Source organism: Coregonus lavaretus (assembly GCF_964263955.1).
Source record: "Coregonus lavaretus genome assembly, contig: HAP1_SCAFFOLD_628, whole genome shotgun sequence".
NCBI classification, from domain to species: domain Eukaryota; kingdom Metazoa; phylum Chordata; class Actinopteri; order Salmoniformes; family Salmonidae; genus Coregonus; species Coregonus lavaretus.
The window spans coordinates 135167-207255 of record NW_028161614.1 but is presented as its reverse complement, the minus strand read 5'-3'; the positions used below and the strand labels follow the sequence as shown (position 1 = coordinate 207255).

The 72089-nt window shown below is 44.8% G+C and overlaps 1 protein-coding gene and 1 pseudogene across 2 annotated transcripts in view; both read right to left on the bottom strand.

The window, feature by feature from the left end:
• LOC311120347 (albumin 2) overlaps nt 1–2891 on the bottom strand; it is a 14939-nt gene extending 12048 nt beyond the window's left edge. The window contains exon 1 of the mRNA XM_084194966.1: nt 2692–2891. Coding sequence (XP_084051092.1) covers nt 2692–2810 — 119 coding nt within the window. The 5' untranslated portion in view covers nt 2811–2891. The remainder of the gene's footprint in view (nt 1–2691) is intronic.
• A 39817-nt stretch (nt 2892–42708) lies between these two features.
• LOC311120348 (retinal homeobox protein Rx1-like) lies at nt 42709–47411 on the bottom strand (annotated as a pseudogene). The gene is made up of 3 exons: nt 47157–47411; nt 46195–46448; nt 42709–43193 (listed from the first exon to the last, which is right to left on the bottom strand). The product of its transcript is annotated as a retinal homeobox protein Rx1-like (transcript).
• Between the last annotated feature and the right edge of the window lie 24678 nt (nt 47412–72089).

Genomic DNA, 72089 nt, shown 5'->3' with positions numbered 1-72089 from the left:
CAATATGAGGCATCCTACTACTGCAATATGAGGCATTCTACTACTGCAATATGAGGCATTCTACTACTGCAATATGAGGCATTCTACTACTGCAATATGAGGCATTCTACTACTGCAATATGAGGCATCCTACTACTGCAATATGAGGCATATCTACTACTGCAATATGAGGCATCCTACTACTGCAATATGAGGCATATCTACTACTGCAATATGAGGCATTCTACTACTACAATATGAGGCATCCTACTAATGCAATATGAGGCATTCTACTACTGCAATATGAGGCATTCTACTACTGCATTATGAGGCATATCTACTACTGCAATATGAGGCATTTCTACTACTACAATATGAGGCATATAGTGGGGGAAAAAAGTATTTAGTCAGCCACCAATTGTGCAAGTTCTCCCACTTAAAAAGATGAGAGAGGCCTGTAATTTTCATCATAGGTACACGTCAACTATGACAGACAAAATGAGGGAAAAAAAATCAAGAAAATCACATTGTAGGATTTTTAATGAATTTATTTACAAATTATGGTGGAAAATAAGTATTTGGTCAATAACAAAAGTTTCTCAATACTTTGTTATATACCCTTTGTTGGCAATGACACAGGTCAAACGTTTTCTGTAAGTCTTCACAAGGTTTTCACACACTGTTGCTGGTATTTTGGCCCATTCCTCCATGCAGATCTCCTCTAGAGCAGTGATGTTTTGGGGCTGTCACTGGGCAACATGGACTTTCAACTCCCTCCAAAGATTTTCTATGGGGTTGAGATCTGGAGACTGGCTAGGCCACTCCAGGACCTTGAAATGCTTCTTACGAAGCCACTCCTTCGTTGACCGGGCGGTGTGTTTGGGATCATTGTCATGCTGAAAGACCCAGCCACGTTTCATCTTCAATGCCCTTGCTGATGGAAGGAGGTTTTCACTCAAAATCTCACGATACATGGCCCCATTCATTCTTTCCTTTACACGGATCAGTCGTCCTGGTCCCTTTGCAGAAAAACAGCCCCAAAGCATGATGTTTCCACCCCCATGCTTCACAGTAGGTATGGTGTTCTTTGGATGCAACTCAGCATTCTTTGTCCTCCAAACACGACGAGTTGAGTTTTTACCAAAAAGTTCTATTTTGGTTTCATCTGACCATATGACATTCTCCCAATCCTCTTCTGGATCATCCAAATGCACTCTAGCAAACTTCAGACGGCCCTGGACATGTACTGGCTTAAGCAGGGGGACACGTCTAGCACTGCAGGATTTGAGTCCCTGGCGGCGTAGTGTGTTACTGATGGTAGGCTTTGTTACTTTGGTCCCAGCTCTCTGCAGGTCATTCACTAGGTCCCCCCGTGTGGTTCTGGGATTTTTGCTCACCGTTCCTGTGATCATTTTGACCCCATAGGGTGAGATCTTGCGTGGAGCCCCAGATCGAGGGAGATTATCAGTGGTCTTGTATGTCTTCCATTTCCTAATAATTGCTCCCACAGTTGATTTCTTCAAACCAAGCTGCTTACCTATTGCAGATTCAGTCTTCCCAGCCTGGTGCAGGTCTACAATTTTGTTTCTGGTGTCCTTTGACAGCTCTTTGGTCTTGGCCATAGTGGAGTTTGGAGTGTGACTGTTTGAGGTCGTGGACAGGTGTCTTTTATACTGATAACAAGTTCAAACAGGTGCCATTAATACAGGTAACGAGTGGAGGACAGAGGAGCCTCTTAAAGAAGAAGTTACAGGTCTGTGAGAGCCAGAAATCTTGCTTGTTTGTAGGTGACCAAATACTTATTTTCCACCATAATTTGCAAATAAATTCATAAAAAATCCTACAATGTGATTTTCTGGATTTTTTTCTCTCAATTTGTCTGTCATGGTTGACGTGTACCTATGATGAAAATTACAGGCCTCTCTCATCTTTTTAAGTGGGAGAACTTGCACAATTGGTGGCTGACTAAATACTTTTTTCCCCCACTGTATCTACTATTGCAATATGAGGCATTCTACTACTGCAATATGAGGCATTCTACTACTGCAATATGAGGCATTCTACTACTGCAATAGAGGCATCCTACTACTGCAATATGAGGTTTCCTACTACTGCAATATGAGGCAACCTACTACTGCAATATGAGGAATCCAGTACTGCAATATGAGGCACATCTACTACTGCAATGTGAGGCATCCTACTACTGCAATATGAGGCATTATACTACTGCAATATGAGGCATCCTACTACTGCAATATGAGGCATTCTACTACTGCAATATGAGGCATCCTACTACTGCAATAGAGGCATCCTACTACTGCAATATGAGGCATTCTACTACTGCAATATGAGGCATATCTACTACTGCAATATGAGGCATTCTACTACTGCAATATGAGGCATCCTACTACTGCAATATGAGGCATTCTACTACTGCAATATGAGGCATCCTACTACTGCAATAGAGGCATCCTACTACTGCAATATGAGGCATTCTACTACTGCAATATGAGGCATCCTACTACTGCAATATGAGGCATTCTACTACTGCAATATGAGGCATTCTACTACTGCAATATGAGGCATCCTACTACTGCAATATGAGGCATTCTACTACTGCAATATGAGGCATCCTACTACTGCAATATGAGGCATCCTACTACTGCAATATAAGGCACATCTACTACTGCAATGTGAGGCTGCACTACTCACAAAGCTTTGAATCCATCTTCCTTGGTCTCAGTGAAGATGGTACAGATCTGGTTCTGAGCCTGAGACCGGGCTGACACACTCAGCAGCACCAACAGGCTGCAGACAGACAACCACTGCATGATGAAAGGACAGGCGCACGGACGGAAGGATGGAGAGAAGAAGGGATGGATGGAGGACGGGATCTAGCGATTGAGCCAAGGAATGGAGAAATGCCGGGCTCCTTTATACTATTGTGGAATTAGTCATCTGTCAATCATTAGCTGACCTCTCTCTCTCTCTTCCCACTTCTGGCTATTCTCTATTTCATTTGGCGCCTGGGTCTGTGTTTCACAACTGGTCTTTGCACACAGTGATCTGTCAGTAAATAAACACTGCTGTTCAGATTCCCTTTTCTGTAGTTAGTTCTGTGGAAGGAAAGCCAGATGGAGGTGCAGAATGTGTGTGGCGTGATTTGGGGGGTGAACGGCCAGGAACACAAAGGTCTGACAGACAAAGTCCACTGTCTGTTGTGCCTCCAAACTGTCCCCATGCTAACCTGCACCACCTGACCAGATAATACAGTGCATTCGGAAAGTATTCAGACCCCTTGACTTTTTCCACATTTTGTGACGTTAAAGCCTTATTTTAAAATTGATTAAATAAATAAAAATCCTCATCAATCTACACAAAATACCCCATAATGACAAAGCGAAAACAGGTTTTTAGAAATGTATGTTAATTTATCAAACTTAAAAATAGAAATACCTTATTTACATAAGTATTCAGACCCTTTGATATGAGACTCCAGGTGCATTCTGTTTCCATTGATCATCCTTGAGATGTTTCTACAACTTGATTGAGTCCACCTGTGGTAAATTCAATTGATTGGAGATGATTTGGAAAGGCACACACGTCTATATAAGGTCCCACAGTTGACAGTGCATGTCAGAGCAAAAACCAAACCATGAGGTCGAAGGAATGGTCCGTAGAGCTCCAAGACAGGATTGTGTCGAGGCACAGATCTGGGGAAGGGTACCAAAACATTTCTGCAGCATTGAAGGTCCCCAAGAACATAGTGGCCTCCATCATTCTTAAATGGAAGAAGTTTGGAACCACCAAGACTCTTCCTAGAGCTGGCCGCCCGGCCAAACTGAGCAATTTGGTTAGAAGGGCTTTGGTCAGGGAGGTGACCAAGAACCCAATGGTCACTCTGAAAGAGCTCTAGAGTTCCTCTGTGGTGATGGGAGAACCTTCCAGAAGGACAACCATCTCTGCAGCACTCCACCAATCAGGCCTTTATGGTAGAGTGGCCAGACGGAAGCCACTCCTCAGTAAAAGGCACATGACAGCCCGCTTGGAGTTTGCCAAAAGGCATCTAAAGGACTCTCAGACCAAGAGAAACAAGATTCTCTGGTCTGATGAAACCAAGATTGAACTCTTTGGCCTGAATGCCAAGAGTCATGTCTGGAGGAGACCTGGCACCATCCCTATGGTGAAGCATGGTAGTGACAGCATCATGCTGTGGGGATGTTTTTCAGCGGCAGGGACTGGGAGACTAGTCAGGATTGAGGGAAAGATGTACGGAGCAAAGTACAGAGAGATCCTTGATGAAAACCTGCTCCAGAGTGCTCAGGACCTCAGACTGGGGCGAAGGTTTCACCTTCCAACAGGACAACAACCCTAAGCACACAGCCAAGACAACGCAAGAGTGGCTTCGGGACAAGTCTCTGAATGTCATTGAGTGGCCCAGCCAGAGCCCAGGCTTGAACCCGATTGAACATCTCTGGAGAGACCTGAAAATAGCTCTGCAGCGACGCTCCTCCTTCAACCTGACAGAGCTTGAAAGGATCTGCAGAGAAGAATGGGAGAAACTCCCCAAATACAGGTGTGCCAAGCTTGTAGCGTCATACCCAAGAAGACTCAAGGCTGTAATCGCTGCCAAAGGTGCTTCAACAAAGTACTGAGTAAAAGGTCTGAATACTTATTTTTATACATTTGCCCAGAAAATCTAAAAACCTGTTTTTGCTTTGTCATTATGGGGTATTGTGTGTAGATTGATGACGGGAAAAAAACTATTTAATCAATTTTAGAATAAGGCAGTAACGTAACAAAATGTGGAAAAAGTCAAGAGGTCTGAATACTTTCAGAATGCACTGTATGTCACCAAACTGTCTCCATGCAAACCTGCACCATCTGGCCAAGTAATTTTGCCACCATGAATCCTGAATCAATCTTGGTGGGCTAAAAGAGATCCTAAATCAAATCTAATCTAAACTGGTTCTCCTCAGACTTGACTGCCCTTGACCAGCACAAAAACATCCTGTGGCGTACTGCATTAGCATCAAATAGCCCCCGCGATATGCAACTTTTCAGGGAAGTTAGGAATCAATATACACAAGCAGTCAGGAAAGCAAAGGCTAACTTTTTCAAACAGAAATTTGCATCCTGTAGCACTAACTCCAAAAAGTTTTGGGACACTGTAAAGTCCATGGAGAATAAGAGCACTTCCTCCCAGTTGCCCACTGCACTGAGGCAAGGAAACACTATCACCACCGATAAATCTACAATAATCGAGAATTTCAACAAGCATTTTGCTACAGCTGGCCATGCTTTCCATCTGGCTACCACTACCCCGGCCACCAACTCTGCACCCTCCGCTGCAACTTGCCCATGCCCCCCCCGCTTCTCCTTCATACAAATTCAGACAGCTGACGTTTTGAAAGAGCTGCAAAATCTGGACCCCTACAAATCAGCTGGGCTAGACAATCTGGACCCTTTCTTTCTAAAACTAGCCGCCGAAATTGTCGCAACCCCTATTACTAGTCTGTTCAACCTCTCTTTCATAACGTCTGAGAGGCCATCTCTTCCTGCCCTAGACCATCTCTTCCTGCCCTAGACCATCTCTTCCTGCCCTAGACCAATCTCTTCCTGCCCTAGACCTACAATAATTCTCTACAATAATCGAGAATTTCAACAAGCATTTTGCTACGGCTGGCCATGCTTTCCACCTGGCTACCACTACCCCGGCCACCAGCTCTGCACCCTCCGCTGCAACTTACCCATGCCCCCCCCGCCCCGCTTCTCCTTCACACAAATTCAGACAGCTGATGTTCTGAAAGAGCTGCAAAATCTGGAGCCCTACAAATCATCTGGGCTAGACAATCTGGACCCTTTCTTTCTAAAACTAGCCGCCAAAATTGTCGCAACCCCTATTACTAGCCTGTTCAACCTCTCTTTCGTAACGTCTGAGATCCCCAGAGATTGGAAAGCTGCCGCGGTCATCCCCCTCTTCAAAGGGGGTGACACTCTAGATCCAAACTGCTACAGACCTATATCCATCCTGCCCTGCCTTTCAAAAGAGTTAACAAACAGATCACCGACCATTTCGAATCCCACCGTACCTTCTCCGCTATGCAATCCGGTTTCCGAGCTGGTCATGGGTGCACTTCAGCCACGCTCAAGGTCCTAAACGATATTATAACCGCGATTGATAATAGACAGTACTGTGCAGCCGTCTTCATCGACCTGGCCAAGGCTTTCGACTCTGTCAACCACCGCATTCTTATTGGCAGACTAAATAGCCTTGGTTTCTCAAATGACTGCCTCGCCTGGTTCACCAAGTACTTCTCAGATAGAGTTCAGTGTGTCAAATCGGAGGGCCTGTTGTCTGGACCTATGGCAGTCTCTATGGGGGTGCCACAGGGTTCAATTCTTGGGCCGACATTTTTCTCAGTGTATATCAATGATGTCGCTCTTGCTGCTGGTGACTCTCAGATCCACCTCTACGCAGACGACACCATTTTGTATACATCTGGCCCTTCATTGGACACTGTGTTAACAAACCTCCAAACGAGCTTCAATGCCATACAACACTCCTTCAGTAGCCTCCAACTGCTCTTAAACACTAGTAAAACTAAATGCATGCTTTTCAATCGAACGCTGCTGGCACCCGCCCACCCGACTAGAATCACCACTCTCGACGGGTCTGACCTAGAGTATGTGGACAACTACAAATACCTAGGTGTCTGGTTAGACTGTAAACTCTCCTTCCAGACTCACATAAAGAATCTTCAATCCAAAGTTAAATCTAGAATCGGCTTCCTATTTCGCAACAAAGCCTCCTTCACTCATGCTGCCAAACATGCCCTCGTAAAACTGACTATCCTACCGATCCTTGACTTCGGCGATGTCATTTACAAAATAGCCTCCAACACTCTACTCAGCAAATTGGATGTAGTCTATCACAGTGCCATCCGTTTTGTCTCCAAAGCCCCATATACTACCCACCACTGTGACCTGTACGCTCTTGTTGGCTGGTCCTCACTACATGTTCGTCGTCAAACCCACTGGCTCCAGGCCATCTATAAATCACTGCTAGGCAAATCCCCGCCTTATCTTAGCTCATTGGTCACCATAGCAGCACCCACCCGTAGTCTGCGCTCCAGCAGGTATATCTCACTGGTCATTCCCAAAGCCAACACCTCCTTTGGCCGCCATTCCTTCCAGTTCTCTGCTGCCAATGACTGGAACGAATTGCAAAAATCTCTGAAGCTGGAGACTCTTATCTCCCTCACTAACTTTAAGCATCAGTTGTCAGAGCACCTTACCGATCACTGCACCTGTACACAGCCCATCTGAAATTAGCCCACCCAACTACCCCATCCCTATATTGTTATTTATTTTGCTCTTTTGCACCCCAGTATCTCTATTTGCACATAATCTCTTGCACATCTATCATTCCAGTGTTAATACTATTGTAATTATTTTTCACTATGGCCTATTTATTGCCTTACCTCCATAACTTGTTACATTTGCACACACTGTATATATATTTTCTGTTGTATTTTTGACTTTATGGTTTTTTTACCCCATCTGTAACTCTGTGTTGTTGTTTTTATCGCACTGCTTTGCTTTATCTTGGCCAGGTCGCAGTTGTAAATGAGAACTTGTTCTCAACTGGCTTACCTGGTTAAATAAAGGTGAAATAAAATAAAATAAAATAATTAAAATATATAGTCTATGTAGTACAGTGGTAGAAGATTCACTGGTTTATATTGGTCAAGTTTACAATTACATGAATAGTAAAAGGTGAATAGTATCAATATCTTCGAAAGTTGTCGGTTTACACTTTCCAGTTAAAACCTCCTGTTTTGTAATGCATCGCCATGACATTATTGGTAAGGCATATAGTTTATATGCATTATTATAAGTATTATGCATGCTTAGCCTGTGTGTTATGCTGTATTCTACCACCTGTACACGTGTAAATGCTTTAAACATGCATCTGTAGCCTTTAGGCATTTATAGAGGATGTGGGTGACGTGTTATGAATGGATATAGGAAGTGTTATAAAGGTTGTGGATGACAATGTTATGAATGGGTATAGGAAGTGTTATAAAGGTTGTGGATGACATGTTATGTATGGGTATAGGAAGTGTTATAAAGGTTGTGGATGACATGTTATGAATGGGTATAGGAAGTGTTATAAAGGTTGTGGATGACATGTTATGAATGGGTACAGAAAGTGTTATAAAGGTTGTGGATGATATGTTATGAATGGGTACAGAAAGTGTTATAAAGGTTGTGGATGACATGTTATGAATGGGTATAGGAAGTGTTAAAAGGTTGTGGATGACATGTTATGAATAGGTATAAGAAGTGTTATAAAGGTTGTGGATGCCATGTTATGAATGGGTATAGGAAGTGTTATAAAGGTTGAGGATGACATGTTATGAATGGGTATAGGAAGTGTTATTATAAAGGCTGTGGATGACATGTTATGTATGGGTATAGGAAGTGTTATTATAAAGGCTGTGGATGACATGTTATGTATGGGTATAGGAAGTGTTATAAAGGCTGTGGATGGCATGTTATGAATGGGTATAGGAAGTGTTATAAAGGTTGTGGATGACATGTTATGTATGGGTATAGGAAGTGTTATAAAGGCTGTGGATGACATGTTATGAATGGGTATAGGAAGTGTTATAAAGGCTGTGGATGACATGTTATGAATGGGTATAGGAAGTGTTATAAAGGTTGTGGATGACATGTTATGAATGGGTATAGGAAGTGTTATAAAGTTTGTGGATGACATGTTATGTATGGGTATAGGAAGTGTTATAAAGGTTGTGGATGACATGTTATGTATGGGTATAGGAAGTGTTATAAAGGTTGTGGATGACATGTTATGAATGGGTATAGGAAGTGTTATAAAGGTTGTGGATGACATGTAATGTATGGGTATAGGAAGTGTTATAAAGGTTGTGGATGACATGTTATGTATGGGTATAGGAAGTGTTATAAAGGTTGTGGATGACATGTTATGAATGGGTATAGGAAGTGTTATAAAGGTTGTGGATGACATGTTATGAATGGGTATAGGAAGTGTTATAAAGTTTGTGGATGACATGTTATGTATGGGTATAGGAAGTGTTATAAAGGTTGTGGATGACATGTTATGAATGGGTATAGGAAGTGTTATAAAGGTTGAGGATGACATGTTATGAATGGGTATAGGAAGTGTTATTATAGAGGCTGTGGATGACATGTTATGTATGGGTATAGGAAGTGTTATAAAGGCTGTGGATGACATGTTATGAATGGGTATAGGAAGTGTTATAAAGGTTGTGGATGACATGTTATGAATGGGTATAGGAAGTGTTATAAAGGTTGTGGATGACATGTTATGTATGGGTATAGGAAGTGTTATAAAGGCTGTGGATGACATGTTATGAATGGGTATAGGAAGTGTTATAAAGTTTGTGAATGACATGTTATGAATGGGTATAGGAAGTGTTATAAAGGCTGTGGATGACATGTTATGAATGGGTATAGGAAGTGTTATAAAGTTTGTGAATGACATGTTATGAATGGGTATAGGAAGTGTTATAAAGGCTGTGGATGACATGTTATGAATGGGTATAGGAAGTGTTATAAAGGTTGTGGATGACATGTTATGAATGGGTATAGGAAGTGTTATAAAGGTTGTGGATGACATGTTATGTATGGGTATAGGAAGTGTTATAAAGGCTGTGGATGACATGTTATGAATGGGTATAGGAAGTGTTATAAAGGCTGTGGATGACATGTTATGAATGGTTATAGGAAGTGTTATAAGGCACCATGGGGTAGTATTAGAGCCATGCTACATTATACATGTGCCATCAAACCCCTGCAACTTATCCAGAATGCCGCAGCCCGCCTGGTGTTCAACCTTCCTAAGTTCTCCCATGTCACCTCGCTCCTCCGCACACTCCACTGGCCTCCAGTCAAAGCTCACACCATCTTCAAGACCCTGGTACTTGCCTACGGAGCAGCAAGAGGAACTGCCCCACCCTACCTTCAGGCTCTGCTCAAACCCTACACCCAACCTGAGTACTCCGTTCTGCCACCTCTGGTCTCTTGGCCCTCCCACTCAGCCCAGTCCAGGCTCTTCTCTATCCTGGCACCCCAATGGTGGAACAAGCTTCCCTCTAACGTCAGGACAGCGGGTCCCTGCCCATCTTCAGAAAGTATCTGAAACCCTACCTCTTTGAAGACTATCTTAAATAACTCATGGCACGCAAACACACACTAACTGTAGAACTTTGAGATTGTCTTTCAATGAACAGCGTGTTTATAAATTCAATGTATTATTATTATTTAGTATTAAACTTCAACCCTCATTTAGCCATACATTTATTACAAAAAAACATTTTAAATGGAAAGAAATGTGCAGAACCCTGTCCTTAAAATGCCCAGACACTACCCCTCTGCCACAAACACCCCCTCTTGGACTGTCAACACACCTTTAGCCTACACAAATGACACACACACGGCCCACCCACGTATGCACACAGACGTGGGCACACGATACCCACATTAGAATGAAGTCGGAAGTTAACATACACTTAGGTTGGAGTCATTAAAACTCGTTTTTTCAACAACTCCACAAAATGTCTTGTTAACAAACTATAGTTTTGGCAAGTCGGTTAGGACATCTACTTTGTGCATGACACAAGTAATTTTTCCAACAATTGTTTACAGATAGATTATTTCACTTATAATTCACTGTATCACAATTCCAGTGGGTCAGAAGTTTACATACAGTAAGTTGACGGTGTCTTTAAACAGCTTGGAAAATTCCAGAAAATGATGTCATGGCTTTAGAAGCTTCTGATAGGCTAATTGACATCACTTTAGTCAATTGGAGGTGTACCTGTGGATGTATTTCAATGCCTACCTTCAAACTCAGTGCCGGTTTGCTTGACATCATGGGAAAATCAAAAGAAATCAACCAAGACCTCAGAAAAAAAATGTGTAGACCTCCACAAGTCTTGTTCATCCTTGGGAGCAATTCCCAAACACCTGAAGGTCCCACATTCATCTGTACAAACAATAGTACGCAAGTATAAACACCATGGGACCACGCAGCCGACATACCGCTCAGGAAGGAGACGCGTTCTGTCTCCTAGAGATGAATGTACTTTGGTGCCAAAAGTGCAAATCCTAACCCTAGCCCTAAAACTAACCCTAGCTCCTAACCATAATTCTAACCCTAACACTTATTCTAACCTTAACCCTAAACCCCCTAGAAATAGCATTTGACCTTGTGGGGACTAACAAAATGTCCCCAGTTGGTCAACTGTTTTGTTCATTTGCTATTCTTGTGGGGAAGTATAGTTAAACACACACACACACACACACACACACACACACAGACACACACACACACACACACACACACACACACACACACACACACACACACACACACACACACACACACACACACACACACACACACACACACACACACACACACACACACACACACACACACACATACACACAGTGTTGGTGTTAATTACAAGAGTTATTGTTTTACACGGTGGAGAGTAAAACAGTCCCATAAAAAAAAAAAAACATCATTATCATATTTCCCAGCATGCACTACTGCAGGTAGATTTTTTGGGATTGTTTTTAATATCTGTGTTTTTGCATGTATATTCATTGATTGATTTATTAATCTTAAGCTACACAAACATAAATAACATACATGCAAAAAGAAAAATGAGTCCAGTTTCCTCTAAATCAAGTGTTATGTTTTACGCTGTAGGTGTTGCGTATTACTCTACAGTAGAGCTGTGCAAACATCACAATCACGTTCATTTGAACACTTTAAAAACCTCTTACATGTAATCTAAAATGTAATCTACGTAATCCCCAAAATGAATGATTTATCATGAGAGGACCATAAACAATAACTAGTAATGCTGCATACTCCAAGAAATGTTAAAATCTCACCTTTCTGGTAAAAATCATTATACATTGCAGAGGTGTAGTCACTTTAGAGGACACAAGCTCAAGGACACAGTAGAAATATGGAAATATTATGTATTTTATATGACGTATTTCCTATTCAACAAAACTGTATGAATAAGGCTTGAAGTGACTTATTTGCTTTCTAAATATAGTATAATCAAATTATAAAACCACTAACTATAATATTTCGCCTTCCTTGTAACTGTAAAATACAGATTTGTATGTTTAGTGTTAGAGAAAATGTGCCTATTTTCTAAAGGTCTCTCTTGATCAAAACGTCTTCCCCCACTGCTGTGAACAGCTCACAGAGCTCTGGCATGGCTTCCCGAAGTCGTTAGGAACTCACCTTTCATCTCATATTAATATTGTCCATCTACGACAAACAGAACGTGTTTCTTGTTTAATCTTTTACTAGAGTGGGCTAAATCAATGTCACACAGAGTGTTTCTTGGTAGTCTTAAACAAATCTACTTTGAAACAAAAGTATATACCTCACACACATGGTTATGGGCCAAAGAAAAGGAGACACCTGCACCATGTCAGATATAGAGTAGAAAGACACCTGCACCATGTCAGATATAGAGTAGAAAGACACCTGCACCATGTCAGATATAGAGTAGAAGAAAGACACCTGCACCATGTCAGATATAGAGTAGAAAGACACCTGCACCATGTCAGATATAGAGTAGAAAGACACCTGCACCATGTCAGATATAGAGTAGAAAGACACCTGCACCATGTCAGATATAGAGTAGAAATGTATTACATTTTGTGTTTGCATCCCAATATTACACTTTATATATACAGTTGAAGTCGGAAGTTTACATACACTTAGGTTGGAGTCATTAAACCTTGTTGTCCAACCACTCCACAAATTTCTTGTTAACAAACTATAGTTTTGACAAGTCGGTTAGGACATCTACTTTGTGCATGACACAAGTAATTTTTCCAAGAACATAAAAATTGCATTCAGTGGAACAGAAGAAAATGTGCAACACAAGATTATCCTCACAAGCCATCACACTCATATCACCTGATATCATTCATTAAACAACCATTATTTAATTGTACTACAGTTGTACTGCAATTTAACGGCAGTGAATTTTTGTAAGGGTATCCTGTATTATTGTGCATGTTCATCTTACATGCAGGTAGCCTAGAACAAATGTTATGGAAGTGAATGTGCACTTTTCAATTGGGTGGACTGCAACTATGAAAAACACTGCCATAGCTTGTAGTAAAAGCAAAAGCATTTATAGCATTGGAGATTCTCTAAATTAGGGACCATCTCTGATAGCTATAGGACCGCAGAGACTGTCACACATTTTAGCTTTTAATGACCTAGCAAATTCGATGACTTGGAGGTAGAATATCACAATTCTTTGTTTTTTAAAATTGGTGTTTCATCACCTGCCGAATACAAAAACCTAAAATGGCCGTACTCCTGAAAAAGTTCCTTGGGATAAGATGAAGTGGACTCAGCCCAGAGTAATATGATCCTGCCGGACTCTGGAAAACCCCCCCCCCCCCCCCCCCCGAGTCAGAATCCATGCCGAGTCCCCCCCGAGTTTCAAACGGAATAGGCCCGAGCCCAGCGTGTTGACTGGGTACAGTATGCCACAAGACCCTAACCCGCTTTGGTGCGCTCTGCAAACCCTGCTGAAAAAGAACATTACTCAAATTTTTATAATTGTAATGGTTCTAGTGTCTTATATGCAATAGGTGCATGGCCCACAAACATACACATGTTTATATAGATTGGTGTCTATCAACTGAGTAGCATTTAGATAACTGGTCAGTAGTTCAATCAGATTTCAACCAAAAACCAGATATAAACCAAAATAAGACGTATATTTTTTTGACGTCAAAAAGACGTCATGAAAAAGACATCTTAATATGTTTGTGATCTGGTTGTAAGACAACCCGACCAGATTTCAACCAGTAAAATACCTCTTTATCACGTCGTGTGCCCACTGCAGGGTAGCCTATTGTCCTCTTTTAAACAATAGCTGTCTCCAATTGAGGCTATGTGACGGGTCATCAGTGATTCTATAGAAGCGGCAGCAGAGTAGAGTTAACTGGACTCATCTGAGGTTTCAACATTTCATTGGCTGATGACCACTGTGAGTAGAACTCTGAGGAAATTGAAGATGATGCTGAGATTGCTAGGCGTTTTAAAGTGTTTGATCGTATCACACATATATCAAATCCACTAACACACTCATAGCCAAATCTACCGTAGGGTTCACATGAGCAGAGGACTAGGTATGAGAACAGAATCAGAATATCGATCCAGATATTGGGAAAAAACCAGGTGCACAGCTTTATGTTCATGACAGTCACTGTGGGAAAATTCCCTTATAGTCCTAAAGCTCTGCAAGGCTCTGCATTTACTGTTTTGTTTGACATGAAACCCTTTTCTGTTTGCTAAAGACATTTAGTATATGCTCTCAATCCCCAGGAGAAACCCTTTTCTGTCTGCTAAAGACATTTAGTATATGCTCTCAATCCCCAGGAGAAACCCTTTTCTGTTTGCTAAAGACATTTAGTATATGCTCTCAATCACCAGGATAAATAATTTTCTGTCTGCTAAAGACATTTAGTATATACACTCAATCCCCAGGATAAATACTTTTCTGTCTGCTAAAGACATTTAGTATATGCTCTCAATCCCCAGGAGAAACCCTTTTCTGTCTGCTAAAGACATTTAGTATATGCTCTCAATCCCCAGGAGAAACCCTTTTCTGTCTGCTAAAGACATTTAGTATATGCTCTCAATCCCCAGGAGAAACCCTTTTCTGTTTGCTAAAGACATTTAGTATATGCTCTCAATCCTCAGGAGAAACCATTTTCTGTTTGCTAAAGACATTTAGTATATGCTCTCAACCCTCAGGAGAAACCATTTTCTGTTTGCTAAAGACATTTAGTATATGCTCTCAATCCTCAGGAGAAACCATTTTCTGTTTGCTAAAGACATTTAGTATATGCTCTCAATCCTCAGGAGAAACCATTTTCTGTTTGCTAAAGACATTTAGTATATGCTCTCAATCCTCAGGAGAAACCCTTTTCTGTTTGCTAAAGACATTTAGTTTATGCTCTCAATCCTCAGGAGAAACCATTTTCTGTTTGCTAAAGACATTTAGTATATGCTCTCAACCCTCAGGAGAAACCATTTTCTGTTTGCTAAAGACATTTAGTATATGCTCTCAATCCTCAGGAGAAACCATTTTCTGTTTGCTAAAGACATTTAGTATATGCTCTCAATTCCCAGGAGAAACCCTTTTCTGTCTGCTAAAGACATTTAGTATATGCTCTCAATCCCCAGGAGATGGACATCAGCAGTCAAGTCCCGCATCCACCACACAAGACATTTCATAGGCTACTGGAATGATATTGAATATTGTTTATTCATTTTTTCAATATCACTGCATTACAGTGGGAAAGAGAGTTATGTTTAGAAGTAATGCATTTTATAGTAAATGAGGCCTATGAAATATCCACTGACATTTAGCCATGCTGATACTGGTACTTTGTCACCATCTGCTCCTCCATTCTGGGTCCTCGGCCCTAGGCCATCTCTTCCTGCCCTAGACCATCTCTTCCTGCCCTAGGCCATCTCTTCCTGCCCTAGACCATCTCTTCCTGCCCTAGACCATCTCTTCCTGCCCTAGACCATCTCTTCCTGCCCTAGGCCATCTCTTCCTGCCCTAGACCATCTCTTCCTGCCCTAGACCAGCTCTTCCTGCCCTAGGCCATCTCTTCCTGCCCTAGACCATCTCTTCCTGCCCTAGACCAACTCTTCCTGCCCTAGACCAACTCTTCCTGCCCTAGACCAACTCTTCCTGCCCTAGACCATCTCTTCCTGCCCTAGGCCATCTCTTCCTGCCCTAGACCAACTCTTCCTGCCCTAGACCAATTCTTCCTGCCCTAGACCATCTCTTCCTGCCCTAGGCCATCTCTTCCTGCCCTAGGCCATCTCTTCCTGCCCTAGACCAACTCTTCCTGCCCTAGACCATCTCTTCCTGCCCTAGACCAACTCTTCCTGCCCTAGACCATCTCTTCCTGCCCTAGACCATCTCTTCCTGCCCTAGACCATCTCTTCCTGCCCTAGACCAAATCTCTTCCTGCCCTAGACCTACAATAATTCTCTACAATAATCGAGAATTTCAACAAGCATTTTGCTACGGCTGGCCATGCTTTCCACCTGGCTACCACTACCCCGGCCACCAGCTCTGCACCCTCCGCTGCAACTTGCCCATGCCGCCCCCCCCCCCCCTCACACAAATTCAGACAGCTGATGTTCTGAAAGAGCTGCAAAATATGGACCCCTACAAATCATCTGGGCTAGACAATCTGGACCCTTTCTTTCTAAAACTAGCCACCAAAATTGTCGCAACCCCTATTACTAGCCTGTTCAACCTCTCTTTCGTAACGTCTGAGATCCCCAGAGATTGGAAAGCTGCCGCGGTCATCCCCCTCTTCAAAGGGGGTGACACTCTAGATCCAAACTGTTACAGACCTATATCCATCCTGCCCTGCCTTCTGAAAGTATTTGAAAGCCAAGTTAACAAACAGATCACCGACCATTTCGAATCCCACCGTACCTTCTCCGCTATGCAATCCGGTTTCCGAGCTGGTCATGGGTGCACATCAGCCACGCTCAAGATCCTAAACGATATTATAACCGCGATCGATATTAGACAGTACTGTGCAGCCGTCTTCATCGACCTGGCCAAGGCTTTCAACTCTGTCAACCACCGCATTCTTATTGGCAGACTAAATAGCCTTGGTTTCTCAAATGACTGCCTCGCCTGGTTCACCAACTACTTCTCAGATAGAGTTCAATGTGTCAAATTGGAGGGCCTGTTGTCTGGACCTATGGCAGTCTCTATGGGGGTGCCACAGGGTTAAATTCTTGGGCCGACTCTTTTCTCCGTGTATATCAATGATGTCGCTCTTGCTGCTGGTGACTCTCAGATCCACCTCTACGCAGACGACACCATTTTGTATACATCTGGCCCTTCATTGGACACTGTGTTAACCAACCTCCAAACGAGCTTCAATGCCATAAAACACTCCTTCAGTAGCCTCCAACTGCTCTTAAACACTAGTAAAACTAAATGCATGCTCTTCAATCGAACGCTGCTGGCACCCGCCCACCCGACTAGAATCACTACTCTCGACGGGTCTGACCTAGAGTATGTGGACAACTACAAATACCTAGGTGTCTGGTTAGACTGTAAACTCTCCTTCCTGACTCACATTAAGAATCTCCAATCCAAAGTTAAATCCAGAATCGGCTTCCTATTTCGCAACAAAGCCTCCTTCACTCATGCTGCCAAACATGCCCTCGTAAAACGGACTATCCTACCGATCCTTGACTTCGGCGATGTCATTTACAAAATAGCCTCCAACACTCTACTCAGCAAATTGGATGTAGTCTATCACAGTGCCATCCGTTTTGTCACCAAAGCCCCATATACTACCCACCATTGTGACCTGTACGCTCTCGTTGGCTGGTCCTCACTACATATACGTCGCCAAACCCACTGGCTACAGGCCATCTATAAATCACTGCTAGGCAAATCCCCGCCTTATCTTAGCTCATTGGTCACCATAGCAACACCCACCCGTAGTATGCGCTCCAGCAGGTATATCTCACTGGTCATCCCCAAAGCCAACACCTCCTTTGGCCGCCATTCCTTCCAGTTCTCTGCTGCCAATGACTGGAACAAATTGCAAAAATCTCTGAAGCTGGAGACTCTTATCTCCCTCACTAACTTTAAGCATCAGTTGTCAGAGCACCTTACCGATCACTGCACCTGTACACAGCCCATCTGAAATTAGCCCACCCAACTACCTCATCCCCATATTGTTATTTATTTTGCTCATTTGCACCCCAGTATCTCTATTTGCACATCATCTCTTGCACATCTATCATTCCAGTGTTAATACTAATTGTTTTTATTTTGTACTATAGCCTATTTATTGCCTTACCTCCATAACTTGCTACATTTGCACACACTGTATATATATTTTCTGTTGAATTTTTGACTTTATGTTTTGTTTTACCCCATATGTAACTCTGTGCTGTTGTTTTTATCGCACTGCTTTGCTTTATCTTGGCCAGGTCGCAGTTGTAAATGAGAACTTGTTCTCAACTGGCTTACCTGATTAAATAAAGTCACATAATTTGTTAAATAAAGTCCACCTATGTGCAATCTAAGTGTCACATGATCTCAGTATATATACACCTGTTCAGAAAGGCCCCAGAGTCTGCAACACCACTAAGCAAGGGGCACCACCATGCAAGCGGCACCATGAAGACCAAGGAGCTCTCCAAACAGGACAGGGACAAAGTTGTGGAGAAGTACAGATCAGGGTTGGGTTATAAAAAAATATCAGAAACTTTGAACATCCCACGGAGCACCATTAAATCCATTATTAAAAAATGGAAAGAATATGGCACCACAACAAACCTGCCAAGAGAGGGCCGCCCACAAAAACTCACGGACCAGGCAAGGAGGGCATTAATCAGAGAGGCAACAAAGAGACCAAAGAGAACCCTGATGGAGCTGCAAAGCTCCACAGCGGAGATTGGAGTATCTGTCCATAGGACCACTTTAAGCCATACACTCCACAGAGCTGGGCTTTACGGAAGAGTGGCCAGAAAAAAGCCATTGCTTAAAGACAAAAATAAGCAAACACGTTTGGTGTTCGCCAAAAGGCATGTGGGAGACTCCCCAAACATATGGAAGAAGGTACTCTGGTCAGATGAGACTAAAATTGAGCTTTTTGGCCATCAAGGAAAACGCTATGTCTGGCGCAAACCCAACACCTCTCATCACCCCGGTCAGAATTGAAGGAATGATGGATGGCGCTAAATACAGGGAATTCTTGAGGGAAACCTGTTTCAGACTTCCAGAGATTTGAGACTGGGACGGAGGTTCACCTTCCAACAGGACAATGACCCTAAGCATACTGCTAAAGCAACACTTGAATGGTTTAAGGGGAAACATGTAAATGTCTTGGAATGGCCTAGTCAAAGCCCAGACCTCAATCCAACTGAGAATATGTGGTATGACTTAAAGATTGCTGTACACCAGCGGAACCATCCAACTTGAAGGAGCTGGAGCAGTTTTGCCTTGAAGAATGGGCAAAAATCGCAGTGGCTAGATGTGCCAAGCTTATAGAGACATACCCCAAGAAACTTGCAGCTGTAATTGCTGCAGAAGGTGGCTCTACAAAGTATTGACTTTGGGGGGGGGGGGGGTGAATAGTTATGCACGCTCAAGTTTTCAGTTTTCTGTCTTATTTCTTGTTTGTTTCACAACAACAAATATTTTGCATCTTCAAAGTGGTAGGCATGTTGTGTAAATCAAATGATAAAAACCATCCATTTTAATTCCAGGTTGTAAGGCAACAAAATAGGAAAAATGGCAAGGGGGGTGAATACTTTCGCAAACCACTGTATGTAGAGTATTTTCCTTTTTTTATTTTATGTATCTAATATGATAAGCTAGCTATCTTTAGCCAGAGCTAGTAAATACATGGGTCTATATATGTATCTGGCCATAGATAGCTAGCCTAGCTCAATTAACAAACGCTCATGTTATTATGAAATACATCAGTTCTTAAATCAGTGTTCATAAAAACACTATGCAGAGCCTCTTCAGCTGACGTGTTGAAAACACTACGCAGAGTCAGAATATCTTTGTTTTGATCACCTTTTGAAGTTGACCATCTTATTTTTTACAGAATATATTTTGTTTTGATCGCGTGTTGAAGTTGACCATCCTTTATAGAATGTCTCCTCTCTGTGATCACATAAGGCTACCAGGGTTTGTCCATGAAACCCTCAGCACTGTGATGCTTTGTACAGTCCATCTTCTCCTGACGTATCCAATTTTTTTTTTTTTTTTTGACTTATTTATTCATCAAATCCCAGCCCTTACACACCACCGCCAGCTACCGTGCCCATAATGTCCGCTGTGAAAATAGCAAAAATAATTCTGACACATTCCTGTACCTATTGCGCTACCTTAGTGTTAGGTTTGTTAAATTAGAGCCTATTAGGTCGGAGAGGTCGGAGCAGAGGGCACCTGCAGTGCAGCTCCCAATGAGCACATTAGGGGGTTAATCGGATCATTGGGGTTAAATCAAAGCTTGTTGCTCAGTTCAGTCTTCACGTGACAGGCTGCAAGGTGCCATGTATCCTTTCTCGTCAGGATTTGAAACCAATAAAAAAAAATATCTGTTTGTACCCAAACGTTAATTTAATCTCCAGAAAAACTTTACATGGTACAAATAGTGATACGAAAAAAAAACATTAATGAAGACAATACACCTTTTAAATAGATAGTATGTGACACAAATGGCACCCTATTCCCTATATAGTGCACTACTCTTGACCATAGCCTGTTATTAAAAATGTATTTGATCTGATCACGGTTTGAAGTTGACAAACCTTTTTACAGAACGTCTTTGTTTTGATCACGGTTTGAAGTTGACTATCCTTTTTACAGAATATTTGTTTGATCACCTGTTCAAGTTGACCAATCTTTTTACAAAATATCTTTGTTTTGATCAGTGTTGAAATTGACCATCCTTTTTACAGAATCTTTGTTTTGATCATGTTGAAGTTGACCATCCTTTTTACAGAATATCTTTGTTTTGATCATGTTGTTGTTGACCATCCTTTATAGAATGTCTCCTCTCGCCTCCCGAGTGGAGCAGCGGTCTAAGTGCTTGAGGCGTCACTACAGACCCGGGTTCGATCCCAGGCTGTGTCACAACCGGCCTTGACCGGGATCCCATAGGGCGGTTTGGCCAGGCGCTCTAGCGACTCCTTGTGGCGGCCCGGGTGCCTGCAGGCTGACGTTGGTAGTCAGTTGAACTGTGTTTCCTCCGACACATTGGTGCGGGTGTTAAGAAGTGCGGTTTGGCGGGTCATGTTTCGGAGGACGCATGACTCGACCTTCACCTCTCCTGAGCCCGTTGGGGAGTTGCAGCGATGAGACAAGATTGCAATTGGATATCACGGAATTGGGGAGAAAAAGGGGGTTAAAAAATATACAGTACCAGTCAAAAGGTTGGACACACCTACTCCTTCCAGGGTTTTTCTTTATTTTCTACATTGTAGAATAATAGCGAAGACATCAAAACTATGAAATAACACATATGGAATCATGTAGTAACCAAAAAAGTGTTAAACAAATCAAAATATATTTTATATTTTAAAAAATTCAAAGTAGCCACCCTTTGCCTTGATGACAGCTTTGCACACTCTTGGTATTCTCTCAACCAAATTCATGAAGAAGTCACCTGGAATGCATTTCAATTAACAGGTGTGCCTTGTTAAAAGTTAATTTGTGGAATTTCTTTCCTTCTTAATGCGTTTGAGCCAATCCGTTGTGTTGTGACAAGGTAGGGGTGGTATACAGAGGATAGCCCTATTTGGTAAAAGACCAAGTCCATATTATGGCAAGAACAGCTCAAATAACCAAAGAGAAACGACAGTCCATCTTTACTTTAAGACATGAAGGTCAGTCAATACGGAAAAATTCAAGTGCAGCCGCAAAACCATCAAGTGCTATGATGAAACTGGCTCTCATGAGGACCGCCACAGGAAAGGAAGACCCAGAGTTACCTCTGCTGCAGAGGATAAGTTCATTAGAGTTACCAGCCTCAGAAATTGCAGCCCAAATAAATGCTTCACAGAGTTCAAGTAATAGACACATCTCAACATCAACTGTTCAGAGGGGACTGTGTGAATCAGGCCTTCATGGTCGAATTGCTGCAAAGAAACCACTACTAAAGGACACCAATAATAAGAAGAGACTTGCTTGGGCCAAGAAACACAAGCAATGGACATTAGACTGGTGGAAATGTGTCCTTTGGTCTGGAGTCCAAATTGGAGATTTTTGGTTCCAACCGCTGTGTCTTTGTGAGAAGCAGTGTGGGTGAACTGATGATCTCTGCATGTGTATTTCCCACCGTAAAGCATGGAGGAGGAGGTGTTATAGTGTGGGGGTGCTTTGCTGGTGACCCACAGCATTTTGCAGTGATACGCCATCCCATCTGGTTTGGGCTTGGTGGGACTATCATTTGTTTTTCAACAGGACAATGACCCAACACACCTCCAGGCTGTGTAAGGGCTATTTTACCAAGAAGGAGAGTGATGGAGTGCTGCATCAGATGACCTGGCCTCCACAATCCCCCAACCTCAACCCAATTGAGATGGTTTGGGATGAGTCGGACTGCTGAGTGAAGGAAAAGCAGCCAACAAGTGCTCAGCATATGTGGGAACTCCTTCAAGACTGTTGGAAAAGCATTCCAGGTGAATCTGGTTGAGAGAATGCCAACAGTGTGCAAAGTTGGCATCAAGGCAAAGGGTGGCTATTTGAAGAATCTCAAATATTAAATATATTTTGATTTGTTTAACACTTTTTTGGTTACTACATGATTCCATATCTGTTATTTCATAGTTTTGATGTCTTCACTATTATTCTACAATGTAGACAATAGTCAAAATAAAGACAAACCCTTGAATGAGTAGGTGTGTCCAAATGTTTGACTGGTACTGTAGGTAGAGGCTCCATACAGTATTATTAGTGTATAGTGATAGTAATAGTAGTATTAGATAGGTGGAGGCTCCATACAGTATTATTAGTGTATAGTGATAGTAATAGTAGTATTTGATAGGTGGAGGCTCCATACAGTATTATTAGTGTATAGTGATAGTAATAGTAGTATTAGATAGGTGGAGGCTCCATACAGCATTATTAGTGTATAGTGATAGTAATAGTAGTATTAGATAGGTAGAGGCTCCATACAGTATTATTAGTGTATAGTGATAGTAATAGTAGTATTAGATAGGTGGAGGCTCCATACCTGGACACGGACCTCAAGGAGGTTGACCTTCATGGCCAGCTGCTCCCGGTTGTAGACGTCAGGGTAGTGGGACTTCTCAAAGGCCTTCTCCAACTCATGGAGCTGGAAGGTGGTGAAGGTGGTGCGGTTACGCCGGTGCTTCTTCTTAGGGTGGTCCTCCTTTGGAGGCTCAGGGGACTTTCCCTCGCTGTCCACCCCCTTCTGGAGGTCTCCCAGTAATCCCATGGGGACAGATGCCACCTGTTAAATCTGAGTGTCCTCATGTGCCCTGGGAATGGACAGCTCTAATCTACACCAAGACTGGACTCATATTTTCTAAGAAAACAGGGTGAGGTTGAAGCCCCACTACACATGGCTGATGGATGGTAGAAAACAGGGTGAGGTTGAAGCCCCACTACACATGGCTGATGGGATGGTAGAAAACAGGGTGAGGTTGAAGCCCCACTACCAATTGGCCTATAGAGTGCTCCATCAGAGCTCGTTAATTAATTCATCCAAATCCAGGGATGGAATTTAAGGATTTTCGGCACTGGCTAGTACACCACAATTATTCCAAAAAACATTTAAATTTTTACATTTACGTCATTTAGCAGACGCTTTTATCCAGAGTGACTTACAGTTAGTGAGTGCATACATATTTTTTTTTCATACTGGCCCCCCGTGGGAATCGGTAAGTATGTAGTTACTTGCTGTATAACTGATGATAGTGCTAAATATGCGCAATTGTTTTGCATGGAATAATCGGAAATGTGTAGTTCTGACTATGCTCTTCAAGAGGGGATGATAATATAACCAAATAGTTCACATTTATTTAACAATCCATAGAAAACGGCAAGAAGTTGTCAATTGTTTCAGCAGAGCTGGGGGTCTCCTTGTCCCCCAACAGCCAAATCGAACGCTCTGCACTGTGTTGTGACGTTTTATTGATAACCTATTGGGTGACATTTTTAAACCCATGCAATATTTGAAAAGAAAACATTTCACAAGCTGGTGGGCTAATTGGGCACATTTCCTACTGGCCTGGTCTGAAAGGTACAAACTTCAGGCTTGCGGGATAGTTTAATTTCCAACCTTGTCCAAATCAATTGAGGTTCAAGATTATCATCAGATCGTTGGCTTGGTAACAAGCATGTGAGGCAGCAAAAGTGGTCTCCTTAAGTCACTATGCTGTAATATTACAGTAATAGAGGGTTGTGATGTTATTTAACGTTATAACAAACAAGGAAAGTTCTGGAACAAATACTCAGTACACCTAATTCATCCCAGCCAGGCCTACTTAGTCAAAGTCAGTCGATATCCAACCAGCTATATCTTATCCAAGCCTGGTCCTAGATCTGGTTTTGTAAAGGTAGAAACATTAAGTCCAACATTGTAGCTATACTGTGGTGATAAACTGTAGTCTCTGAATCTTGAGAAAATGACAACCCAAGCACTGTGTGCTTTCAACTGTCCCTGCCTTTCCTCCTGGATGAGGTTAGCACCGTATGCTTTCAACTGTCCCTGCCTTTCCTCCTGGATGAGGTTAGCACTGTGTGCTTTCAACTGTCCCTGCCTTTCCTCCTGGATGAGGTTAGCACCGTATGCTTTCAACTGTCCCTGCCTTTCCTCCTGGATGAGGTTAGCACCGTATGCTTTCAACTGTCCCTGCCTTTCCTCCTGCATGAGGTTAGCACCGTATGCTTTCAACTGTCCCTGCCTTTCCTCCTGGATGAGGTTAGCACCGTATGCTTTCAACTGTCCCTGCCTTTCCTCCTGGATGAGGTTAGCACCGTATGGTCCTCCAGGCCCTCAGTGTCCACTTTATGGGTCCATTCGTACCCTATGGGGGTAAGCAGGGGGTTCTGGTCATTGCTGAAGCCCAGGGTCAGGTCAATGCTGTGGACCCGTCCTCCTCCGCTAGACCCCCCTCCCTTCACCATGTCATGGTAGTTGTCTGGTAACAGGCAGCCATCGTCCTTCATTCCCAAGGTATCCATTGACAAATGCGTCCAAGAAAAGAAGGATGTTGGGGGATCCAGATCTGTCTGTCCTTGGATTTCCTGTCAGTCTGCAAAACAGGGAAAGTTAGACACGTTGATTGCATCAACAAAGAGTTTTGCAGAACTGACAGGAAATCCAAGGACAGACAGATCTGGATCCCCCATCGAACTCTCCTGCTCCTGTCTCCTTCTATCACACGCATCACACTTTCATTACATTTCCAGTGGGTCAGAAGTTTACATACACTCAATTAGTATTTGGTAGCATTGCCTTTAAATTGTTTAACTTGGGTCAAACGTTTCGGGTAGCCTTCCACAAGCTTCCCACAATAAGTTGGGTGAATGTTGGCCCATTCCTCCTGACAGAGCTGGTGTAACTGAGTTAGGTTTGAAGGCCTCCTTGATCGCACACGCTTTTTCAGTTCTGCCCACACATTTTCTATAAGATTGAGGTCAGGGCTTTATGATGGCCACTCCAATACCTTGACTTTGTTGTCCTTAAGCCATTTTGCCACAACTTTGGAAGTATGCTTGGGGCATTGTCCATTTGGAAGACCCATTTGCGACCAAGGTTTAACTTCCTGACTGATGTCTTGAGATGTTGCTTCAATATATCCACATAATTTTCCTTCCTCATGATGCCATCTATTTTGTGAAGTGCATTAGTCCCTCCTGCAGCAAAGCACCCCCACAGCATGATGCTGCCACCCCCGTGCTTCACAGTTGGGATGGTGTTCTTTGGCTTGCAAGCCCCACCTTTTTCCTCAAAACATAACAATGGTCATTATGGCCAAACAGTTCTATTTTTGTTTCATCAGACCAGAGGACATTTCTCCAAAAAGTACAATATTTGTCCCCATGTGCAGTTGCAAACCGTAGTCTGGCTTTTTTTATGGCGGTTTTGGAGCAGTGCCTTCTTCCTTGCTGAGCGGCCTTTCAGGTTATGTCGATATAGGACTCGTTTTACTGTGGATATAGATACTTTTGTACCTGTTTCCTCCAGCATCTTCACAAGGTCCTTTGCTGTTGTTCTGGGATTGATTTGCACTTTTCGCACCAAAGTACGTTCATATCTAGGAGACAGTCTCCTTCCTGAGCGGTATGACGGCTGCGTTGTCCCATGGTGTTTATACTTCGTATTATTGTTTGTACAGATGAACGTGGTACCTTCAGGCATTTGGACATTTCTCCCATGGATGAACCAGACTTGTGGAGGTCTACAATATTTTTTCTGAGGTCTTGGCTGATTTCTTTTGATTTTCCCATGATGTCAAGCAAAGAGGCACTGAGTTTGAAGGTAGGCCTTGAAATACATCCACAGGTACACCTCCAATTGACTCAAGTGATGTCAATTAGCCTATCAGAAGCTTCTAAAGCCATGATATCATTTTCTGGAATTTTCCAAGCTGTTTAAAGGCACAGTCAACTTAGTGTATGTACACTTCTGACCCACTATAATTGTGATACAGTGAATTATAAGTGAAATAATCTGTCTGTAAACAATTGTTGGAAAAATTACTTGTGTCATGCACAAAGTAGATGTCCTAACCGACTTGCCAAAACTATAGTTTGTTAACAAGAAATGTGTGGAGTGGTTGAAAAACGAGTTTTAATTACTCCAACCTAAGTGTATGTAAACTTCCAACTGAATTTTTGCCCACGTTTTCTCAAGTTGAAGCTAAATTTGGGCCAACTAAAGTTGTTTAGTTCAGGTAACACTTGACCCGGAAAGGTTAGTAAACGAAAGAAGAAGATAAAAAGCTGTGGAACCAATTACTTAATAATAATTAGTTAAAACAACTAGATTCTTTTTTTTTGCAGTGCAGAAATAATATCACTAGCAGCATGTGTAAATGTACTTACCTCTATCCAGGTAACTTAGTTACAGTATACATCCTCTACCAGTGCTGAGCCAGGCATTGTGGCTCCTCTATCTGACAAGTTGTAAATGACTGTGGATGGGAGTTCTGTTAGCAGTGCACCTAATCCTCCCAACCGGTTAAGTCCTCGAAGGTCTGTAAGCATATACAGTGAGCTAAGTTCACTTCCACAACAAATAGTAGTTGCAACTAAGCGGTAGTAGTTCTATCAACTCAAAATAAACAGCAATAATATCACTAGCAGCATGTGTAAATGTACTTACCTCTATCCAGGTAACTTTGTTCTGTTAGCAGTGCACCTAATCCTCCCAACCACCCCGGATAAAGCTTGTTAATTCATTAATCCAAATCAATTGAGGCTCAAGATTATCATCAGATCGTTGGCTTGGTAACAAGCATGTGAGGCAGCAAAAGTGGTCTCCTTAAGTCACTATGCTGTAATATTACAGTAATAGAGGGTTGTGATGTTATTTAACGTTATAACAAACAAGGAAAGTTCTGGAACAAATACTCAGTACACCAGTCAACGCAACATGTAAAGAGTTTGGTCCCATGTTTCATGACCTGAAATAAAAGATCCCAGAAATGTTCCATACGCACAAAAAGCTTATTTCCCTCAAATGTTGTGCACAAATTTGTTTACATCCCTGTTAGTGAGCATTTCTCCTTTGCCAAGATAATCCATCCACCTGACAGGTGTGGCATATCAAGAAGCTGATTAAACAGCATGCTCATAGGCCTCCTGAGTGGCACAGCGGTCTAAGGCACTGCATCGCCAATCAGAATGAGATTTTCCCCACAAAAGGGCATCATTACAGACAGAAATACTCCTCAGTTTCATCAGTGCAAAGTAATTTTTTGTGCACTCTCCTCAAACAATAGCATGGTACTTATTCACTGTAATAGCTACAGTAAATTGGACAGTGCAGTTAGATGAACAAGAAGTTAAGCTTTCTGCCCATATAAGATCATATCAAATCAAATTTTATTGGTCACATGCGCCGAATACAACAGGTGCAGACATTACAGTGAAATGCTTACTTACAGCCCTTAACCAACAGTGCATTTATTTTAAACAACAACAACAACAAAAAGTGTTGAGAAAAAAAGAGCAGAAGTAAAATAAAATAACAGTAGGGAGGCTATATATACAGGGGGGTACCGGTGCAGAGTCAATGTGCGGGGGCACCGGCTAGTTGAGGTAGTTGAAGTAATATGTACATGTGGGTAGAGTTAAAGTGACTATGCATAAATAATTAACAGAGTAGCAGCAGCGTAAAAAGGATGGGGTAGGGGGGCAGTGCAAATAGTCCGGGTAGCCATGATTAGCTGTTCAGGAGTCTTATGACTTGGGGGTAGAAGCTGACATGTCTATGTCCTGGAAAGTTTGCTGTTACTTACAACAGTCATGCTAATCACATTAGCGCACATTAGCTCAACCGTCCCGTATACGGGACACCGATCCCGTAGAGGTTAACAACTTTTACCATAGCAAAGGTATCACAAATGATTTGTTTGAGCTGTGTATGGTAACAGAGGACAACGTTTCCAATCTACTATGCTTAATGAGCACAAACAAAGCAACTGGGCTGGATAACCTTCCTGCAAGATTCATAAAGGATAGTGTTTGTGTCACTGCTAAAATTATAACGCATATTGTAAACCTTTCTATTAGTAGTGGTACATTTCCCAATGATCTCAAAACAGCCCGGGTGGTTCCGCTCCACAAGAAGAGCAGTAAAACAAATGTAGGAAACTACAGGCCTGCATCGATCCTCAGCACCTTATCCAAAGTTGTTGAGAGATTCATTTTTTTAATCAACTTGAGGGATACCTTCTCGAGCAGAAATTTATTTCTGAACAGCTCATTCCACTGATACTTGCCTTATCCACCAATTTTTGACCACATCAAGCAGGAAAGTGGAGAAGGGGAACTATACAGGTATTGTCATGTTAGACTCGCAGAAAGCTTTTGACACTGTGGACCATATGATATTCTCCTGATGAAACTGAAATGCATGGGTCTAAATGATGTAGCAGTGATCCATTTTAGGGCCTCTCTTATTTCTTATATTCGTTAATGATATGCCAGACACAGTAAAGTGAAAACTCCTGCTTTATGCTGATGCCTCAGCCATACTGGTATCAGGGAAGGATACAGTTTACATAGAGGAGACCCTGAGTGAGGAATTGCATTTTGTTAGAGATTGGTTGACTGACAACAAACTGTCGCTACATTTGGGAAAAACTGAATCGATTTTGTTTGGAACAAAAACGTAGATTGCTTACAAGATAACGGTGAACTGTGCAGGCAAGGAGATTGAATCTAAAACAAGTGTAACTTATCTTGGTGTGTCCCTAGATCAATCTCTTTCCGGAGACCTGATTGCTGCTAAAATTTGTTCTAAAATGGCGAACAAATTTAAATTGTTATATCGTAAACACTAAATATTTTAACATCAAAGTTAAGAAACTGCTTGTCTCAACCTTGATTCAGTGTCATTTTGATTATGCATGCTCTGCTTGGTATAGTGGGCTATCAGAAAAGCTGTACAAGAGACTTAAACTTAATCATATGTTTGCCATCTTAAATGATCATGCCCCAGGGTATATGAAAAACCACATTGATATGGTCTTTAACCAACACAGTTACAATAGCAGAGCTAGTGTTATGTCTTGTAAAATCCCAAGAGTAAACAGTACTGCGAGGAGCATGTTTTTCTATACAGGCATTTGTCTATGGAATAGCCTCCCCTTGGAGATCAAGCAAAGAAAAAGTAGAAATAGCTTTAAAAAGCAGGCAAAGGTTTTCATTTGGACAAGATGGTGTAAGTAAGAGAAACCTCTCCACTGCCCCTTGTTCCCCCCTACTGCTAGTCAGGTGTATTTATATGAATAATAGGTATAATGTGCAATGACTAGGACAACTTTGGAAACAAGCGTTTTTAATTAATACTTTTAAATGATATCCTCTGGGTCCACAACATACATTTTGTTGTATATGTCTGTCGCCCAAAATAAATTCAATCCAATCGACGACGTCCTCCCCACAGTGACCGTACGTACATATCCCAACCAGAAGCCATGGTTTACAGGCAACATCCGCACCGAGCTAAAGGCTAAAGCTGCCGCTGTCAAGGAGTGGGACACTAATCCGGACGCTTATACGTTTTCCCGCTATGTCCTCAGACGAACCATTAAACAGGCAAAGTGTCAATACAGGACTAAGATTGAATCCTACTACACTGGCTCTGACGCTCGTCGGATATGGCAGGGCTTGCAAATTATTATGGACTACAGAGACAAACCCAGCCGCGAGCCACCCAGTGACGCGAGCCTACCAGACGGGCTAAATGCCTTTTATGCTCGCTTCGAGGCAATCAACACTGAAGCATGCATGAGAGCACCAGCTGTTCTGGACGACTGTGAGATCTGAATCAAACCCACAACCCTTGGCATTGTAAGCACCATGCTCTAAGACTGAGCCACATGACCACTAATTAATGGTGGGGTTGTATATAGACAGCCTTTTTAAGCAGAGCGCTTCCTTCCATCGAGAGAATGCTTTGTACGGAAGGTTGGTGTGCCTTGGGAGGACGAGAGCCGAGCAGTGTTCCAGATCCCAAGAGTCCTATAAACTAATCGTAAGTATGGCGTGCGTAATTGGGCCGGTAACTGTTGCACTGATCAATGATCCGCTCTCCTTCTCCTTGGGCACATCATCCTGAGTGAGTACAGTGGGCCTACTGATGTTTGGTTGTGTAGCCTATGTTACTGTTGAACCTAATTTGTATTACTCGCTGCTATATGAAGCGGATTCATTATATATTCCCATTACAAATTGTACCAGCAACATACTCATATTTTATGTGATGAATTCTGTAAACCCACACATTGATATTGTGCATTGTTGTGAGAGAAGCTATTCCATCCAGAGGAACAAATACTGCACTTATTAAGCATAGGAAAATAAAAAGCTTTTTCTACATTAAGTCGGTTGCTTCTTTTCCCCTTCTCCGCCAGCGATCAAAGAACCTCTGTCATAATTTTATATTATCGATATTAGTGTTTGGAAATGTATCTGAGGACCTCACCTCGTTAATATAAAATTACTAAAATGTTAAAACGTAAAATGTAAACGGTGGCATAGTTTGGCTTCTTAGGGCTCAATGTCACATTTTCATGGGAATATAATGAATATTAGGAATATTTCATAAAGAGGAGAGTAATACTGCATTGTTTTGTATGGTTGAAACTATCTCTTGATGGAAGGCAGCTCTCTACCTAAATAAGCTGTCTGTGCACTTCACAACTCCACCCTTGATTAGAACTAGACGCACCTGGCGGGCTGCCGAGACAGAGGAGAGAGTGCGTCATTAGTGGCCACCGTCACATTGTGTAGAAAAAAGAACAGTAACAGCTGGGACTCTCACCACTTACCTCCTTTTCTAGATTTCATGAAGGAATCTCTTTCTGAGAAGCTGTAGCCGCAACCTGCCAAGCCCATTAGAAGGGGATTTGGGCGCTAAACTCCGAGACATGATTTCTGCCGCGTTCACGTGTTAGACGGAACTCTGACATTTCCAACGTGCTAACTGGTTGTAGCTATACACCTGCCACGTGCCACCAGTTACCAAGTCGGGAATGTCAGAGTTCCGACTAGTACGTGAACGCGGCAGAAATACCTGAGTTGAATGGCGCATGTGTATCGCGTTATTCACAACCCACGCTGTTCCCAGGGCAGGCCTGCCGGTTTTGACTAGCATAAATTACTTTTCGTAGCAAGTTAGGAGATCTTACGCAGCAGGTTAGGATAATTAATGTGGCAGGTTAGGAGAATTAGGTTAAGTTTAGGAAAAGGTTAGGATTAGCTAAAATGCTAAAATTGTCCCCGACTCCTCTAGCTACAACCTGCCCTAAGAACATCCTCCGTTTCCACTAATGTGATTGTGAGTCTATGTCGCAGACCAGATGTACAGTGGATGATCCCAACACCTTAGCTCCTTAGCCCCTTAGTCTACAGGCCATGGTGCTGTAAAGTGACAATTGTTTCAGGCATTATTGCCAGTAAGCGTTTCTAAGTAAGTGTTTGTCTTAGTGGAATTGGTTTCCATGAAACAAGCTCTGTGGCTTTAGTGTGACCAGTACTGGACAGAAGATCCTGGGTACTGAGACTCCACCAGGCACTGCCTGCATCAACGGTGCCAACCAGTACACACACACACACGCACGCACGCACGCACACACACACACACACACACACACACACACGCATATTATTGTGGGCATTTGTTCTAAATAGAAATATGAAAGTTAATATTGGAGACAGATTGCCCTTGCGTTGCTATAATAATGTTTCTAGGCCTTGTCCCTCGTATTAAGAATTACTGCTACTCTCACAGTTACACACTGTGGTATTGTTGGGAAAGGGCTTGTAAGTCCACTAGTATAATAGTTGCATTTCGCGGTAAAGTCTCTACCTGCTGTATTCGGCGCATGTGACAAATAAAATGCCATTTGATTTGATCAGCTGAGCTGATAAAGCACAAGCTTTTATCGATTGAATACAACCCCCCCCCCCCCCCCCCCCCCCACACCCCACACACACACCAACCCTGACGAAACAGCACAAGCTATTGTAACCGGTGTGAAATAGCTAGCAAGTTAGCGGTGAGTGTTTCAATTGGAGACATCACTCGCTCTGAGATCTTGAAGTAGCTTTTATGAAGCGATAGGTAACGATGCCTGGTTCATGCCCAGGTTGGAGCAAGGAAAGGGACGGAAGCAAGACTGTTACACAACTATTTATGAAACACACACAACCCACCCTGCCCCATCTAGTTACTGTAACACACCCCACCCTGCCCCATCTAGTTACTGTAACACACCCCACCCTGTAACACACCCCACCCTGCCCCTTCTAGTTATTGTAACACACCCCACCCTGCCCCCATCTAGTTCCTGTAACACACCCCACCCTGCCCCTTCTAGTTATTGTAACACACCCCACCCTGTAACACACCCCACCCTGTAACACACCCCACCCTGCCCCTTCTAGTTATTGTAACACACCCCACCCTGTAACACACCCCACCCTGTAACACACCCCACCCTGTAACACACCCCACCCTGCCCCCATCTAGTTACTGTAACACACCCCACCCTGTAACACACCCCACCCTGCCCCTTCTAGTTATTGTAACACACCCCACCCTGTAACACACCCCACCCTGTAACACACCCCACCCTGCCCCTTCTAGTTATTGTAACACACCCCACCCTGTAACACACCCCACCCTGTAACACACCCCACCCTGTAACACACCCCACCCTGCCCCATCTAGTTACTGTAACACACCCCACCCTGCCCCATCTAGTTCCTGTAACACACCCCACCCTGTAACACACCCCACCCTGCCCCTTCTAGTTATTGTAACACACCCCACCCTGTAACACACCCCACCCTGTAACACACCCCACCCTGTAACACACCCCACCCTGCCCCATTTAGTTACTGTAACACACCCCACCCTGCCCCATCTAGTTACTGTAACACACCCCACCCTGTAACACACCCCACCCTGCCCCATCTAGTTACTGTAACACACCCCACCCTGCCCCATCTAGTTACTGTAACACACCCCACCCTGCCCCATCTAGTTACTGTAACACACCCCACCCTGTAACACACCCCACCCTGCCCCATCTAGTTATTGTAACACACCCCACCCTGCCCCATCTAGTTACTGTAACACACCCCACCCTGTAACACACCCCACCCTGCCCCATCTAGTTATTGTAACACACCCCACCCTGCCCCATCTAGTTACTGTAACACACCCCACCCTGCCCCCATCTAGTTACTGTAACACACCCCACCCTGTAACACACCCCACCCTGCCCCATCTAGTTATTGTAACACACCCCACCCTGCCCCCATCTAGTTACTGTAACACACCCCACCCTGCCCCATCTAGTTACTGTAACACACCCCACCCTGCCCCATCTAGTTACTGTAACACACCCCACCCTGCCCCCATCTAGTTACTGTAACACACCCCACCCTGTAACACACCCCACCCTGTAACACACCCCACCCTGCCCCATCTAGTTACTGTAACACACCCCACCCTGCCCCATCTAGTTACTGTAACACACCCCACCCTGTAACACACCCCACCCTGCCCCATCTAGTTACTGTAACACACCCCACCCTGCCCCCATCTAGTTACTGTAACACACCCCACCCTGTAACACACCCCACCCTGCCCCCATCTAGTTATTGTAACACACCCCACCCTGTAACACACCCCACCCTGCCCCATCTAGTTACTGTAACACACCCCACCCTGTAACACACCCCACCCTGCCCCATCTAGTTACTGTAACACACCCCACCCTGTAACACACCCCACCCTGCCCCCATCTAGTTATTGTAACACACCCCACCCTGTAACACACCCCACCCTGCCCCCATCTAGTTATTGTAACACACCCCACCCTGTAACACACCCCACCCTGCCCCCATCTAGTTACTGTAACACACCCCACCCTGCCCCATCTAGTTACTGTAACACACCCCACCCTGCCCCCATCTAGTTACTGTAACACACCCCACCCTGTAACACACTCCACCCTGCCCCCATCTAGTTACTGTAACACACCCCACCCTGCCCCCATCTAGTTACTGTAACACACCCCACCCTGTAACACACCCCACCCTGCCCCATCTAGTTACTGTAACACACCCCACCCTGTAACACACCCCACCCTGATACCATCTAGTTACTGTAACACACCCCACCCTGCCCCATCTAGTTACTGTAACACACCCCACCCTGCCCCATCTAGTTACTGTAACACACCCCACCCTGTAACACACCCCACCCTGCCCCATCTAGTTACTGTAACACACCCCACCCTGTAACACACCCCACCCTGCCCCCATCTAGTTCCTGTAACACACCCCACCCTGTAACACACCCCACCCTGCCCCATCTAGTTACTGTAACACACCCCACCCTGCCCATCTAGTTACTGTAACACACCCCACCCTGCCCCCATCTAGTTACTGTAACACACCCCACCCTGTAACACACCCCACCCTGCCCCCATCTAGTTACTGTAACACACCCCACCCTGCCCCATCTAGTTACTGTAACACACCCCACCCTGCCCCATCTAGTTACTGTAACACACCCCACCCTGCCCCCATCTAGTTACTGTAACACACCCCACCCTGCCCCATCTAGTTACTGTAACACACCCCACCCTGTAACACACCCCACCCTGCCCCCATCTAGTTCCTGTAACACACCCCACCCTGCCCCCATCTAGTTACTGTAACACACCCCACCCTGTAACACACCCCACCCTGTAACACACCCCACCCTGCCCCATCTAGTTACTGTAACACACCCCACCCTGCCCCATCTAGTTACTGTAACACACCCCACCCTGTAACACACCCCACCCTGCCCCCATCTAGTTCCTGTAACACACCCCACCCTGCCCCCATCTAGTTACTGTAACACACCCCACCCTGCCCCATCTAGTTACTATAACACACCCCACCCTGCCCCCATCTAGTTACTGTAACACACCCCACCCTGTAACACACCCCACCCTGCCCCCATCTAGTTACTGTAACACACCCCACCCTGTAACACACCCCACCCTGTAACACACCCCACCCTGCCCCCATCTAGTTACTGTAACACACCCCACCCTGCCCCATCTAGTTATTGTAACACACCCCACCCTGCCCCATCTAGTTATTGTAACACACCCCACCCTGCCCCATCTAGTTACTGTAACACACCCCACCCTGCCCCATCTAGTTACTGTAACACACCCCACCCTGTAACACACCCCACCCTGCCCCCATCTAGTTACTGTAACACACCCCACCCTGCCCCATCTAGTTACTATAACACACCCCACCCTGCCCCCATCTAGTTACTGTAACACACCCCACCCTGCCCCATCTAGTTACTGTAACACACCCCACCCTGTAACACACCCCACCCTGTAACACACCCCACCCTGCCCCATCTAGTTACTGTAACACACCCCACCCTGCCCCCATCTAGTTACTGTAACACACCCCACCCTGCCCCATCTAGTTACTGTAACACACCCCACCCTGCCCCCATCTAGTTACTGTAACACACCCCACCCTGCCCCATCTAGTTACTGTAACACACCCCACCCTGTAACACACCCCACCCTGCCCCCATCTAGTTACTGTAACACACCCCACCCTGCCCCCATCTAGTTACTGTAACACACCCCACCCTGTAACACACCCCACCCTGCCCCCATCTAGTTATTGTAACACACCCCACCCTGTAACACACCCCACCCTGCCCCATCTAGTTACTGTAACACACCCCAACCTGCCCCCATCTAGTTATTGTAACACACCCCACCCTGTAACACACCCCACCCTGCCCCATCTAGTTACTGTAACACACCCCACCCTGCCCCATCTAGTTACTGTAACACACCCCACCCTGTAACACACCCCACCCTGCCCCCATCTAGTTACTGTAACACACCCCACCCTGTAACACACCCCACCCTGCCCCATCTAGTTACTGTAACACACCCCACCCTGCCCCATCTAGTTAATGTAACACACCCCACCCTGCCCCATCTAGTTACTGTAACACACCCCACCCTGCCCCATCTAGTTACTGTAACACACCCCACCCTGTAACACACCCCACCCTGTAACACACCCCACCCTGCCCCCATCTAGTTACTGTAACACACCCCACCCTGATCCCATCTAGTTACTGTAACACACCCCACCCTGTAACACACCCCACCCTGCCCCATCTAGTTACTGTAACACACCCCACCCTGCCCCATCTAGTTCCTGTAACACACCCCACCCTGATCCCATCTAGTTACTGTAACACACCCCACCCTGTAACACACCCCACCCTGATCCCATCTAGTTACTGTAACACACCCCACCCTGTAACACACCCCACCCTGCCCCCATCTAGTTACTGTAACACACCCCACCCTGCCCCATCTAGTTAATGTAACACACCCCACCCTGCCCCATCTAGTTACTGTAACACACCCCACCCTGCCCCATCTAGTTACTGTAACACACCCCACCCTGCCCCCATCTAGTTACTGTAACACACCCCACCCTGATCCCATCTAGTTACTGTAACACACCCCACCCTGTAACACACCCCACCCTGATCCCATCTAGTTACTGTAACACACCCCACCCTGTAACACACCCCACCCTGCCCCCATCTAGTTACTGTAACACACCCCACCCTGCCCCCATCTAGTTACTGTAACACACCCCACCCTGTAACACACCCCACCCTGTAACACACCCCACCCTGCCCCCATCTAGTTACTGTAACACACCCCACCCTGTAACACACCCCACCCTGTAACACACCCCACCCTGATCCCATCTAGTTACTGTAACACACCCCAACCTGCCCCATCTAGTTACTGTAACACACCCCACCCTGATCCCATCTAGTTACTGTAACACACCCCACCCTGATCCCATCTAGTTACTGTAACACACCCCACCCTGCCCCATCTAGTTACTGTAACACACCCCACCCTGTAACACACCCCACCCTGTAACACACCCCACCCTGCCCCATCTAGTTACTGTAACACACCCCACCCTGTAACACACCCCACCCTGCCCCATCTAGTTACTGTAACACACCCCACCCTGATCCCATCTAGTTACTGTAACACACCCCACCCTGCCCCATCTAGTTACTGTAACACATACAGCTAAAATAATGTAAACAATCTTTAATCAATGACAATACCTTTCACATCATCACTAGTACTTATTGAAAAGTATGTTAGCACCTATGCATTTTTGTTTGTTTGTAAACATACATTAATTTCATTTCACATCCAGAAAGAAGTTACATTAAACAAATTTGCAAATATATTACAGTTGAAGTCGGAAGTTTACATACACCTTAGCCAAATACATTTAAACTCAGTTTTTCACAATTCCTGACATTTAATCCTAGTAAAAATTCCCTCTCTTAGGTCAGTTAGGATCACCACTTTATTTTAAGAATGTGAAATGTCAGAATAATAGTAGAGAGAATTATTTATTTAAGCTTTAATTTATTTCTGTCACGACTTCCGCCGAGGCTGCCTCCCCTCCTTGTTCGGGCAGGTTTCGGCGTTCGTCGTCACCTGCTTACTAGCTGCTGCCGATCCATTTATCATCACTCCACTTGTCTTGTCTAATTAATCACACACACCTGGTCCTTATCCCCAATTAGTCATTGTATAAGTGTTCCTTCTGCTTCCTTGTCTGTGTGGGTGATTGTTTGTAGTGAGCTGTGTGTAGATTGGTTGAGCTACCCTTACCTTGTTGTTGCCAGGGTAGATATTTCCCCTGTGCCTGAGTTTTGTTGTCCCATGCTTGCGCAACTGTTTATCGACGGAATAAACTCTTTGGATGGGTATTACTCTCCTGCTCCTGTCTCCTTCTATCACACGCATCACACTTTCATCACATTCTTAGTGGGTCAGAAGTTTACATACACTCAATTAGTATTTGGTAGCATTGCCTTTAAAATTGTTTAACTTGGGTCAAACGTTTCGGGTAGCCTTCCACAAGCTTCCCACAATAAGCTGGGTGAATGTTGGCCCATTCCTCCTGACAGAGCTGGTGTAACTGAGTCAGGTTTGAAGGCCTCCTTGATCGCACACGCTTTTTCAGTTCTGCACACACATTTTCTATAGGATTGAGGTCAGTGCTTTGTGATGGCCACTCCAATACCTTGACTTTGTTGTCCTTAAGCCATTTTGCCACAACTTTGGAAGTATGCTTGGGGCATTGTCCATTTGGAAGACCCATTTGCGACCAAGCTTTAACTTCCTTACTGATGTCTTGAGATGTTGCTTCAATATATCCACATAATTTTCCTTCCTCATGATGCTATCTTTTTTGTAAAGTGCACCAGTCCCTCCTGCAGCAAAGCACCCCCACAGCATGATGCTACCACCCCCGTGCTTCACGGTTGGGATGGTGTTCTTCAGCTTGCAAGCCCCTAGTTTTTCCTCCAAACATAACAATGGTCATTATGGCCAAACAGTTCTAATTTTGTTTCATCAGACCAGAGGACATTTCTCCAAAAAGTACGATATTTGTCCCCATGTGCAGTTGCAAACCGTAGTCTGGCTTTTTTATGGCGGTTTTGGAGCAGTGGCTTCTTCCTTGCTGAGCGGCCTTTCAGATTATGTCGATATAGGACTCGTTTTACTGTGGATATAGATACTTTTGTACCTGTTTCCTCCAGTATCTTCACAAGGTCCTTTGCTGTTGTTCTGGGATTGATTTGCACTTTTCGCACCAAAGTACATTCATATCTAGGAGACAGAACGTGTCTCCTTCCTGAGCGGTATGACGACTGCGTTGTCCCATGGTGTTTATACTTGCGTATTATTGTTTGTACAGATGAACGTGGTACCTTCAGGCGTTTGGAAATTGCTCCCAAGGATGAACCAGACTTGTGGAGGTCTACAATATTTTTTCTGAGGTCTTGGCTTTCTTTTGATTTTCCCATTATGTCAAGCAAAGAGGCACTGAGTTTGAAGGTAGGCCTTGAAATACACCCACAGGTACACCTCCAATTGACTCAAATTATGTCAATTAGCCTATCAGAAGCTTCTAAAGCCATGACATCATTTTCAGGAATTTTCCAAGCTGTTTAAAGGCACAGTCAACTTAGTGTATGTAAACTTCTGACCCACTGGAATTGTGATACAGTGAATTATAAGTGAAATAATCTGTCTGTAAACAATTGTTGGAAAAATTACTTGTGTCATGCACAAAGTAGATGTCTTAACCGACTTGCCAAAACTATAGTTTGTTAACAAGAAATGTGTGGAGTGGTTGAAAAACGAATTTTAATGACTCCAACCTAAGTGTACAGTGAGGGAAAAAAGTATTTGATCCCCTGCTGATTTTGTACGTTTGCCCACTGACAAAGAAATGATCAGTCTATAATTTTAATGGTAGGTTTATTTGAACAGTGAGAGACAGAATAACAACAAAAAAATCCAGAAACACGCATGTCAAAAATGTTATAAATTGATTTGCATTTTAATGAGGGAAATAAGTATTTGACCCCTCCGCAAAACATGACTTAGTACTTGGTGGCAAAACCCTTGTTGGCAATCACAGAGGTCAGACGTTTCTTGTAGTTGGCCACCAGGTTTGCACACATCTCAGGAGGGATTTTGTCCCACCCCACTTTGCAGATCTTCTCCAAGTCATTAAGGTTTCGAGGGTGACGTTTGGCAACTCGAACCTTCAGCTCCCTCCACAGATTTTCTATGGGATTAAGGTCTGGAGACTGGCTAGGCCACTCCAGGACCTTAATGTGCTTCATCTTGAGCCATTCCTTTGTTGCCTTGGCCGTGTGTTTTTGGTCATTGTCATGCTGGAATACCCATCCACGACCCATTTTCAATGCCCTGGCTGAGGGAAGGAGGTTCTCACCCAAGATTTGATGGTACATGGCCCTGTCCATTGTCCCTTTGATACAGTGAAGTTGTCCTGTCCCCTTAGCAGAAAAACACCCCCAAAGCATAATGTTTCCACCTCCATGTTTGACGGTGGGGATGGTGACAAACATGGAGGTGAAAACATTATGCTTTGGGGGTGTTTTTCTGCTGGCGAGTTGGCGAGTTGAGTTGATGCCAAAGAGCTCAATTTTGGTCTCATCTGACCACAATACTTTCACCCAGTTCTCCTCTGAATCATTCAGTTCATTGACAAACTTCAGACGGGCATGTATATGTGTTTTCTTGAGCAGGGGGACCTTGCGGGCGCTGCAGGATTTCAGTCCTTCACGGCGTAGTGTGTTACCAATTGTTTCCTTGGTGACAATGGTCCCAGCTGCCTTGAGATCATTGACAAGATCCTCCCGTGTAGTTCTGGGCTGATTCCTCACCATTCTCATGATCATTGCAACTCCACGAGGTGAGATCTTGCATGGAGCCCCAGGCCGAGGGAGATTGACAGTTCATTTGTGTTTCTTCCATTTGCGAATAATCGCACCAACTATTGTCACCTTCTCACCAAGCTGCTTGGCGATGATCTTGTAGCCCATTCCAGCTATGTGTAGGTCTACAATCTTGTCCCTGACATCCTTGGAGAGCTCTTTGGTCTTGGCCATGGTGGAGAGTTTGGAATCTGATTGATTGATTGCTTCTGTGGACAGGTGTCTTTTATACAGGTAACAAGCTGAGATTAGGAGCACTCCCTTTAAGAGTGTGCTCCTAATCTCAGCTCGTTACCTGTATAAAAGACACCTGGGAGCCAGAAATCTTTCTGAATAAATACTTATTTCCCTCATTAAAATGCAAATCAATTTATAACATTTTTGACATGCATTTTTCTGGATTTTTTTGTTGTTATTCTGTCTCTCACTGTTCAAATAAACCTACCATTAAAAATTATAGACTGATCATTTCTTTGTCAGTGGTCAAACGTACAAAATCAGCAGGGGATCAAATACTTTTTTCCCTCACTCTATGTAAACTTCAGACTTCAACTGTAAGTGATAAGTGATTTAAAAAAATTACTTAATGAATAGAATAAGCTTTTTAAATACATAGAACGCGACCCAAATGGCACCCTATTCCCTATATAGTGCACTACTTTTTACCATATCCCTTTACACAGAATGTCTTTGTTCTGAAGTTCACAATCCTTTTTACAGAATATCTTTATTTTGATAACCTGCTTAAGTTGACCATCCTTTACAGAATATCTTTGTTTTGATCACCGTTGTAGTTGACCATCCTTTACAGAATATCTTTGTTTTGATCACCCGTTGTAGTTGACCATCCTTTACAGAATATCTTTGTTTTGATCACCCGTTGTAGTTGACCATCCTTTATAGAATATTTTTGTTTTGATCACCCGTTGTAGTTGACCATCCTTTACAGAATATCTTTGTTTTGATCACCCGTTGTAGTTGACCATCCTTTACAGAATATCTTTGTTTTGATCACCCGTTGTAGTTGACCATCCTTTACAGAATATCTTTGTTTTGATAACCCGTTGTAGTTGACCATCCTTTACAGAATATCTTTGTTTTGATCACCCGTTGTAGTTGACCATCCTTTACAGAATATCTTTGTTTTGATCACCCGTTGTAGTTGACCATCCTTTACAGAATATCTTTGTTTTGATCACCCGTTGTAGTTGACCATCCTTTACAGAATATCTTTGTTTTGATCACCCGTTGTAGTTGACCATCCTTTACAGAATATCTTTGTTTTGATCACCCGTTGTAGTTGACCATCCTTTACAGAATATCTTTGTTTTGATCACCCGTTGTAGTTGACCATCCTTTACAGAATATCTTTGTTTTGATCACCCGTTGTAGTTGACCATCCTTTACAGAATATCTTTGTTTTGATCACCCGTTGTAGTTGACCATCCTTTACAGAATATTTTTGTTTTGATCACCCGTTGTAGTTGACCATCCTTTACAGAATATCTTTGTTTTGATCACCCGTTGTAGTTGACCATCCTTTACAGAATATCTTTGTTTTGATAACCTGTTGTAGTTGACCATCCTTTACAGAATATCTTTGTTTTGATAACCTGTTGTAGTTGACCATCCTTTACAGAATATCTTTGTTTTGATCACCCGTTGTAGTTGACCATCCTTTACAGAATATTTTTGTTTTGATCACCCGTTGTAGTTGACCATCCTTTACAGAATATCTTTGTTTTGATCACCCGTTGTAGTTGACCATCCTTTACAGAATATCTTTGTTTTGATCACCCGTTGTAGTTGACCATCCTTTACAGAATATATTTTTGTTTTGATCACCCGTTGTAGTTGACCATCCTTTACAGAATATATTTTTGTTTTGATCACCCGTTGTAGTTGACCATCCTTTATAGAATGTCTCCTCTCTGTGATCACATAATGCTACCAGGTTTTATCCATGGAACGGATGTGTTCCTTAGCCTTCACCCTCAGTGCTGCGATGCTGGTACTGTGTTCCAGGTCCTTAGCAGAGGGTACTTATCATTGAAGCTGGGGGGGCACTGGTAGGGTGGCGGGGCCATAGACTGCATCCCCTGTACCATCACCTGGTGCACCACACCATGTCCTGGTGGACTGTCGAGGAAGCCATGGCTGTGGCTATGGGAGTGGGAGTGGTTGGGGTAGGCAGGCTGAAGGTGAGGGCCCTGCCCTAGGCCTGTATATCCGGGGATAGTGTGCATTGGGGTGGCGCTGGGCATGGACAAGGCCAGCCAGGGGTCCAGGGGTAATGGGTTGGACATGGGCCCCACATTGGAGGGCATGGGCGGCCGGTTGAAGGACAGCATGGGGAAGTTGTGGAGCTTTGTTGAGCTGGAGTCCATCTTCTCCTGACGTCTCCACTTAGCCCGACGGTTCTGGAACCACACCTGGACACGGACAGAGAGGATACCCTAGTATTAGTCTAAAGTAGTCACTCAGTAGTGTACACTACATCGTATTACAATAATAGTAGTAATAATAGTATTTGTAGATTGTGTTGTTGTTGATGTTTTACTTCAATGTAAAAAAAAATGGCCTGGACTAAACTATTCAGAATTCAAATCAATTTGGTTGGAGGCAGGTGATTCTCGTTTACTGTGTAATTTATCTCACCTGTGGTAAGTTGCCGGTGCCTACTGGTTAAAAATAGTCATTGAACCAGTTTTAAAAAGAGAAAACAGAACATTCTGCTCCACTCCATTTCAAAATGTACCAATATATAATATATTTGACGGCAACTGTAGGAGTCTCCACCTCCTAAACAGAATCTCTCAGCCAAAGCATGGGCCAAACTTCCCCTCCCATTCCAACATGTGAAAGATGAGAACACTTGCAAAAACCTGCGTGCCACAGTCTGTGGACAGATGCTATGTAGTGCCAGTAGTAACGCTAGTCTAGTAATAGTTCACAGCCAAAGGCTCCATACCTGGACAGTATTATTAGTGTATAGTAATAGTAGTATTAGATAGGTGGAGGATCCACTCAGTATTATTAGTGTATAGTGATAGTAATAGTAGTATTAGATAGGTGGAGGCTCCATACAGTATTATTAGTGTATAGTGATAGTAATAGTAGTATTAGATAGGTGGAGGCTCCATACAGAATTATTAGTGTATAGTGATAGTAATAGTAGTATTAGATAGGTAGAGGCTCCATACAGTATTATTAGTGTATAGTGATAGTAATAGTAGTTTTAGATAGGTGGAGGCTCCATACAGTATTGTTAGTGTATAGTTATAGTAATAGTAGTATTAGATAGTAAAAGGCTCCATACAGTATTATTAGTGTATAGTGATAGTAATAGTAGTATTATATAGGTAGAGGCTCCATACAGTATTATTAGTGTATAGTGATAGTAATAGTAGTATTAGATAGGTGGAGGCTCCATATAGTAATAGTAGTATTAGATAGGTGGAGGCTCCATACAGTATTATTAGTGTATAGTGATTGTAATAGTAGTATTAGATAAAGGTGGAGGCTCCATACAGTATTATTAGTGTATAGTGATAGTAATAGTAGTACTAGATAGGTAGAGGCTCCATACAGTATTATTAGTGTATAGTGATAGTAATAGTAGTATTAGATAGGTGGAGGCTCCATACAGTAGTATTAGTCTATAGTGATAGTAATAGTAGTATTAGATAGGTGGAGGCTCCATACAGTATTATTAGTGTATAGTGATAGTAATAGTATTATTAGATAGTTGGAGGCTCCATACAGTATTATTAGTGTATAGTGATAGTAATAGTAGTATTAGATAGGTGGAGGCTCCATACAGTATTATTAGTGAATAGTGATAGTAATAGTAGTATTAGATAGGTAGAGGCTCCATACATTATTATTAGTGTATAGTGATAGTAATAGTAGTATTAGATAGGTGGAGGCTTCATACAGTGTTATTAGTGTATAGTTAAAGTAATAGTAGTATTAGATAGGTAGAGGCTCCATACATTATTATTAGTGTATAGTGATAGTAATACTAGATAGGTGGAGGCTCCATACAGTATTATTAGTGTATAGTGATAGTAATAGTAGTATTAGATAGGTGGAGGCTCCATACAGTATTATTAGTGTATAGTGATAGTAATAGTAGTACTAGATAGGTGGAGGCTCCATACAGTATTATTAGTGTATAGTGATAGTATTAGTAGTACTAGATAGGTGGAGGCTCCATACAGTATTATTAGTGTATAGTGATAGTAATAGTAGTATTAGATAGGTGGAGGCTCCATACAGTATTATTATTGTATAGTGATAGTAATAGTAGTATTAGATAGGTGGAGGCTCCATACAGTATTATTAGTGTATAGTGATAGTAATAGTAGTATTAGATAGTTGAAGGCTCCATACATTATTATTAGTGTAGAGTGATAGTAATATTAGTATTATATAGGTGGAGGCTCCATACAGTATTATTAGTGTATAGTGATAGTAATAGTAGTATTAGATAGGTAGAGGCTCCATACATTATTATTAGTGTATAGTGATAGTAATACTAGATAGGTGGAGGCTCCATACAGTATTATTAGTGTATAGTGATAGTAATAGTAGTATTAGATAGGTGGAGGCTCCATACAGTATTATTAGTGTATAGTGATAGTAATAGTAGTACTAGATAGGTGGAGGCTCCATACAGTATTATTAGTGTATAGTGATAGTATTAGTAGTACTAGATAGGTGGAGGCTCCATACAGTATTATTAGTGTATAGTGATAGTAATAGTAGTATTAGATAGGTGGAGGCTCCATACAGTATTATTAGTGTATAGTGATAGTAATAGTAGTATTAGATAGGTGGAGGCTCCATACAGTATTATTAGTGTATAGTGATAGTAATAGTAGTATTAGATAGGTGGAGGCTCCATACAGTATTATTAGTGTATAGTGATAGTAATAGTAGTATTAGATAGGTGGAGGCTCCATACAGTATTATTAGTATATAGTGATAGTAATAGTAGTATTAGATAAATGGAGGCTCCATACAGTATTATTAGTGTATAGTGATAGTAATAGTAGTTTTAGATAGGTGGAGGCTCCATACAGTATTATTAGTGTATAGTGATAGTAATAGTAGTATTAGATAGGTAGAGGCTCCATACAGTATTATTAGTGTATAGTTATAGTAATAGTAGTATTAGATAGGTGGAGGCTCCATACAGTATTATTAGTGTAGAGTGATAGTAATAGTAGTATTAGATAGGTGGAGGCTCCATACAGTATTATTAGTGTATAGTGATAGTAATAGTAGTTTTAGATAGGTGGAGGCTCCATACAGTATTATTAGTGTATAGTGATAGTAATAGTAGTATTAGATAGGTGGAGGCTCCATACAGTATTATTAGTGTATAGTGATAGTAATAGTAGTATTAGATAGGTGGAGGCTCCATACCTGGACACGGACCTCAAGGAGGTTGACCTTCATGGCCAGCTGCTCCCGGTTGTAGACATCAGGGTAGTGGGACTTCTCAAAGGCCTTCTCCAACTCATGGAGCTGGAAGGTGGTGAAGGTGGTGCGGTTACGCCGGTGCTTCTTCTTAGGGTGGTCCTCCTTTGGAGGCTCAGGGTACTTCCCCTCGCTGTCCACCCCCTTCTGGAGGTCTCCCAGGTCCCTGTCACACTTGTCCCTGGAGAAAAGGCCTGACTCTGAAGGTAGACAGTAGAACAGGAGACACAAGTGTTTGTTTAGATATCTGTCTTTTGCATGGGAGCTCTCGATTCATCTGGCAGTGCCAGTTCTACTTACCAAAAGTGGCCTACTGTGCAGCTCTCTCTATGGGTGATGTCATAACGTCCGTCTTTCACTGCATTCCTCTGTCCCAGTAATCCCAAGTGGACAGATGCCACCTGTTAAACCTGAGTGTCCTCATGTGCCCTGGGAATGGACAGCTCTAATCTACACCAAGACTGTACTTGTCCTCTGCACTGCCCCAGTCCAGATCATATTTTCTAAGAGGTTGAAGCCCCACTACACATGGCTGATGGATGGTAGGATCCAACCTTGTCCAAATCAAGTCAGTCGATATCCAACCAGCTATATCTTATCCAAGCCTGGTCCTAGATCTGGTTTTGTAAAGGTAGAAACATTAAGTCCAACATTTTAGCTATACTGTAGTGATAAACTGTAGTCTCTGAATCTTGAGAAAATGACAACCCAAGCACTGTGTGCTTTCAACTGTCCCTGCCTTTCCTCCTGGATGAGATTAGCACTGTATGCTTTCAACTGTCCCTGCCTTTCCTCCTGGATGAGGTTAGCACCGTATGCTTTCAACTGTCCCTGCCTTTCCTCCTGGATGAGGTTAGCACTGTATGCTTTCAACTGTCCCTGCCTTTCCTCCTGGATGAGGTTAGCACCGTGTGCTTTCAACTGTCCCTGCTTTTCCTCCTGGATGAGGTTAGCACCGTATGGTCCTCCAGGCCCTCAGTGTCCACTTTATGGGTCCATTCGTACCCTATGGGGGTGAGCAGGGGGTCCTGGTCCTTACTGAAGCCCAGGGTCAGGTCAATGCTGTGGACCCGTCCTCCTCCGCTAGACCCCCCTCCCTTCACCATGTCATGGTAGTTGTCTGGTAACAGGCAGCCATCGTCCTTCATTCCCAAGGTATCCATTGACAAATGCATCCAAGAAAAGAAGGATGTTGTCAAAGAGCACTTCGATGGGGGATCCAGATCTGTCTGTCCTTGTCAGTCTGCAAAACAGGGAAAGTTAGACACGTTGATTGCATCAACAAAGAGTTTTGCAGAACTGCTGACCTGTTCTGTTGTCAAAGTATATATTTGCCACTTGCATATGCTCTTCGTTAATATCGTGCATTATGAGATATTGATTGTAATGCATATTACTACAGTAACAATCAATTTCCCTTCACGTGGAATACTAATGGCATATTCAATGGGCATGTGTTCCATGCCTTACTAGAAAAAAACTAAACCTGGACATTTTCACTTGTGTACCAGTTTGCATGAAAATATATTTTTCATAAAGAATGTTATGTTTTGGAAATATTTTATGTATGTAAAAAAAATTTTAAACTGTCACTTTGCTGGTTGAATGAATAAATACTGTAGTTACTTTCCAAATAAAAAGTAAAAAATCTGTCTTTGATTTGATAGTTTTTTAGGATGGCAACAGACGCATTCAGATTAAGTACTATACCTTATGCCATTGGAAAAACAGACTGCAATGAAATGAAATGAAGACTTATCTTAACAATAATATCTTCAACAACAAATAGTAGCTGAAACTAAGTGGTAGTAGTACTATCAACTCAAAATAAACACACTGTAAAAAGAAATCTAGTTGTTTCAACTAAATATTATTAATTAACTGGTTCCACAGCCTTTTTATAGTTTTCTCAGCTTTTTGGTCAAAGTCTTAACTGAACTTAACATTTTTTGTTGGCCCAAACTTAGCTCCAACATGAGAAAACATAGGCAAAAATTCTGTCAACTTGAAATTCTGTGTTTGCTCAAATTATCTCATATGCTCATTCAACTGGAAATTATTATTTTAGCATCTTTTTAACATGCAATGTTTTCAACTGACATATTTGACATACATTGTTCACATTCATTTATTCAGTAATTCATTTTCAACACTTCCTCACCTAGGATTTGAACTCACAACCTCTTGGTTCACAGCATTCCAATCTTCCTGCTACACCACCATGGCTGGGTCAATGACTGAGTTCACCTGTATTGCTACACTTTGCACTTCAAAGTAAATCTCAGCTCTGTTAAAAGTACACTCAAGAACAACTATTTTATTTATCATAGTGACTCAGGAGTTACATTAAAACAGAGTAATATGCCCCACCAACAATAGACAACTAAATAGAAAACCATCAAATTGCTGAAATAATCAAATCAAATCAATGATGAGAGAATAGTCAGATTAACTGAGAGTTATCAACGTGTGTCAAATATGTAAGTAGAAAACATTGTTAAAAGCACTGTGTGTTTGTATAACTATTTGCTCAGCCTTTTTTTTTGTTAAGATGCCCAAATAATAATTTATTGTTGAATGAACATACAGTTGAAGTCGGAAGTTTACATACACCTTAGCCAAATACATTTCAACTCAGTTTTTCACAATTCCTGACATTTAATCCTAGTAAAAATTCCCTCTCTTAGGTCAGTTAGGATCACCACTTTATTTTAAGAATGTGAAATGTCAGAATAATAGTAGAGAGAATTATTTATTATCAGCTTTTATTTATTTCTGTCACGACTTCCGCCGAGGCTGCCTCCCCTCCTTGTTCGGGCAGGTTTCGGCGTTCGTCGTCACCGGCTTACCAGCTGCTGCCGATCCATTTATCATCACTCCACTTGTCTTGTCTAATTAATCACACACACCTGGTCCTTATCCCCAATTAGTCATTGTATAAGTGTTCCCTCTGCTTCCTTGTCTGTGTGGGTGATTGTTTGTAGTGAGCTGTGTGTAGATCGGTTGAGCTACCCTTACCTTGTTGTTGCCAGGGTAGATATTTCCCCCTGTGCCTGAGTGTTGCTGTCGCATGCTTTCGCAACTGTTTATCGACGGAATAAACTCTTTGGATGGGTATTACTCTCCTGCTCCTGTCTCCTTCTATCACACGCATCACACTTTCATCACATTCTCAGTGGGTCAGAAGTTTACATACACTCAATTAGTATTTGGTAGCATTGCCTTTAAATTGTTTAACTTGGGTCAAACGTTTCGGGTAGCCTTCCACAAGCTTCCCACAATAAGTTGGGTGAATGTTGGCCCATTCCTCCTGACAGAGCTGGTGTAACTGAGTCAGGTTTGAAGGCCTCCTTGATCGCACACGCTTTTTCAGTTCTGCCCACACATTTTATATAGGATTGAGGTCAGGGCTTTGTGATGGCCACTCCAATACCTTGACTTTGTTGTCCTTAAGCCATTTTGCCACAACTTTGGAAGTATGCTTGGGGCATTGTCCATTTGGAAGACCCATTTGCGACCAAGGTTTAACTTCCTGACTGATGTCTTGAGATGTTGCTTCAATATATCCACATAATTTTCCTTCCTCATGATGCCATCTATTTTGTGAAGTGCACTAGTCCCTCCTGCAGCAAAGCACCGCCACAGCATGATGCTGCCACCCCTGTGCTTCACAGTTGGGATGGTGTTCTTTGGCTTGCAAGCCCCACCTTTTTCCTCAAAACATAACAATGGTCATTATGGCCAAACAGTTCTATTTTTGTTTCATCAGACCAGAGGACATTTCTCCAAAAAGTACAATATTTGTCCCCATGTGCAGTTGCAAACCGTAGTCTGGCTTTTTTATGGCGGTTTTGGAGCAGTGCCTTCTTCCTTGCTGAGCGGCCTTTCAGGTTATGTCGATATAGGACTCGTTTTACTGTGGATATAGATACTTTTGTACCTGTTTCCTCCAGCATCTTCACAAGGTCCTTTGCTGTCGTTCTGGGATTGATTTGCACTTTTCGCACCAAAGTACATTCATATCTAGGAGAAAGAACGTGTCTCCTTCCTGAGCGGTATGACGACTGCGTTGTCCCATGGTGTTTATACTTGCGTATTATTGTTTGTACAGATGAACGTGGTACCTTCAGGCGTTTGGAAATTTCTCCCATGGATGAACCAGACTTGTGGAGGTCTACAATATTTTTTCTGTGGTCTTGGCTGATTTCTTTTGATTTTCCCATGATGTCAAGCAAAGAGGCACTGAGTTTGAAGGTAGGCCTTGAAAGACATCCACAGGTACACCTCCAATTGACTCAAATTATGTCAATTAGCCTATCAGTAGCTTCTACAGCCATGATATCATTTTCTGAAAATTACTTGTGTCATGCACAAAGTAGATGTCCTTACCGACTTGCCAAAACTATAATTTCTTAACAAGAAATGTGTGGAGTGGTTGAAAAACGAGTTTTAATGACTCCAACCTAAGTGTATGTTAAACTTCCGACAGAATTTTTGCCCACGTTTTCTCAAGTTGAAGCTAAATTTGTGCCAACTAAAGTTGTTTAGTTCAGGTAACACTTGACCCGGAAAGGTCAGTAAACGAAAGAAGAAGAAAAAAAGCTGTGGAACCAATTACTTAATAATAATTAGTTAAAACAACTAGATTCGTGGGTGTTTATTTTTTATATATATATTTTTTTGCAGTGCAGAAATAATATCACTAGCAGCATGTGTAAATGTACTTACCTCTATCCAGGTAACTTAGTTACAGTATACATCCTCTACCAGTGCTGAGCCAGGCGTTGTGGCTCCTCTATCTGACAAGTTGTAAATGACTGTGGATGGGAGTTCTGTTAGCAGTGCACCTAATCCTCCCAACCACCACGGATAAGGCTTGTTAATTCATTAATCCAAATCAATTGAGGCTCAAGATTATCATCAGATCGTTGGCTTGGTAACAAGCATGTGAGGCAGCAAAAGTGGTCTCCTTAAGTCACTATGCTGTAATGTTACAGTAATAGAGGGTTGTGATGTTATTTAACGTTATAACAAACAAGGAAAGTTCTGGAACAAATACTCAGTACACCAGTCAACGCAACATGTAAAGAGTTTGGTCCCATGTTTCATGACCTGAAATAAAAGATCCCAGAAATGTTCCATACGCACAAAAAGCTTATTTCCCTCAAATTCTGTGCACAAATGTGTTTGCATCCCTGTTAGTGAGCATTTCTCCTTTGCCAAGATAATCCATCCACCTGACAGGTGTGGCATATCAAGAAGCTGATTAAACAGCATGCTCATAGGCCTCCTGAGTGGCACAGCGGTCTAAGGGACTGCATCGCCAATCAGAATGAGATTTTCTTTACAGACATAAATACTCCTCAGTTTCATCAGTGCAAAGTAATTTTTTGTGCACTCTCCTCAAACAATAGCCTGGTACTTCTTCACTGTAATAGCTACAGTAAATTGGACAGTGCAGTTAGATGAACAAGAAGTTAAGCTTTCTGCCCATATAAGATCAAATCAAATCAAATTTTATTGGTCACATGCGCCGAATACAACAGGTGCAGACATTACAGTGAAATGCTTACTTACAGCCCTTAACCAACAGTGCATTTATTTTAAACAACAACAACAAAAAAAGTGTTGAGAAAAAAAGAGCAGAAGTAAAATAAAATAACAGTAGGGAGGCTATATATTCAGGGGGGTACCGGTGCAGAGTCAATGTGCGGGGGCACCGGCTAGTTGAGGTAGTTGAAGTAATATGTACATGTGGGTAGAGTTAAAGTGACTATGCATAAATAATTAACAGAGTAGCAGCAGCGTAAAAAGGATGGGGTGGGGGGGGCAGTGCAAATAGTCTGGGTAGCCATGATTAGCTGTTCAGGAGTCTTATGGCTTGGGGGTAGAAGCTGACATGTCTATGTCCTGGAAAGTGTGCTGTTACTTACAACAGTCATGCTAATCACATTAGCGCACATTAGCTCAACCGTCCCGTATACGGGACACCGATCCCGTAGAGGTTAACAACTTTTACCATAGCAAAGGTATCACAAATGATTTGTTTGAGCTGTGTATGGTAACAGAGGACAACGTTTCCAATCTACTATGCTTAATGAGCACAAACAAAGCAACTGGGCTGGATAACCTTCCTGCAAGATTCATAAAGGATAGTGCTTGTGTCACTGCTAAAATGATAACGCATATTGTAAACCTTTCTATTAGTAGTGGTACATTTCCCAATGATCTCAAAACAGCCCGGGTGGTTCCGCTCCACAAGAAGAGCAGTAAAAACAAATGTAGGAAACTACAGGCCTGCGTCGATCCTCAGCACCTTATCCAAAGTTGTTGAGAGATTCCTTTTTTTTAATCAACTTGAGGGATACCTTCTCGAGCAGAAACTTATTTCTGAACAGCTCATTCCACTGATACTTGCCTTATCCACCAATTTTTGACCACATCAAGCAGGAAAGTGGAGAAGGGGAACTATACAGGTATGGTCATGTTAGACTTGCAGAAAGCTTTTGACACTGTGGACCATATGATATTGTCCTGATGAAACTGAAATGCATGGGTCTAAATGATGTAGCAGTGATCCATTTTAGGGCCTCTCTTATTTCTTATATTCGTTAATGCTATGTCAGATACAGTAAAGTGAAAACTCCTGCTTTATGCTGATGACTCAGCCATACTGGTATCAGGGAAGGATACAGTTTACATAGAGGAGACCCTGAGTGAGGAATTGCATTTTGTTAGAGATTGGTTGACTGACAACAAACTGTCGCTACATTTGGGGAAAAACTGAATCGATTTTGTTTGGAACAAAACGTAGATTGCTTACAAGATAACGGTAAACTGTGCAGGCAAGGAGATTGAATCTAAAACAAGTGTAACTTATCTTGGTGTGTCCCTAGATCAATCTCTTTCCGGAGACCTGATTGCTGCTAAAATGTGTTCTAAAATGGCGAACAAATTTAAATTGTTATATCGTAAACACTAAATATTTTAACATCAAAGTTAAGAAACTGCTTGTCTCAACCTTGATTCAGTGTCATTTTGATTATGCATGCTCTGCTTGGTATAGTGGGCTATCAGAAAAGCTGTACAAGAGACTTAAACTTAATCATACGTTTGACATCTTAAATGATCATGCCCCAAGGGTATATGAAAAAACACATTGATATGGTCTATAACCAACACAGTTACAATACCAGAGCTTGTGTTATGTCTTGTAAAATCCCAAGAGTAAACAGTACTGCGAGGAGCATGTTTTTCTATACAGGCATTTGTCTATGGAATAGCCTCCCCTTGGAGATCAAGCAAAGAAAAAGTAGAAATAGCTTTAAAAAAGCAGGCAAAGGTTTTCAATTGGACAAGATGGTGTAAGTAAGAGAAACCTCTCCACTGCCCCTTGTTCCCCCCTACTGCTAGTCAGGTGTATTTATATGAATAATAGGTATAATGTGCAATGAATAGGACAACTTTGGAAACAAGCGTTTTTAATTAATACTTTTAAATGATATCCTCTGGGTCCACAACATACATTTTGTTGTACATGTCTGTTACCCAAAATAAATTCAATCCAATCGACGACGTCCTCCCCACAGTGACCGTACGTACATATCCCAACCAGAAGCCATGGTTTACAGGCAACATCCGCACCGAGCTAAAGGCTAAAGCTGCCGCTGTCAAGGAGTGGGACACTAATCCGGACGCTTTTACGTTTTCCCGCTATGTCCTCAGACGAACCATTAAACAGGCAAAGTGTCAATACAGGACTAAGATTGAATCCTACTACACTGGCTCTGACGCTCGTCGGATATGGCAGGGCTTGCAAATTATTATGGACTACAGAGACAAACCCAGCCGCGAGCCACCCAGTGACGCGAGCCTACCAGACGGGCTAAATCCCTTTTATGCTCGCTTCGAGGCAATCAACACTGAAGCATGCATGAGAGTACCAGCTGTTCTGGATGACTGTGTGATCTGAATCAAACCCACAACCCTTGGCATTGTAAGCACCATGCTCTAAGACTGAGCCACATGACCACTAATTAATGGTGGGGCTGTATATAGACAGCCTTTTTAAGCAGAGCGCTTCCTTCCATCGAGAGAATACTTTGTACGGAAGGTTGGTGTGCGTTGGGAGGACGAGAGCCGAGCAGTATTCCAATTCCCAAGAGTCCTATAAACTAATCGTAAGTATGGCGTGCGTAATTGGGCCGGTAACTGTTGCACTGATCAATGATCCGCTCTCCTTCTCCTTGGGCACATCATCCTGAGTGAGTACAGTGGGCCTACTGATGTTTGGTTGTGTAGCCTACAGTGGGGAGAACAAGTATTTGATACACTGCCGATTTTGCAGGTTTTCCTACTTACAAAGCATGTAGAGGTCTGTCATTTTTATCATAGGTACACTTCAACTGTGAGAGACGGGATCTAAAACAAAAATCCAGAAAATCACATTGTAAGATTTTTTAAGTAATTAATTTGCATTTTATTGCATGACATAAGTATTTGATACATCAAAAAAGCAGAACTTAATATTTGGTGCAGAAACCTTTGTTTGCAATTACAGAGATCATACGTTTCCTGTAGGTCTTGACCAGGTTTGCACACACTGCAGCAGGGATTTTGGCCCACTCCTCCATACAGACCTTCTCCAGATCCTTCAGGTTTCGGGGCTGTCGCTGGGCAATACGGACTTTCAGCTCCCTCCAAAGATGTTCTATTGGGTTCAGGTCTGGAGACTGGCTAGGCTACTCCAGGACCTTGAGATGCTATTTATAGAGCCACTCCTTAGTTGCCCTGGCTGTGTGTTTCGGGTCGTTGTCATGCTGGAAGACCCAGCCACGACCCATCTTAAATGCTCTTACTGAGGGAAGGAGGTTGTTGGCCAAGATCTCGCGATACATGGCCCCATCCATCCTCCCCTCAATACGGTGCAGTCATCCTGTCCCATTTGCAGAAAAGCATCCCCAAAGAATGATGTTCCGACCTCCATGCTTCACGGTTGGGATGGTGTTCTTGGGGTTGTACTCATCCTTCTTCTTCCTCCAAACATGGCGAGTGGAGTTTAGACCAAAAAGCACTATTTTTGTCTCATCAGACCACATGACCTTCTTCCATTCCTCCTCTGGATCATCCAGATGGTCATTGGCAAACTTCAGCTCCTGAGTGGCTCCTGAGTAGCTCCTGAGTGGCGCAGTGGTCTAAGGCACTGCATCGCAGTGCAAAACTGTGCCACTAGATCCTGGTTCGAATCCAGGCTCTGTCGCAGCCGGCCGCGACCGGGAGACTCATGGGCGGCGCACAATTGGCCCAGGGTAGGGGAGGGAATGGCCGGCAGGGATGTAGCTCAGTTGATAGAGCATGGTGTTTGCAATGCCAGGGTTGTGGGTTCGATTCCCACAGGGGGCCAGTATAAAAAAAAAATATATATATATATATGTAAGTCGCTCTGGATAAGAGCGTCTGCTAAATGACTAAAATGTAAAAATGTAAATGTTCAGACGGGCCTGGACATGCTCTGGCTTGAGCAGGGGGACCTTGCGTGCGCTGCAGGATTTTAATCCATGACGGCGTAGTGTGTTACTAATGGTTTTCTTTGAGACTGTGGTCCCAGCTCTCTTCAGGTCATTGACCAGGTCCTGCTGTGTAGTTCTGGGCTGATCCCTCACCTTCCTCATGATCATTGATGCCCCACGAGGTGAGATCTTGCATGGAGCCCCAGACCGAGGGTGATTGACCGTCATCTTGAACTTCTTCCATTTTCTAATAATTGCGCCAACAGTTGTTGTCTTCTCATCAAGCTGCTTGCATATTGTCCTGTAGCCCATCCCAGCCTTGTGCAGGTCTACAATTTTATCCCTGATGTCCTTACACAGCTCTCTGGTCTTGGCCATTGTGGAGAGGTTGGAGTCTGTTTGATTGAGTGTGTGGACAGGTGTCTTTTATACAGGTAACGAGTTCAAACAGGTGCAGCTAATACAGGTAATGAGTGGAGAACAGGAGGGCTTCTTAAAGAAAAACTAACAGGTCTGTGAGAGCCGGAATTCTTACTGGTTGGTAGGTGATCAAATTAATTACTTAAAAATCTTACAATGTGATTTTCTGGATTTTTGTTTTAGATTCCGTCTCTCACAGTTGAAGGGTACCTATGATAAAAATGACAGACCTCTACATGCTTTGTAAGTAGGAAAACCTGCAAAATCGGCAGTGTATCAAATACTTGTTCTCCCCACTGTATGTTACTGTTGAACCTAATTTGTATTAGTCGCTGCTATATGAAGCGGATTCATTATATATTCCCATTACAAATTGTACCAGCAACATACTCATATTTTATGTGATGAATTCTGTAAACCCACACATTGATATTGTGCATTGTTGTGAGAGAAGCTATATCATCCAGAGGAACAAATACTGCACTTATTAAGCATAGGAAAATAAAAAGCTTTTTCTACATTAAGTCGGTTGCTTCTTTTCCCGTTCTCCGCCAGCGATCAAAGAACCTGTGTCATAATTTTATATTATCGATATTAGTGTTTGGAAATGTATCTGAGGACCTCACCTCGTTAATATAAAAGTACTAAAATGTTAAAACGTCAAATGTAAACGGTGGCATAGTTTGGCTTCTTAGTGCTCAATGTCACATTTTCATTGGAATATAATGAATATTAGGAATATTTCATAAAGAGGAGAGTAATACTGCATTGTTTTGTATGGTTGAAACTATCTCTTGATGGAAGGCAGCTCTCTACCTAAATAAGCTGTCTGTGCACTTCACAACTCCACCCTTGATTAGAACTAGACGCACCTGGCGGGCTGCCGAGACAGAGGAGAGGGTGCGTCATTAGTGGCCACCGTCACATTGTGTAGAAAAAAGAACAGTAACAGCTGGGACTCTCACCACTTACCTCCTTTTCTAGATTTCATGAAGGAATCCGTTTCTGAGAAGCTGTAGCGGCAACCTGCCAAGCCCATTAGAAGGGGATTTGGGCGCTAAACTCCGAGACATGATTTCTGCCGCGTTCACGTGTTAGACGGAACTCTGACATTTCCAACGTGCTAACTGGTTGTAGCTATACACCTGCCACGTGCCACCAGTTACCAAGTCGGGAATGTCAGAGTTCCGACTAGTACGTGAACGCGGCAGAAATACCTGAGTTGAATGGCGCATGTGTATCGCGTTATTCACAACCCACGCTGTTCCCAGGGCAGGCCTGCCGGTTTTGACTAGCATAAATTACTTTTCGTAGCAAGTTAGGAGATCTTACGCAGCAGGTTAGGATAATTAATGTGGCAGGTTAGGAGAATTAGGTTAAGTTTAGGAAAAGGTTAGGATTAGCTAAAATGCTAAAATTGTCCCCGACTCCTCTAGCTACAACCTGCCCTAAGAACATCCTCCGTTTCCACTAATGTGATTGTGAGTCTATGTAGCAGACTGGATGTACAGTGGATGATCCCAACACCTTAGCTCCTAAATCCCTTAGTCTACAGGCCATGGTGCTGTAAAGTGACAATTGTTTCAGGCATTATTGCCAGTAAGCGTTTCTAAGTAAGTGTTTGTCTTAGTGGAATTGGTTTCCATGAAACAAGCTCTGTGGCTTTAGTGTGACCAGTACTGGACAGAAGATCCTGGGTACTGAGACTCCACCAGGCCCTGCCTGCATCAACGGTGCCAACCAGTACACACACACACACGCACTTACGCACACACACACACACACACACACACACACGCATATTATTGTGGGCATTTGTTATAAATAGAAATATGAAAGTTAATATTGGAGACAGATTGCCCTTGCGTTGCTATAATAATGTTTCTAGGCCTAGTCCCTCGTATTAAGAATTACTGCTGCTCTCACAGTTACACACTGTGGTATTGTTGGGAAAGGGCTTGTATCTCCACTAGTATAATAGTTGCATTTCGCGGTAAAGTCTCTACCTGCTGTATTCGGCGCATGTGACAAATAAAATGCGATTTGATTTGATCAGCTGAGCTGATAAAGCACAAGCTTTTATCGATTGAATACAACCCCCCCCCCCCCCCACACACACACCCCACATACACACCAACCCTGACGAAACAGCACAAGCTATTGTAACCGGTGTGAAATAGCTAGCAAGTTAGCGGTGAGTGTTTCAATTGGAGACATCACTCGCTCTGAGATCTTGAAGTAGCTTTTATGAAGCGATAGGTAACGATGCCTGGTTCATGCCCAGGTTGGAGCAAGGAAAGGGACGGAAGCAAGACTGTTACACAACTATTTATGAAACACACACAACCCACCCTGCCCCATCTAGTTACTGTAACACAACCCACCCTGCCCCATCTAGTTACTGTAACACACCCCACCCTGCCCCCATCTAGTTACTGTAACACACCCCACCCTTTCCCCGTCTAGTTACTATAACAAACCCCACCCTGATCCCATCTAGTTACTGTAACACACCCCACCCTGTAACACACCCCACCCTGCCCCATCTAGTTACTGTAACACACCCCACCCTGCCCCATCTAGTTACTGTAACACACCCCACCCTGCCCCATCTAGTTACTGTAACACACCCCACCCTGCCCCATCTAGTTACTGTAACACACCCCACCCTGCCCCATCTAGTTACTGTAACACACCCCACCCTGCCCCATCTAGTTACTGTAACACACCCCACCCTGTAACACACCCCACCCTGCCCCCATCTAGTTACTGTAACACACCTCACCCTGCCCCATCTAGTTACTATAACACACCCCACCCTGTAACACACCCCACCCTGCCCCATCTAGTTCCTGTAACACACCCCACCCTGTAACACACCCCACCCTGCCCCATCTAGTTACTGTAACACACCCCACCCTGCCCCATCTAGTTCCTGTAACACACCCCACCCTGTAACACACCCCACCCTGCCCCATCTAGTTACTATAACACACCCCACCCTGTAACACACCCCACCCTGCCCCATCTAGTTCCTGTAACACACCCCACCCTGTAACACACCCCACCCTGATCCCATCTAGTTACTGTAACACACCCCACCCTGCCCCATCTAGTTACTGTAACACACCCCACCCTGTAACACACCCCACCCTGCCCCCATCTAGTTACTGTAACACACCCCACCCTGTAACACACCCCACCCTGTAACACACCCCACCCTGATCCCATCTAGTTACTGTAACACACCCCACCCTGTAACACACCCCACCCTGATCCCATCTAGTTCCTGTAACACACCCCACCCTGTAACACACCCCACCCTGATCCCATCTAGTTACTGTAACACACCCCACCCTGCCCCATCTAGTTACTGTAACACACCCCACCCTGTAACACACCCCACCCTGCCCCATCTAGTTACTGTAACACACCCCACCCTGTAACACACCCCACCCTGCCCCATCTAGTTACTGTAACACACCCCACCCTGTAACACACCCCACCCTGCCCCCATCTAGTTACTGTAACACACCCCACCCTGTAACACACCCCACCCTGCCCCCATCTAGTTACTGTAACACACCCCACCCTGCCCCATCTAGTTACTGTAACACACCCCACCCTGTAACACACCCCACCCTGCCCCATCTAGTTACTGTAACACACCCCACCCTGCCCCATCTAGTTACTGTAACACACCCCACCCTGCCCCCATCTAGTTACTGTAATACACCCCACCCTGTAACACACCCCACCCTGCCCCATCTAGTTACTGTAACACACCCCACCCTGCCCTATCTAGTTACTGTAACACACCCCACCCTGCCCCATCTAGTTAATGTAACACACCCCACCCTGCCCCCATTTTGTTCCTGTAACACACCCCACCCTGCCCCATCTAGTTACTGTAACACACCCCACCCTGCCCCATCTAGTTACTGTAACACACCCCACCCTGCCCCATCTAGTTACTGTAACACACCCCACCCTGCCCCCATCTAGTTACTGTAATACACCCCACCCTGTAACACACCCCACCCTGCCCCATCTAGTTACTGTAACACACCCCACCCTGCCCCATCTAGTTACTGTAACACACCCCACCCTGTAACACACCCCACCCTGCCCCCATCTAGTTACTGTAACACACCCCATCCTGATCCCATCTAGTTACTGTAACACACCCCATCCTGATCCCATCTAGTTACTGTAACACACCCCACCCTGCCCCCATCTAGTTACTGTAACACACCCCACCCTTCCCCATCTAGTTACTGTAACACACCCCACCCTGCCCCATCTAGTTACTGTAACACACCCCACCCTGCCCCATCTAGTTACTGTAACACACCCCACCCTGCCCCATCTAGTTACTGTAACACACCCCACCCTGCCCCATCTAGTTACTGTAACACACCCCACCCTGTAACACACCCCACCCTGCCCCCATCTAGTTACTGTAACACACCCCACCCTGCCCCATCTAGTTACTGTAACACACCCCACCCTGTAACACACCCCACCCTGCCCCCATCTAGTTACTGTAACACACCCCACCCTGTAACACACCCCACCCTGCCCCCATCTAGTTACTGTAACACACCCCACCCTGCCCCATCTAGTTACTGTAACACACCCCACCCTGCCCCATCTAGTTACTGTAACACACCCCACCCTGCCCCATCTAGTTACTGTAACACACCCCACCCTGTAACACACCCCACCCTGCCCCCATCTAGTTACTGTAACACACCCCACCCTGCCCCATCTAGTTACTGTAACACACCCCACCCTGTAACACACCCCACCCTGCCCCCATCTAGTTACTGTAACACACCCCACCCTGCCCCATCTAGTTACTGTAACACACCCCACCCTGCCCCATCTAGTTACTGTAACACACCCCACCCTGTAACACACCCCACCCTGCCCCATCTAGTTACTGTAACACACCCCACCCTGCCCCCATCTAGTGACTGTAACACACCCCACCCTGTAACACACCCCACCCTGTAACACACCCCACCCTGCCCCCATCTAGTTACTGTAACACACCCCACCCTGCCCCATCTAGTTACTGTAACACACCCTACCCTGCCCCCATCTAGTTACTGTAACACACCCCACCCTGCCCCATCTAGTTACTGTAATACACCCCACCCTGCCCCCATCTAGTTACTATAACACACCCCACCCTGCCCCATCTAGTTACTGTAACACACCCCACCCTGTAACACACCCCACCCTGCCCCATCTAGTTACTGTAACACACCCCACCCTGCCCCCATCTAGTTACTGTAATACACCCCACCCTGCCCCCATCTAGTTACTATAACACACCCCACCCTGTAACACACCCCACCCTGCCCCATCTAGTTACTGTAACACACCCCACCCTGTAACACACCCCACCCTGCCCCCATCTAGTTACTGTAACACACCCCACCCTGTAACACACCCCACCCTGTAACACACCCCACCCTGCCCCCATCTAGTTACTGTAACACACCCCACCCTGTAACACACCCCACCCTGTAACACACCCCACCCTGCCCCCATCTAGTTACTGTAACACACCCCACCCTGTAACACACCCCACCCTGTAACACACCCCACCCTGCCCCCATCTAGTTACTGTAACACACCCCACCCTGCCCCATCTAGTTACTGTAACACACCCCACCCTGCCCCATCTAGTTACTGTAACACACCCCACCCTGCCCCATCTAGTTACTGTAACACACCCCACCCTGTAACACACCCCACCCTGCCCCATCTAGTTACTGTAACACACCCCACCCTGCCCCCATCTAGTGACTGTAACACACCCCACCCTGTAACACACCCCACCCTGTAACACACCCCACCCTGCCCCCATCTAGTTACTGTAACACACCCCACCCTGCCCCATCTAGTTACTGTAACACACCCCACCCTGTAACACACCCCACCCTGTAACACACCCCACCCTGCCCCATCTAGTTACTGTAACACACCCTACCCTGCCCCCATCTAGTGACTGTAACACACCCCACCCTGCCCCATCTAGTTACTGTAATACACCCCACCCTGCCCCCATCTAGTTACTATAACACACCCCACCCTGCCCCATCTAGTTACTGTAACACACCCCACCCTGTAACACACCCCACCCTGCCCCCATCTAGTTACTGTAACACACCCCACCCTGCCCCATCTAGTTACTGTAACACACCCCACCCTGTAACACACCCCACCCTGCCCCATCTAGTTACTGTAACACACCCCACCCTGTAACACACCCCACCCTGCCCCATCTAGTGACTGTAACACACCCCACCCTGCCCCATCTAGTTACTGTAACACACCCCACCCTGCCCCCATCTAGTTACTGTAATACACCCCACCCTGTAACACACCCCACCCTGCCCCATCTAGTTACTGTAACACACCCCACCCTGCCCCATCTAGTTACTGTAACACACCCCACCCTGCCCCATCTAGTTACTGTAACACACCCCACCCTGCCCCCATCTAGTTATTGTAACACACCCCACCCTGCCCCCATCTAGTTATTGTAACACACCCCACCCTGATCCCATCTAGTGACTGTATCACACCCCACCCTGTAACACACCCCACCCTGCCCCATCTAGTTACTGTAACACACCCCACCCTGCCCCATCTAGTTACTGTAACACACCCCACCTTGTAACACACCCCACCCTGCCCCCATCTAGTTACTGTAACACACCCCACCCTGCCCCCATCTAGTTACTGTAACACACCCCACCCTGCCCCCATCTAGTTATTGTAACACACCCCACCCTGATCCCATCTAGTTACTGTAACACACCCCACCCTGTAACACACCCCACCCTGCCCCATCTAGTTACTGTAATACACCCCACCCTGTAACACACCCCACCCTGCCCCATCTAGTTACTGTAATACACCCCACCCTGTAACACACCCCACCCTGCCCCATCTAGTTAATGTAACACACCCCACCCTGCCCCATCTAGTTAATGTAACACACCCCACCCTGATCCCATCTAGTTACTGTAACACACCCCACCCTGCCCCATCTAGTTACTGTAACATACCCCACCCTGATCCCATCTAGTTACTGTAACACACCCCACCCTGATCCCATCTAGTTACTGTAACACACCCCACCCTGCCCCATCTAGTTACTGTAACATACCCCACCCTGTAACACACCCCACCCTGCCCCATCTAGTTACTGTAACACACCCCACCCTGTAACACACCCCACCCTGCCCCATCTAGTTACTGTAACACACCCCACCCTGCCCCATCTAGTTACTGTAACACACCCCACCCTGTAACACACCCCACCCTGCCCCCATCTAGTTACTGTAACACACCCCACCCTGTAACACACCCCACCCTGCCCCCATTTAGTTACTGTAACACACCCCACCCTGCCCCATCTAGTTACTGTAACACACCCCACCCTGATCCCATCTAGTTACTGTAACACACCCCACCCTGCCCCCATCTAGTTACTGTAACACACCCCACCCTGTAACACACCCCACCCTGCCCCCATTTAGTTACTGTAACACACCCCACCCTGCCCCCATCTAGTTACTGTAACACACCCCACCCTTTCCCCGTCTAGTTACTGTAACACACCCCACCCTGCCCCATCTAGTTAATGTAACACACCCCACCCTGCCCCATCTAGTTACTGTAACACACCCCACCCTTTCCCCGTCTAGTTACTGTAACACACCCCACCCTGCCCCATCTAGTTAATGTAACACACCCCACCCTGCCCCATCTAGTTACTGTAACACACCCCACCCTGTAACACACCCCACCCTGCCCCCATTTAGTTACTGTAACACACCCCACCCTGCCCCATCTAGTTACTGTAACACACCCCACCCTGCCCCATCTAGTTACTGTAACACACCCCACCCTGCCCCATCTAGTTACTGTAACACACCCCACCCTGTAACACACCCCACCCTGCCCCATCTAGTTACTGTAACACACCCCACCCTGTAACACACCCCACCCTGCCCCATCTAGTTACTGTAACACACCCCACCCTGCCCCATCTAGTTATTGTAACACACTCCACCCTGTAACACACCCCACCCTGCCCCCATCTAGTTACTGTAACACACCCCACCCTGCCCCCATCTAGTTATTGTAACACACCCCACCCTGCCCCCATCTAGTTACTGTATCACACCCCACCCTGCCCCATCTAGTTACTGTAACACACCCCACCCTGTAACACACCCCACCCTGCCCCATCTAGTTACTGTAACACACCCCACCCTGCCCCATCTAGTTATTGTAACACACCCCACCCTGTAACACACCCCACCCTGCCCCCATCTAGTTACTGTAACACACCCCACCCTGCCCCCATCTAGTTATTGTAACACACCCCACCCTGCCCCCATCTAGTTATTGTAACACACCCCACCCTGCCCCCATCTAGTTACTGTAACACACCCCACCCTGTAACACACCCCACCCTGCCCCCATTTAGTTATTGTAACACACCCCACCCTGCCCCATCTAGTGACTGTAACACACCCCACCCTGCCCCATCTAGTTATTGTAACACACCCCACCCTGTAACACACCCCACCCTGCCCCATCTAGTTATTGTAACACACCCCACCCTGTATCACACCCCACCCTGTAACACACCCCACCCTGCCCCCATCTAGTGACTGTAACACACCCCACCCTGCCCCATCTAGTTACTGTAACACACCCCACCCTGCCCCATCTAGTTACTGTAACACACCCCACCCTGCCCCATCTAGTTACTGTAACACACCCCACCCTGTAACACACCCCACCCTGTAACACACCCCACCCTGCCCCATCTAGTTACTGTAACACACCCCACCCTGCCCCCATCTAGTTACTGTAACACACCCCACCCTGCCCCATCTAGTTACTGTAATACACCCCACCCTGCCCCATCTAGTTACTGTAACACACCCCACCCTGTAACACACCCCACCCTGCCCCATCTAGTTACTGTAACACACCCCACCCTGCCCCATCTAGTTACTGTAACACACCCCACCCTGTAACACACCCCACCCTGCCCCATCTAGTTACTGTAACACACCCCACCCTGCCCCATCTAGTTACTGTAACACACCCCACCCTGTAACACACCCCACCCTGCCCCATCTAGTTACTGTAACACACCCCACCCTGTAACACACCCCACCCTGCCCCCATTTAGTTACTGTAACACACCCCACCCTGCCCCCATCTAGTTACTGTAACACACCCCACCCTGCCCCATCTAGTTACTGTAACACACCCCACCCTGTAACACACCCCACCCTGCCCCATCTAGTTACTGTAACACACCCCACCCTGTAACACACCCCACCCTGCCCCATCTAGTGACTGTAACACACCCCACCCTGCCCCATCTAGTTACTGTAACACACCCCACCCTGCCCCCATCTAGTTACTGTAATACACCCCACCCTGTAACACACCCCACCCTGCCCCATCTAGTTACTGTAACACACCCCACCCTGCCCCATCTAGTTACTGTAACACACCCCACCCTGCCCCATCTAGTTACTGTAACACACCCCACCCTGCCCCCATCTAGTTATTGTAACACACCCCACCCTGCCCCCATCTAGTTATTGTAACACACCCCACCCTGATCCCATCTAGTGACTGTATCACACCCCACCCTGTAACACACCCCACCCTGCCCCATCTAGTTACTGTAACACACCCCACCCTGCCCCATCTAGTTACTGTAACACACCCCACCTTGTAACACACCCCACCCTGCCCCCATCTAGTTACTGTAACACACCCCACCCTGCCCCCATCTAGTTACTGTAACACACCCCACCCTGCCCCCATCTAGTTATTGTAACACACCCCACCCTGATCCCATCTAGTTACTGTAACACACCCCACCCTGTAACACACCCCACCCTGCCCCATCTAGTTACTGTAATACACCCCACCCTGTAACACACCCCACCCTGCCCCATCTAGTTACTGTAATACACCCCACCCTGTAACACACCCCACCCTGCCCCATCTAGTTAATGTAACACACCCCACCCTGCCCCATCTAGTTAATGTAACACACCCCACCCTGATCCCATCTAGTTACTGTAACACACCCCACCCTGCCCCATCTAGTTACTGTAACATACCCCACCCTGATCCCATCTAGTTACTGTAACACACCCCACCCTGATCCCATCTAGTTACTGTAACACACCCCACCCTGCCCCATCTAGTTACTGTAACATACCCCACCCTGTAACACACCCCACCCTGCCCCATCTAGTTACTGTAACACACCCCACCCTGTAACACACCCCACCCTGCCCCATCTAGTTACTGTAACACACCCCACCCTGCCCCATCTAGTTACTGTAACACACCCCACCCTGTAACACACCCCACCCTGCCCCCATCTAGTTACTGTAACACACCCCACCCTGTAACACACCCCACCCTGCCCCCATTTAGTTACTGTAACACACCCCACCCTGCCCCATCTAGTTACTGTAACACACCCCACCCTGATCCCATCTAGTTACTGTAACACACCCCACCCTGCCCCCATCTAGTTACTGTAACACACCCCACCCTGTAACACACCCCACCCTGCCCCCATTTAGTTACTGTAACACACCCCACCCTGCCCCCATCTAGTTACTGTAACACACCCCACCCTTTCCCCGTCTAGTTACTGTAACACACCCCACCCTGCCCCATCTAGTTAATGTAACACACCCCACCCTGCCCCATCTAGTTACTGTAACACACCCCACCCTTTCCCCGTCTAGTTACTGTAACACACCCCACCCTGCCCCATCTAGTTAATGTAACACACCCCACCCTGCCCCATCTAGTTACTGTAACACACCCCACCCTGTAACACACCCCACCCTGCCCCCATTTAGTTACTGTAACACACCCCACCCTGCCCCATCTAGTTACTGTAACACACCCCACCCTGCCCCATCTAGTTACTGTAACACACCCCACCCTGCCCCATCTAGTTACTGTAACACACCCCACCCTGTAACACACCCCACCCTGCCCCATCTAGTTACTGTAACACACCCCACCCTGTAACACACCCCACCCTGCCCCATCTAGTTACTGTAACACACCCCACCCTGCCCCATCTAGTTATTGTAACACACTCCACCCTGTAACACACCCCACCCTGCCCCCATCTAGTTACTGTAACACACCCCACCCTGCCCCCATCTAGTTATTGTAACACACCCCACCCTGCCCCCATCTAGTTACTGTATCACACCCCACCCTGCCCCATCTAGTTACTGTAACACACCCCACCCTGTAACACACCCCACCCTGCCCCATCTAGTTACTGTAACACACCCCACCCTGCCCCATCTAGTTATTGTAACACACCCCACCCTGTAACACACCCCACCCTGCCCCCATCTAGTTACTGTAACACACCCCACCCTGCCCCCATCTAGTTATTGTAACACACCCCACCCTGCCCCCATCTAGTTATTGTAACACACCCCACCCTGCCCCCATCTAGTTACTGTAACACACCCCACCCTGTAACACACCCCACCCTGCCCCCATTTAGTTATTGTAACACACCCCACCCTGCCCCATCTAGTGACTGTAACACACCCCACCCTGCCCCATCTAGTTATTGTAACACACCCCACCCTGTAACACACCCCACCCTGCCCCATCTAGTTATTGTAACACACCCCACCCTGTATCACACCCCACCCTGTAACACACCCCACCCTGCCCCCATCTAGTGACTGTAACACACCCCACCCTGCCCCATCTAGTTACTGTAACACACCCCACCCTGCCCCATCTAGTTACTGTAACACACCCCACCCTGCCCCATCTAGTTACTGTAACACACCCCACCCTGTAACACACCCCACCCTGTAACACACCCCACCCTGCCCCATCTAGTTACTGTAACACACCCCACCCTGCCCCCATCTAGTTACTGTAACACACCCCACCCTGCCCCATCTAGTTACTGTAATACACCCCACCCTGCCCCATCTAGTTACTGTAACACACCCCACCCTGTAACACACCCCACCCTGCCCCATCTAGTTACTGTAACACACCCCACCCTGCCCCATCTAGTTACTGTAACACACCCCACCCTGTAACACACCCCACCCTGCCCCATCTAGTTACTGTAACACACCCCACCCTGCCCCATCTAGTTACTGTAACACACCCCACCCTGTAACACACCCCACCCTGCCCCATCTAGTTACTGTAACACACCCCACCCTGTAACACACCCCACCCTGCCCCCATTTAGTTACTGTAACACACCCCACCCTGCCCCATCTAGTTACTGTAACACACCCCACCCTGCCCCCATCTAGTTACTGTAACACACCCCACCCTGTAACACACCCCACCCTGCCCCCATCTAGTTACTGTAACATACCCCACCCTGTAACACACCCCACCCTGCCCCATCTAGTTACTGTAACACACCCCACCCTGCCCCCATCTAGTTACTGTAACACACCCCACCCTGTAACACACCCCACCCTGCCCCCATCTAGTTACTGTAACACACCCCACCCTGTAACACACCCCACCCTGCCCCCATCTAGTTACTGTAACACACCCCACCCTGTAACACACCCCACCCTGCCCCCATCTAGTTACTGTAACACACCCCACCCTGCCCCCATCTAGTTATTGTAACACACCCCACCCTGCCCCCATCTAGTTACTGTATCACACCCCACCCTGCCCCATCTAGTTACTGTAACACACCCCACCCTGTAACACACCCCACCCTGCCCCCATCTAGTTATTGTAACACACCCCACCCTGCCCCCATCTAGTTACTGTAACACACCCCACCCTGTAACACACCCCACCCTGCCCCCATCTAGTTACTGTAACACACCCCACCCTGCCCCCATTTAGTTATTGTAACACACCCCACCCTGCCCCATCTAGTGACTGTAACACACCCCACCCTGCCCCATCTAGTTATTGTAACACACCCCACCCTGTAACACACCCCACCCTGCCCCATCTAGTTATTGTAACACACCCCACCCTGTATCACACCCCACCCTGTAACACACCCCACCCTGCCCCCATCTAGTGACTGTAACACACCCCACCCTGCCCCATCTAGTTACTGTAACACACCCCACCCTGCCCCATCTAGTTACTGTAACACACCCCACCCTGCCCCATCTAGTTACTGTAACACACCCCACCCTGTAACACACCCCACCCTGTAACACACCCCACCCTGCCCCATCTAGTTACTGTAACACACCCCACCCTGCCCCCATCTAGTTACTGTAACACACCCCACCCTGCCCCATCTAGTTACTGTAATACACCCCACCCTGCCCCATCTAGTTACTGTAACACACCCCACCCTGTAACACACCCCACCCTGCCCCATCTAGTTACTGTAACACACCCCACCCTGCCCCATCTAGTTACTGTAACACACCCCACCCTGTAACACACCCCACCCTGCCCCATCTAGTTACTGTAACACACCCCACCCTGCCCCATCTAGTTACTGTATCACACCCCACCCTGCCCCCATCTAGTTACTGTAACACACCCCACCCTGTAACACACCCCACCCTGCCCCCATCTAGTTACTGTAACACACCCCACCCTGTAACACACCCCACCCTGCCCCATCTAGTTAATGTAACACACCCCACCCTGTAACACACCCCACCCTGTAACACACCCCACCCTGCCCCATCTAGTTAATGTAACACACCCCACCCTGTAACACACCCCACCCTGCCCCATCTAGTTAATGTAACACATACAGCTAAAATAGTGTAAACAATCTTTAATCAATGACAATACCTTTCACATCATCACTAGTAGTTATTGAAAAGTATGTTAGCACCTATGAAAATGTTTTTGTTTGTAAACATACATTAATTTCATTTCACATCCAGAAAGAAGTTACATTAAACAAATTTGCAAATATAAATACAGTTGAAGTCGGAAGTTTACATACACCTTAGCCAAATACATTTCAACTCAGTTTTTCACAATTCCTGACATTTAATCCTAGTAAAAATTCCCTCTCTTAGGTCAGTTAGGATCACCACTTTATTTTAAGAATGTGAAATGTCAGAATAATAGTAGAGAGAATTATTTATTTAAGCTTTAATTTATTTCTGTCACGACTTCCGCCGAGGCTGCCTCCCCTCCTAGTTCGGGCAGGTTTCGGCGTTCGTCGTCACCTGCTTACTAGCTGCTGCCGATCCATTTATCATCACTCCACTTGTCTTGTCTAATTAATCACACACACCTGGTCCTTATCCCCAATTAGTCATTGTATAAGTGTTCCTTCTGCTTCCTTGTCTGTGTGGGTGATTGTTTGTAGTGAGCTGTGTGTAGATTGGTTGAGCTACCCTTACCTTGTTGTTGCCAGGGTAGATATTTCCCCTGTGCCTGAGTTTTGTTGTCCCATGCTTGCGCAACTGTTTATCGACGGAATAAACTCTTTGGATGGGTATTACTCTCCTGCTCCTGTCTCCTTCTATCACACGCATCACACTTTCATCACATTCTCAGTGGGTCAGAAGTTTACATACACTCAATTAGTATTTGGTAGCATTGCCTTTAAAATTGTTTAACTTGGGTCAAACGTTTCGGGTAGCCTTCCACAAGCTTCCCACAATAAGCTGGGTGAATGTTGGCCCATTCCTCCTGACAGAGCTGGTGTAACTGAGTCAGGTTTGAAGGCCTCCTTGATCGCACACGCTTTTTCAGTTCTGCACACACATTTTCTATAGGATTGAGGTCAGTGCTTTGTGATGGCCACTCCAATACCTTGACTTTGTTGTCCTTAAGCCATTTTGCCACAACTTTGGAAGTATGCTTGGGGCATTGTCCATTTGGAAGACCCATTTGCGACCAAGCTTTAACTTCCTTACTGATGTCTTGAGATGTTGCTTCAATATATCCACATAATTTTCCTTCCTCATGATGCTATCTTTTTTGTAAAGTGCACCAGTCCCTCCTGCAGCAAAGCACCCCCACAGCATGATGCTACCACCCCCGTGCTTCACGGTTGGGATGGTGTTCTTCAGCTTGCAAGCCCCTAGTTTTTCCTCCAAACATAACAATGGTCATTATGGCCAAACAGTTCTAATTTTGTTTCATCAGACCAGAGGACATTTCTCCAAAAAGTACGATATTTGTCCCCATGTGCAGTTGCAAACCGTAGTCTGGCTTTTTTATGGCGGTTTTGGAGCAGTGGCTTCTTCCTTGCTGAGCGGCCTTTCAGATTATGTCGATATAGGACTCGTTTTACTGTGGATATAGATACTTTTGTACCTGTTTCCTCCAGTATCTTCACAAGGTCCTTTGCTGTTGTTCTGGGATTGATTTGCACTTTTCGCACCAAAGTACATTCATATCTAGGAGACAGAACGTGTCTCCTTCCTGAGCGGTATGACGACTGCGTTGTCCCATGGTGTTTATACTTGCGTATTATTGTTTGTACAGATGAACGTGGTACCTTCAGGCGTTTGGAAATTGCTCCCAAGGATGAACCAGACTTGTGGAGGTCTACAATATTTTTTCTGAGGTCTTGGCTTTCTTTTGATTTTCCCATTATGTCAAGCAAAGAGGCACTGAGTTTGAAGGTAGGCCTTGAAATACACCCACAGGTACACCTCCAATTGACTCAAATTATGTCAATTAGCCTATCAGAAGCTTCTAAAGCCATGACATCATTTTCAGGAATTTTCCAAGCTGTTTAAAGGCACAGTCAACTTAGTGTATGTAAACTTCTGACCCACTGGAATTGTGATACAGTGAATTATAAGTGAAATAATCTGTCTGTAAACAATTGTTGGAAAAATTACTTGTGTCATG